This window comes from Myxine glutinosa, chromosome 10, assembly GCF_964187855.1.
Source record: "Myxine glutinosa chromosome 10, kmMyxGlut1.1, whole genome shotgun sequence".
NCBI lineage: Eukaryota > Metazoa > Chordata > Myxini > Myxiniformes > Myxinidae > Myxine > Myxine glutinosa.
This window is the reverse complement of record NC_136270.1, coordinates 84986323-85058411: the sequence shown is the minus strand read 5'-3', so window position 1 is coordinate 85058411 and position 72089 is coordinate 84986323. Positions and strand designations below refer to the sequence as shown.

The window sequence follows — 72089 nt, the reverse complement described above, 5'->3', positions numbered from 1 at the left end:
GCAGTGTTCTTTTGAACCTGCTCCACTAGTTCTTTTTGTCCCTCCGTCAGCTGTTCCACCTCCTCCGTCAGATCTTCTATTCCCCCTTGTAACTTAGCCGTATTATTTCTCACCTCTTTCTCCATACGCTTCTCACCTCGCCTTACCTCCTCGCGTAGCCCCGAGACCTCCTCACTCACACCTCGTCGTATCTCCTCTTTCATCTCCCCCATCTCCTTTGTAGATGCCACCCTCATCTGTCCCAATTCATCCCTCTGAGCATCCAATTTGGTTTCTACCCCGATTTTTACCTCCTCTATCTGCTCTCCCATTTGTTTAATTTCTCGGGCGGATTGCTCCCCTATCTCCCGCAATTTGCCTTCCATCCTATTTTCTAGCCCCATTAACCCATTTTTCATCCCCTCTATCTGATTGTCTAACCCCTCAAATTTCTTGTCTAATCCTTCAAATTTCTTGTCTAATCCCTCACCGGTACCCCTCGCTTCGTCCCTCATTACCCCCAATTTCTCACTCTGAGCCCTCGCTTCGTCCCTCATTGCCCCCATCATTCTGCTTTCCATTTTCTCACTATCAGCCCTCCTTCTGTCTTCCATTTTTTCCATTTCCCTGGCTCTTTTTTCGTTGTCGCCCTTCGACTCTGCCATGTATTCGCTAAACCGTGCCATGAACTGCTGCATGTCAAACGGCTGCATGTTAAAGCCCGCTGATACAGCGGGCTCGGCTACCGCGCGCTCGTGCGAGGCGCCTTTTTGCGCGCCTGAAACCTCGTGCACGAGAGCGCCATTTTGTGCGCCTGATACCCCCTCAACCGCCTCCTCATTGCTCTCCTCCTCCCTTTCTTTCCCTAAGTCCTGGGTTACCCCTAACCCGTCTATCTCCCCCACCGACATCCGATCGCCTTGATTGTCCATGGCGCGATCTCAAAATTCGGGTTTTATAAAACAACACAATTTCGGCAGCTCGTAATTTTGACCAAAAATTTTTTTTCTACACGTTTTAAAAATTTGGTTCGGGCTTCGAATCCCACTCCGACACCAATTGTTACAGATCGTGGTTTAAGATGTTATGATGGGCCGAGCGGATGGTCCAACCGCGACCTAACAGGATCCCCAATTGGCCCGATTCCACCCGACGTTGACCAGATCGCACCGCAGATATTCAATCGGGAAACCTCTAAAGCGACCGAAAGAGAAGGAAAAGAGAAGAAGACAGAGTACGGAGGAAGAACAGATTTATTATACACACACAAGCAAAAAGAAAGAGCGACCAAAATTATTTACAAGCAATGGATGGAAAAAGCAGTCACACAGTGCATCGTTAGCTTATTCTATTCAATTTACTTAACCCCAAGACAACGAGTAGGACAGACGACGTTCACACTTACACGGGGGATATTGCAGGCAGGTAGGGCTTGAGGTGGATTGCTGGAGAGGGAGGCAGGGTCGGAGGCAGCAGCTCTCAATTCCTCGCGTTTTTGGCGGGAAAACCCTCCGTCGCGTATCCGCTGCCGATGCTGTAGACGTCACGCGCTGGCTCGGGCACACCTGCTCCTCTCCTTCTGGTGGAGCCGTCTCCCTCCTTTCAGCGCGTCTCTCCAAAGCTGGTTTCCTTTCCGAGTACCTCTCCTCTTTGGCTTGGAGCGTTTCGCATCTCACCGCTCACAGCTCAGCTCACAGCTCCTCTCGTATGTCGCCTCTTCGCTCATCTGGTGAAGCAGTCCCTTCCAGTCCCCTTTATTACTCCGGGCGGAATCAAGCCGCCGGCTGCGAGGGCACGCCTACCGGGTCGCTAACCGCGGTGCTGGTTGGCCAAGTGGGGTTGGCTCACTCCTCCCCTCTATGACGAGGTGGAGACACGCCTTTCTTCTCCGAGATTAGCACATGGGCAATGGCGGCTTGCGGGATTGAACACCACTCGCACCGCTTTTGAAAGGAACTTTGGAGGGCGGAGATGATTGGGGAAATTGGAAGGGCCTACGCTTATTTCGTTTGATACAATGCAGAGTCAATCTAGTGGGAAACACATATTTAGCCTACATAGAATAAGGAAATACACTATTTAAAAAGATATATCGTGGCCTGTGTGTAAGTTTCATGGAATTAACTAGGAGGACGGCTGCGACCATTATTTACATTGCGAGGGTGTTACATATAACAAAACCATACTTTTTACATTCGTTACACTTCCTCCAAAATTGTTACACTTCTCAAAAACCGTTACACTTCTCAAATTCGTTACACTTCTCAAAACCGTTACAATATATATATATATATATATATATATATATATATATATATATATATATATATTGTTATAGATCGCGGCTAGATGTTATAGACCGAGCGGTTGGTGACCGCGACCTAACAAACTTACCCGATTCCACCCGAACGTTGACTAATCGCGCTACGCTAGATCAATTGAGGAAAAGGACACAACGGCTGGGATTAAAATGACACGACACCAAGGGTTCAGTTCTCAAGACCTCCGGAGGAGGTTATATTAGGGCGGAAGGTCAGATTACAACTACAAGAGGGACAGCATAGAAAGATAGGCACTTAGACACACTTATCTTATTCCCGACAGACCACAGATAAACAGGACAAAAACGGACTCACACGGGGATTGATGGCAAGGAAAGCGGGTATTCGATGGCCAGCACAAGGTGCACCTTGTGCTCAGGGACAGGATAGCGCGGCCCAAAAGATGCAGGAGGTCTCTCAGCGGCCAGCGCTCGGAGGTAGTGACTTCTCTTTCTCCAAGCTGGGGGCGCATGCATCTCTCGTCACGTCCGGTAAGTCGCCGCGTATATCCGGCGGGGAGTGACACGCCCTCGGCTCGTTAGCTCCGCCCCAGATGGAATCGGCCCGTTGCTTCTCATTGGGTGCGTGCGGGGGGGTTACCGGCTCCGCCCCTGACGAGGGGCTGACAGGGAGCCCCTTCGTGGTAACCCCGTCGGAGCGCATGGGTAATGGCGGCTAACCGAGCCGGAGTGAGGACGCACACTCCCCGCGCGCCGTTGTTGTAGTTGTTGTAGTTGTTGTTGTTGTAGTTGTTGTAGTTGTTGTAGTTGTTGTTTGGGGAAGAAGATGGGAGGAGGTATGGGAAGGTCCTAAACTCACTGCTGGTGCCATATAATCACATTCTGGTGCAACGAAGAGTCAGAATTAATGGAAACGAGTCCTTAACTGACATAGACTAAGAATAACTAGCAAGATGTCCGAAAGTTGTCTACGTGAGATGCGGTGGACCTGGGCACGACATTTAATGGGGGAAAAAGGGGAAGGTCGGTTCTACAGAGTGTTATTTACAGGCAATGGGACTAGGGAATGGGGGATTGGGGATAGTTGGGGAGTATTGGGGAAATAGGGGAGTATTTACAAGCGGATATTGAGGCCAAGTCCCATATCCGCAACAATATATATATATATATATATATATATATATATATATATATATATATATATATATATATGTATATATATATATATATATATATGTATATATATATATATATATATATATATGTATATGTATATATATATATATATATATGTATATATATATATATATATTATATATATGTATATATATATATATATATATATATGTATATATATATATATATATATATATATATATATATATATATATATATATATATATATATATATAATATATATATATATATACAGTATATATATATGTATATATATATATATATGTATATATATATATATGTATATATATATATATGTATATATATATATATGTGCAGTGTCTGTGTTGTGTTGTCACTGAACTACTTCCTCAAACTTTTGTGAAATCCTACCAAACTACTGGTATGCACCTACCTCTCCCGTCGGTATGTCCTAAGGGTATTTTTAAAAAAAATTCCAACTGTTTTTTGGGGGAATCTTTTGGGGATTTTTTTTTTTCAACTTAAGTTTTCAACTTCAATTGTTTATAAAATGTAATATCACGTATATTACAAATACATTTGCGCATTATGATTGTTTGAATTATGATTGGTGTAAACCATGACAAAACAGCAACTCAGGTACAGTCATCCATCGAAATACCTACATATCTGGGCAGTGTCTGTTGTCACTGAACTACTCCCTGAAACTTTTGTTTCCGTGGTTGTGAAGTGTTTTTAATAACGTGGTGGTGGTTTTGAATCATGTGGTGGTGAGGTATTTTGAATTATGTGGTGGTGAGGTGTTTGTAAATGATGTGGTGGTGAGGTGTTTTTAAATCACGTGGTGGTGAGGTGTTTTGAATTACTTGGTGGTGAGGTGTTTTTAATTATGTGGTGAAGAGGTGTTTTGAATTAGTTGGTGATGAGGTGGTTTGAATTACTTGGTGGTGAGGTGTTTTAAATTTGGTGGGGTGAGGTGTTTTGAATTACATGGTGGTAAGGTGTTTTGAATTACATGGGGGTGAGGTGTTTTGGATTACGTGGTGGTGAGGTGTTTTAAATTTGGTGGGGTGAGGTGTTTTGAATTACATGGTGGTAAGGTGTTTTGAATTACATGGGGGTGAGGTGTTTTGGATTACGTGGTGGTGAGGTGTTTTAAATTTGGTGGGGTGAGGTGTTTTGAATTACATGGTGGTAAGGTGTTTTGAATTACATGGGGGTGAGGTGTTTTGGATTACGTGGTGGTGAGGTGTAATCATCCCAAACCTCCAGTCTGTACCTACCCCTCTCGTATGTATGTGCTGAGGGGTTCTTTTTTGAATTTTATATATTTTTTCAACCTAAATCTTCAACCTAAATTGCTTACAAAAATGTAATATCACAAACACTACAAATAAATTTGTGCAAAATAATTGTTTGTATTATGATTGGTGTAAATCATGACAACACAGCAACTCAGGTACAGTCATTATCCTCAGCTAAAATAAGCCCGTACCTCAGTAACGACGCTTGCTGAGGCGTGCGCAGCGAGCCGAGCCAAGCTAGTATATTATATATATATATATATATATAGACATAACCGAAAAACACAGTGAAGCCGTGTGGCTATATATCTATTAATTATGTACTGGTTGAACGCCGGTTGCATCCTGTCTATTAATTATGTAAAGTTGGAATATACCTTTCGACCCTTTAGACTGCTGACACCCCTTAGACCTTTGAAGACCCTTAAAGTCCACCAAGACTCCTAAGAACATCAAGACCCCTAAACACCACAAAGACACCAAAAACCCCAAATGCCCCTTAAAGAACCAAAAGACCTAAAGGACCCAAAATAACCCAAGTACCCTTAAAGCCCCAAAGACCCCTGAAGATTCAGAATACCCCAAAAACTCACGAGACCCAAAAGACCCTTAAAACCAGAAGACCCAAAATACCCCAAAGTCCGTTAAAGACCCAGAGGACCTAAAATACTCCAAAGACCCAAAATACCCCGAAGACCCAAAACACCCCGACGACCCAAAAGACCCTGAACACCAAAATATCCCAAAGACCCTTAAAGACCCAAGAGACCTAGAGGATCCAAATGCCCCAAACACCCTTAAAGACCCCAAGACCCAGACGACCCTAAAAAGCACAAAGACACTGAAGACCATTAAAGACCACGAAGACTCTTCATACCCCAAAGACCAGTAAGATGGTTTAGACCCATTAGACCAGTTTGGATGGTCCTTTTTAGATTACAAATAAATTACAAATAAATTTATACCAAAAAAAGGTTTGTATTATGATAAGTGCAAACAAGCATTGTGAGTATTGCGCTGCAACACATGTCCCCTACCGGCAGTCTGTCGTCCGGAACACTGTTGGGGAAATTACCAAAGGTTACTCACCCACAGGTTCTAAATCGTTCCCAATCGCTAATTACCTCAGGACGGGCTCACCTGTGATTCGCACTCGGAACTTCGATTTATAAATTATACACCTTGCAGACAGGTCAGCAGAAGCACGACAAAATAAGTTGTTGATAAAGAACCTTTCGAGTCGCTAAATATCAGTAATTTATTTTATTTTCCGGTTCACAATCAATGATCGATGTGTATATATATATATATATATATGTTGCTCGGCTTGGCTCCGCCCCTCCGGAAAGCGCGCGCTGTGTCACGCGTTTGACGTTCGCGAGACGAGGCTGAGGGCGCGCGGTGCGGCTTGAGGAGCACTCGAGAATAAACAAAGTGCCATAACTTTGTCAAAAATGATCGAAACGTCGTGAAGTTCGAACTTGATCTGTAACTTATCATGAGGAAACCATGAACCAAGTTTGAAATCATTAGCATTAAGCGTTTAGAAAAAAAAGTCCGGAAAACTGTTCTTTGCGTGACAGACGGACGGGACGTTTAAGGGTCGTCCATAACTTTTGGAGATATCATGTTATGTAGCGGTGTTGGCCCTATCACTCAATGGTGAAAAATCGCTTTGAAAATTCTCAGATCCGTATCCGGATCTTCACCAAAATCTAATAATTTGATCTTTGTCATATACACAACCTCTCCACCAAATTTTGGCTGAAACCGTCCACAACATTTTGAGATATCCTGTTCACAAACAGACAGGCCTGAAAACCTGCCTTCGGTGGCGGAGGTAACAATAGGTTACTAGCCTCGTACCACAATAATAAAAACAGAAAATAAAATGTTGCTGTCATCATAATTGTGTCCATGACAGTACAGTACACAGTTCCCAACTCCACGCTTTTTGCGGTAGTCTTCATGCGGTGTTGTGAAAAGGCCTCCAGGTGGTTTCCCTCGACGCTACCTTGAAAAATCTAATCCGTGATCTCATTGCATTTGATTGGTGACAGCGACTATTCAAAGTACGTTCCGACATTTACCAGCATCATTGACCCGCAAAACGTCGGATGTTTCTTATTGGTTGACTGACATGATGTAACTCGGAGCAAAACATTGTACCAATGAGAACCCCTCCCCACTTTAACCCCTAATAAGAACCCCTTAACCAATGAGAACCCCTCCCCACTTTAACCCCTAATAAGAACCCCTTTTACAATGAGAACCCCTCCCCACTTTAACCCCTAATAAGAACCCCTTTTACAATGAGAACTCCTCCCCACTTTAACCCCTAATAAGAACCCCTTTTACAATGAGAACTCCTCCCCACTTTAACCCCTAATAAGAACCCCTTTTACAATGAGAACCCCTCCCCACTTTAACCCCTAATAAGAACCCCTCCCCACTTTAACCCCGAATAAGAACCCCTCCCCACTTTAACCCCGAATAAGAACCCCTCCCCACTTTAACCCCGAATAAGAACCCCTCCCCACTTTAACCCCGAATAAGAACCCCTCCCCACTTTAACCCCGAATAAGAACCCCTCCCCACTTTAACCCCGAATAAGAACCCCTCCCCACTTTAACCCCGAATAAGAACCCCTCCCCACTTTAACCCCGAATAAGAACCCCTCCCCACTTTAACCCCGAATAAGAACCCCTCCCCACTTTAACCCCTAATAAGAACCCCTTTTACAATGAGAACTCCTCCCCACTTTAACCCCTAATAAGAACCCCTTTTACAATGAGAACCCTTCCCCACTTTAACCCCGAATAAGAACCCCTCCCCACTTTAACCCCTAATAAGAACCCCTTTTACAATGAGAACCCCTCCCCACTTTAACCCCTAATAAGAACCCCTTTTACAATGAGAACCCCTCCCCACTTTAACCCCTAATAAGAACCCCTTTTACAATGAGAACCCCTCTCCACTTTAACCCCTAATAAGAACCCCTCCCCACTTTAACCCCGAATAAGAACCCCTCCCCACTTTAACCCCGAATAAGAACCCCTCCCCACTTTAACCCCGAATAATAACCCCTCCCCACTTTAACCCCTAATAAGAACCCCTTTTACAATGAGAACCCCTCCCCATTTTAAGCCCTAATAAGAACCCCTCCCCACTTTAACCCCGAATAAGAACCCCTCCCCACTTTAACCCCGAATAAGAACCCCTCCCCACTTTAACCCCGAATAATAACCCCTCCCCACTTTAACCCCGAATAAGAACCCCTCCCCACTTTAACCCCGAATAAGAACCCCTCCCCACTTTAACCCCGAATAAGAACCCCTCCCCACTTTAACCCCGAATAAGAACCCCTCCCCACTTTAACCCCGAATAAGAACCCCTCCCCACTTTAACCCCGAATAAGAACCCCTCCCCACTTTAACCCCGAATAAGAACCCCTTTTACAATGAGAACCCCTCCCCACTTTAACCCCGAATAAGAACCCCTCCCCACTTTAACCCCGAATAAGAACCCCTCCCCACTTTAGCCCCGAATAAGAACCCCTCCCCACTTTAACCCCGAATAAGAACCCCTCCCCACTTTAACCCCGAATAAGAACCCCTCCCCACTTTAACCCCGAATAAGAACCCCTCCCCTCTTTAACCCCGAATAAGAACCTCTCCCCACTTTAACCCCGAATAAGAACCCCTCCCCACTTTAACCCCGAATAAGAACCCCTCCCCACTTTAACCCCGAATAAGAACCCCTTTTACAATGAGAACTCCTCCCCACTTTAACCCCTAATAAGAACCCCTTTTACAATGAGAACCCCTCCCCACTTTAACCCCGAATAAGAACCCCTCCCCACTTTAACCCCTAATAAGAACCCCTTTTACAATGAGAACCCCTCCCCACTTTAACCCCTAATAAGAACCCCTTTTACAATGAGAACCCCTCCCCACTTTAACCCCTAATAAGAACCCCTTTTACAATGAGAACCCCTCCCCACTTTAACCCCTAATAAGAACCCCTTTTACAATGAGAACCCCTCCCCACTTTAACCCCTAATAAGAACCCCTCCCCACTTTAACCCCGAATAAGAACCCCTCCCCACTTTAACCCCGAATAAGAACCCCTCCCCACTTTAACCCCGAATAATAACCCCTCCCCACTTTAACCCCTAATAAGAACCCCTCCCCACTTTAACCCCGAATAAGAACCCCTCCCCACTTTAACCCCGAATAAGAACCCCTCCCCACTTTAACCCCGAATAATAACCCCTCCCCACTTTAACCCCTAATAAGAACCCCTTTTACAATGAGAACCCCTCCCCATTTTAAGCCCTAATAAGAACCCCTCCCCACTTTAACCCCGAATAAGAACCCCTCCCCACTTTAACCCCGAATAATAACCCCTCCCCACTTTAACCCCGAATAAGAACCCCTCCCCACTTTAACCCCGAATAAGAACCCCTCCCCACTTTAACCCCGAATAAGAACCCCTCCCCACTTTAACCCCGAATAAGAACCCCTCCCCACTTTAACCCCGAATAAGAACCCCTCCCCACTTTAACCCCGAATAAGAACCCCTCCCCACTTTAACCCCGAATAAGAACCCCTTTTACAATGAGAACCCCTCCCCACTTTAACCCCGAATAAGAACCCCTCCCCACTTTAACCCCGAATAAGAACCCCTCCCCACTTTAGCCCCGAATAAGAACCCCTCCCCACTTTAACCCCGAATAAGAACCCCTCCCCACTTTAACCCCGAATAAGAACCCCTCCCCACTTTAACCCCGAATAAGAACCCCTCCCCACTTTAACCCCGAATAAGAACCTCTCCCCACTTTAACCCCGAATAAGAACCCCTCCCCACTTTAACCCCGAATAAGAACCCCTCCCCACTTTAACCCCTAATAAGAACCCCTTTTACAATGAGAACTCCTCCCCACTTTAACCCCTAATAAGAACCCCTTTTACAATGAGAACCCCTCCCCACTTTAACCCCGAATAAGAACCCCTCCCCACTTTAACCCCTAATAAGAACCCCTTTTACAATGAGAACCCCTCCCCACTTTAACCCCTAATAAGAACCCCTTTTACAATGAGAACCCCTCCCCACTTTAACCCCTAATAAGAACCCCTTTTACAATGAGAACCCCTCCCCACTTTAACCCCTAATAAGAACCCCTTTTACAATGAGAACCCCTCCCCACTTTAACCCCTAATAAGAACCCCTCCCCACTTTAACCCCGAATAAGAACCCCTCCCCACTTTAACCCCGAATAAGAACCCCTCCCCACTTTAACCCCGAATAATAACCCCTCCCCACTTTAACCCCGAATAAGAACCCCTCCCCACTTTAACCCCGAATAAGAACCCCTCCCCACTTTAACCCCGAATAAGAACCTCTCCCCACTTTAACCCCGAATAAGAACCCCTCCCCACTTTAACCCCGAATAAGAACCCCTCCCCACTTTAACCCCGAATAAGAACCCCTTTTACAATGAGAACCCCTTCGATTCCTCGCACTGCGGATCCATCCTCCCGAGTAGCGCTTTTTCTTCTCTCATTGTTGGTAACTAGTCAGTGCCTTCATAAAGTATTAACACTCCTCGACTTTTTTCACATTTTGTTGTGTTACAGCCTGAATTTAAAATGGATTAAGTTGAGATGTTTTTTTGTCACTGATCTTCACATAATACCCCATAATGTCAAAATGGAATTATTTTTACGGCGTGGCCCATAGGGCAAAGCCGTCTAGAATAGTGTTTGTCTGTCCGTATGTATGTATGTACGAGTATGTATGTATGTATGTATGTAGATATGTCCCCTCAAACATACTCCAATCAGAGCTGAGGATCTGGTCACATGACAGGGGTGATGTGATGTCATTACGTCGGTACGACGGCTGACTCCACGCACGGCCATTTTGATTCCGATGCCGTTCAGGCCGAACATATCGTTGAACCTGTCATGTATCACAATCGTCATGACGCAAAACACCTCGAAGACCCAAAACACCCCAAAGACCCAAAATACCCTTAAAGGCCCAGAGGATCCAAAATACACTGAAGACCCAAATGGCGCCAAAGACCCAAAAGACCCTGGAGACCCAAAAATACCCAAAGACCCTTAAAGACACAGAGGAACCAAAAGACCCTTAAGACCCAAAAACCCCAAAGACCCCGAAGACCCAAAACACCCCGAAGACCCAAAACACCCCGAAGACCCAAAACACCCAGAAGACCCCAAAACACCCCGAAGACACAAAAGACCCCGAAACCCAAAACACCCTGAAGACCCAAAACACCATAAAGACCCAAAACACCCTGAAGACCCAAAAGACCCCGAAGACCCCAAAGAGCCCAAAGACCCAAAACACTCCGAATACCCAAAACACCCTGAAGACCCAAAAAGACCCTGAAGACCCAAAACACCCCGGAGACTCAAAAGACCTCGAAAACACAAAACACCCCGAAGACCCAAAACACTCTGAAGACCCAAAACACCCTGAAGACCCAAAAGACCACGAAGACCCCAAAGAGCCCAAAGACCGAAAACACCCCCAAAGACCCAAAATACCCTTAAAGGCCCAGAGGATCCAAAATACACTGAATACCCAAATGGTGCCGAAGACCCAGAAGGCCCAAAATACCCTTCAGACCCCAAATCCCCTGAAGACACCGAAGACTCAAAAGACTCCGAAGACCCCAAAGACATTGAAGACCGAAAAGACCCGAAGACCCAAAATACCACAAAGACCCAAAACACCCTGAAGACCCAAAAATACCCCAAAGACCCAAAACACCCCGAAGACCCAAAACACCCCGAAGACCCAAAAATACCCCAAAGACCCAAAACACCCGGAAGACCCAAAAAACCTGGAAGACCCAAAAGACCCCAAAGACCCCGAAGACTCTTAAAGACCCAGAGGAAACAAAAGACCCTTAAGACACAAAAGCCCCTGAAGACACCGAATACCCAAAAGACCCCGAAGACCCAAAACACCCCAAAGACCCAAAATACCCTTAAAGGCCCAGAGGATCCAAAAGACCCTGAAGACCCAAAAATACTCTGAAGACCCAAAAATACCCCGAAGACCCAAAACACCCCTAAGACCCAAAAAAACCTGGAAGACCCAAAAGACCTGGAAGACCCTAAAGACCCCAAAGACCCAAAAGACCCCAAAGATCCAAAACATCCCAAAGACCCAAAACACCTTGAATCCACCAAAGACCCTTATAGACCCTTAAATACCCCGAATAACCAAAATACCCTAAAGACTCTTAAAGACCCAGAGGAAACAAAAGACCCTTAAGACACAAAATCTCCTGAAGACACCGAATACCAAAAAGACCCTGAAGACCCAAAACACCCCGAAGACCCAAAATACCCTTAAAGGCCCAGAGGATCCAAAAGACCCTGAAGACCCAAATGGCCCTGAAGACCTAAAACACCATGAAGACACAAAAGACCCACAATACACCGAAATGGTCAAAGATGCCTATCCCTCTGAAACGACGTGTGGTGAGGCGCGCGGAGCGCGCCGAGTCACGCTAGTATATGTAATTTGTATATCCTATATGTAATATGTATATGCTATATGTAAAATGTATATCCTATGTGTAATTTGTATATCCTATGCATAATATGTATATGCTATATGTAATATGTATATGCTATATGTAATATGTATATCCTATATGTAATATGTATATCCTATATGTAATATGTACATGCTATATGTATATGTAAAAATAGAATCTCCACCCAGGTCATACTCAAATCAGCAAATCCTCTTCAACTAAAGTATCAAACAAGCCTGGCTACGCCGCTGTTAGACTTTCGGTCTTGTTCTTAAAGGTGGGCGCGATTCGGAAAATTTTAAGTCCGCTTACCGCTTATCCGCTCCGCCAGCCCGTGTAGTCCAATTCGCTTATCCGCTTCAGCGGCCGAAAATCTTAGTCCGCTTACCGCTTATCCGCTTCGATTCGATTTTTTAAAAGCGCTTCGACGTTTTTAAAGCGATTTTTGACGTTTCTAAAGGGAATTTAATGCTTTTTAAGCCTAAATAGCCATTTCTAACTACTACAAAGACAAACAAAGCTTTTAAGATCAAAAATATACATTTTTATTTAAATAAAATTTATTCAAAATTTATTGAAATAAAGTTTTCCACTCGACTCTACTCTACTCTACAGTTAATTTAAATATAATTTTAATATATTTAAAATATATTTTTTTAAATTCTAATTCACCCCAGATCCACCTTGGTGAAACTAATTCACCCCAGATCCACCTTGTTTGAAATTCCAACTTATTTCCTGGAAATCCTGGCAGTGTCCATATGTTTATACCTCTCCCACCCCCCCCCCCCTTCACATGCCTCCCCCCCTTCACATGCCTCCCCCCTTCACATGCCTCCCCCCCAAAGCCCTCTCCCTCCCACAGATCTCTCGATGTCTCCATGTCTCTCGGTCCCTGCTCTCAAATGTTGTGTTTGTGTCCTTCCCCCTCTCTCCCCGTCTTGTCTGCCGCTCCCGATGTTATTTGTTTTATGTGTCTGTTTGTCTTTCTGTGTGATTAATTTTCGCTCTTTCACGAGCCTCGATCTTGTATACAAAACAAAACAAAAAAAAAAAAAATATATATATATATGCAAGTTACATTAAAGAAAAATCAATTTGCCCGTCCTTTCTTTGACAAGAGAGTCTACTACTACTAGTCAACAGACTAGCAGTCTGTTGACTAGTCCTCGTCTTCCTCCTCCACCTCGTGGGCCTTCTTGAGGATTTGGAGGTTGCCCTTCATGAAGACGAGGGCCTCGAAGTTCGGTGCAGCCAGGGCCGACCTCTTAGGCCTGAGGATGTCCGACCCGTAGCTGAACACGCGCTCGACCGAGGCAGAGCTCGGGAGCGGCGTGTTATGCCTGAGAAACAGAGTTACCCAAGCATCACGGAACTCGAGCGGGAAGAGATTGGGCGAGAGCCGAGTTGTTAGGGTTTCACTTATTATTCACTTAAATAAATATTCACAATTCTAGAGTAACGGCTCAGGCTAACAGCTGATTTGGCGAATCGCGATGCGCTTTAATTTTTCGGTAGTCCGCTTACGCTTATCCGCTTCGGTTTCCGGGGGTTGTTCCGATTCGCTTATCCGCTTCGAAAACGTTAGTCCGCTGCAGCGGATAAGCGGATAAGCGGACTTTCAAAGCGGACCGCCCACCTTTGCGAGTGAGTTGTTCTTTAGCATTTGTTTACAAAATATAAAAAAATGAAAAGCTTAAATGTCTAAAGACAATAAGTACTCAACCCCTTTGCTATGACACTTCAAAATGAGCTCAGGTGCATCTAATTCGAGATAGAACTCTGAGATAGAATTGTGAGGAGGTATCGATCTGAGGAAGGGTATAAAACAATTTATCGAGTGTTGAAAGTTCCCATGAGCACAGTGAGCTCCATCATTAGGAAATGGGAAAAATATGGAACTACCCAGGCTCTTTCTAGAGCTGGCCGTCCGACCAAACTGAACAACCCGGCAAGAAGGACCTTGGTCAGGGAGGTGACCAAAATCTCATTGACCACTCTGAGAGAACTACAGAGTTTCTTGGCTGAGATGGGAGAAACTGGTAGAAGGACAACAATCTCTGAAGCACTTCAAATCTAGTCTTTATGTGAGAGTGGCCAGATAAGACGGAAGCCACTCCTGAGAAAAAGGCACATGACAGCACAGTTGGAGTTTGAAAAATGGCACGAGAAGGACTGAGAGCATCAGACAAAACATTCTGTGGTCTGATGAGATGAAAATTTTACTCTTTGGGCTGAATGTGCAAAGCGCTACGTCTGGTGGAAACCGAGCACAGCTCATCACCCCTCTAACAATATCTCTGCCGTGAAGCAGGGTGGTGGCAGCATCATGCTATGGGGATGCTTTCCAGCGGCAGTGACTGGGAGACTTGTAAGGATAGAGGGAACAATGAATGGAGCCAAATACAGGCAAATCCTTGAGGAGAAGCTGCCTCAGAGTGCAAAAGACGTTAGATTGTGGTGAAGATTTACATTCCACCAGGACTATGACCTCAAGCATTCAGCCAAATCAACAATGGAATAGCTTCAGGACAATAAGGTGAAAGTCATTGAGTGGCCCAGCCAAATCCCAGACTTGAATCCCATTGAGAATCTGTGGAAAGACTTGATGATTGCTGTTCACCGACACTCCCCATCAAACTTGACAGAGCTTGAGGAAATCTGCAAGGAAGAATGGGAGAAACTCCCCAAATCTCGATGTGCAAAGATTATACAGACAGATCCAAGAAGACTCGAAGCTGTAATCACTGCCAAAGGTGCTTCTACAAAGTATTATCTTAGAGGATTGAATACTTATGTAAATTAGATCTTTTTGTTTTCATTTTTAATTATTTTGTAAAAATGCATTTTATTTTATTTTATTTTTTTAATGTAAAAAAAAAAAAAAAATTCTGCCACTTTTACATTATGGGGTATTATGTGTAGATCGGTGACAAAAAATCTCAATTTTAATCAATTTTAAATTGAGGCTGTAACACAACAAAATGTGAAAAAAGTCAAGGGAAGTGAATACTTTCGGAAGGTACCGTAAGTAAATATGTCGTTGCTCTGATCATCCCATGATGACAATAACATTGAATAATGATCTCGACCATCACTACAAAGCAGCTTCCATGTTGGCTCGTAAAGTCTCATCAATTGACGGTCACGGCGAAGCCAGATGCCAATGAGAGCGTTCCCTATTAGATGGAGTCGGCACCGCGGTCACCTCCCCTGAAGGTGTACGAAGAGGTTAATGAGACGAACTAATGACGCTCATGTGCCCGAAACACTTCTCGCGAACTACCCAAGGAGAATCTGCATTTTAGGTCGATTAAAGATTCCCCACAAGTTCCCTTCGCAACCCGGGGGTCAGCAGATGGACATTTATAATTTTTGGGATATAATATTTAGGATTTTGGGATTTGTGCAGAGTGCCGGTGATAGCTCGCCTACTGTTTGCGCAGGACACGGTGGGATCTTCATTCCGAGTTATGTTATTTAATTCAATGCGAGTTACGGTGCATTTTATCATTAAACGTGTGAATTTAATTAAACTGGTCCGCTATTGGCTATCTGTAACAAGTACCAACTGATGCTGGAGACGGGATTCCTAGTTTAACGTCCATCCGAGGAATTGCGCGTGCGGCGATGTCTCGCCCTGTCCGCGAAACCCTCGGACAACAGTTCATACCTGGGTCAAGATTCGAACCCAGGCTGGATAGGTCAGAGGTGAGTTTCTATTATATGCTGATTTTATTTTGACTCAGTGAGATGAAATGACGTCATAATCAGTGCCATTATAATACCTTACACGATGTCGCTTCTTGCTCTGCTAAAACTGCAGCGAAACAGTTAAAACCCCTCTTTATTAAGTACTGAACTGTAGTATTATTGGGCGTGGACTTTCCGTCGCACCAGCCAATGTGTGCCTCGCGCGCACGTCTTGCCCCGCCCCTGGGCGTTTCCAGATCGACCGAGCCAATGGCGATTAGGCTCGAGGTTCCACCGAGTACCGAGAGCGCCTGAGCGCGGGATTCCAGTCCTGACCTGGAGCCGAGCACGTGCCGAGCACGGATGGATCGGGAGGGCTTAGGGTGGTAGAACGAAAGAGTGAGTGCAGAAGCATTTGTAAGGCCACCATGAGCAGAATGGAGTCGCGACTGGACAGGCGCACTTCTCAATCACCGTGCACCGTAGCTCTCTGTTTTGTGTCCCCAGTAGCTGGGTGGTGTTGCAGGTGCAAGTGACGTTCGTGGTGGTTCCAGTAGTAGTAGTAGTAGTAGTAGTGGTGGTGGTGGACGTCGGTGAGCTCGTGCACGACGATGCGTGGTCCGGGCGCAAGATCTCGGCGGGGACTTTAAGGCAACCAAAGCAGTCGCCGGTCTTCTTAATGCCGAAGCGTCCGCTCTTGGCTATGTTTTCCGCCGTCTTCGTCTCCACTTACTTTTTCCTCTACTCACTGTCTGGTTGCTGCGAGAAAGCGGACCGAATTCAGCAAGACCCCTCGCCATCCATACGCGGGAACGGACAAGTGCACCTGGAGCTCCACCTGGAAGCGCGGAGCGGCTCCGCAGCGGGAGAGAAGGGGCGAGTTGAGAGAACCTCGGATGTTGAGGATGAAGGTGAATTATACAGAGACGGTCCGCTTCTTCATGAGGACGAGGCGGCTGAGAACGGAAGCCAGAACCTGCCCCAGGCGATCATCATCGGGGTGAAAAAGGCGGGAACCCGCGCTTTGCTGGAGGCTTTGAGGCAGCACCCGCAGGTGCGTGCCCTCGGGGCTGAGGCTCATTTTTTCGATCGGCACTACGGGCGTGGCTTGCACTGGTACAGGTAAGTATCGTGTGCACCATTCATATGCCTCTCCCAATCGATCCCCTCGGTGAGTACCACACTGTCCTCTACATGTGTCCCACTATCCATGTCCACCATTAGAAGTTAGAAGCACACTTCCCTTGTCCCAATATCAAAATGCGTATCAATATCTATCCTCGGTTGGGACACAAGTGCCTACAAAACTACCTTCCATTGGTACCACCATAGTCAATACCTGTGTCTCCAAACCTACCTTCCATTGGTATCAGCCTCTACACATCTCCAAAACTATCCTCCATTGGTACCACCATAGTCAGTACCTGTGTCTCCAAACCTACCTTCCATTGGTATCAACCTCGACACATCTCCAAAACTATCCTCCATTGGTACCACCATAGTCAGTACCTGTGTCTCCAAACCTACCTTCCATTGGTATCGGCCTCTACACATCTCCAAAACTATCCTCCATTGGTACCACGTCCACACCAGTCATTACGCCTGTCTCCAAAACTACCCTCCTTAAGTATCACAGCCTCCACACTGTCTCCAAAACTTTCCTCCATTGTTACCACACTGTAGCCACTGTGTCTCCAAAACTACCTTCCATTGGTACCACACTAGCCACTACACATGTCTCCAAAACTACCCTCCATTGGTACCACACTAGCCCCTACATGTCTCCAAAACTACCCTCCATTGTCACCACACTAGCCCCTACATGTCTCCAAAACTACCTAACATTGTCACCACACTAGCCACTACACATGTCTCCAAAACTACCCTCCATTGTCACCACACTAGCCCCTACATGTCTCCAAAACTACCCTCCATTGGTACCACACTAGCCCCTACATGTCTCCAAAACTACCATCCATTGGTACCACACTAGCCCCTACATGTCTCCAAAACTACCTTCCATTAATACCACACTAGCCCCTACATGTCTCCAAAACTACCTTCCATTGGTACCACACTAGCCGCTACATGTCTCCAAAACTACCCAACATTGTCGCCACACTAGCCCCTACATGTCTCCAAAACTACCCTCCATTGGTACCACACTAGCCCCTACATGTCTCCAAAACTACCCTCCATTGTCACCACACTAGCCCCTACATGTCTCCAAAACTACCCTCCATTGGTACCACACTAGCCCCTACATGTCTCCAAAACAACCTAACATTGTCACCACACTAGCCACTACACATGTCTCCAAAACTACCCTCCATTGTCACCACACTAGCCAATACACGTCTCCAAAACTACCCTCCATTGGTACCACACCAGACTGTACATGTCTCCAAAACTACCCTCCATTGGTACCACACCAGACTGTACGTGTCTCCAAAACTACCCTCCATTGGTACCACACTAGCCCCTACATGTCTCAAAAACTACCCTCCATTGGTACCACACCAAACCGTACATGTCTCCAAAACTACCCTCCATTGGTACCACACTAGCCCCTACATGTCTCCAAAACTACCCTCCATTGGTACCACACTAGCCACTACACATGTCTCCAAAACTACCCTCCATTGGTACCACACTAGCCACTACACATGTCTGCAAAACTACCTAACATTGGTACCACACTAGCCCCTACATTTCTCCAAAACTACCTTCCATTGGTACCACACTAGCCACTACACATGTCTCCAAAACTACCCTCCATTGGTACCACACTAGCCCCTACATGTCTCCAAAACTACCCTCCATTGTCACCACACGAGCCACTACACATGCCTCCAAAACTACCTAACATTGTCACCACACCAGCCTGTACATGTCTCCAAAACTACCCTCCATTGGTACCACACTAGCCCCTACATGTCTCCAAAACTACCCTCCATTGTCACCACACTAGCCACTACACATGTCTCCAAAACTACCCTCCATTGTCACCACACTAGCCACTATTCGTGTCTCCAAAACTACCCTCCATTGTCACCACACTAGCCACTACACATGTCTCCAAAACTACCCAACATTGTCACCACACTAGCCACTATTCGTGTCTCCAAAACTCCCCTCCATTGTCACCACACGAGCCACTACACGTCTCCAAAACTACCCAACATTGTCACCACACTAGCCACTACACATGTCTCCAAAACTACCCTCCAGTGTCACCACACTAGCCACTATTCGTGTCTCCAAAACTCCCCTCCATTGTCACCACACTAGCCACTACACGTCTCCAAAACTACCCAACATTGTCACCACACTAGCCACTACACATGTCTCCAAAACTACCCAACATTGTCACCACACTAGCCACTACACATGTCTCCAAAACTACCCTCCATTGTCACCACACTAGCCACTATTCGTGTCTCCAAAACTACCCTCCATTGTCACCACACTAGCCACGACACATGTCTCCAAAACTACCCTCCATTGTCACCGCACTAGCCACTATTCGTGTCTCTAAAACTACCTAACATTGTCACCACACTAGCCACGACACATGTCTCCAAAACTACCATCCATTGTCACCACACTAGCCACTACACATGTCTCCAAAACTACCCAACATTGTCACTGCGCTAGCCACTATTCGTGTCTCCAAAACTACCCTCCATTGTCACCACACTAGCCACGACACATGTCTCCAAAACTACCATCCATTGTCACCACAGTAGCCACTATTCGTGTCTCCAAAACTACCTAACATTGTCACCACACTAGCCATTACACATGTCTCCAAAACTACACAACATTGTCACCGGACTAGCCACTATTCGTGTCTCCAAAACTACCCTCCATTGTCACCACACTAGCCACGACACATATCTCCAAAACTACCATCCATTGTCACCACACTAGCCACTATTCATGTCTCCAAAACTACCTAACATTGTCACCACACTAGCCACTATTCGTGTCTCCAAAACTACCCTCCATTGTCACCACACTAGCCACAACACGTCTCCAAAACTACCCTCCATTGTCACCGCTCTAGCCACTATTCGTGTCTCCAAAACTGCCCAACATTGTCACCGCTGTAGCCACTATTCGTGTCTCCAAAACTACCCAACATTGTCACCGCTCTAGCCACTATTCGTGTCTCCAAAACTACCCAACATTGTCACCGCTCTAGCCACTATTCGTGTCTCCAAAACTACCCAACATTGTCACCGCTCTAGCCACTATTCGTGTCCCCAAAACTACCCAATATTGTCACCGCACTAGCCACAACACAAGTCTCCAAAACTACCCAACATTGTCAACACACTAGCCACTATTCGTGTCTCCAAAACTACCCAACATTGTCACCGCACTAGCCACTATTCGTGTCTCCAAAACTACCCTCCATTGTCACCGCACTAGCCACTACACATATCTCCAAAACTACCCAACATTGTCAACGCACTCGCCACTATTCGTGTCTCCAAAACTACCCAACATTGTCAACGCACTAGCCACTATTCGTGTCTCCAAAACTACCCAACATTGTCACCGCACTAGCCACTATTCGTGTCTCCAAAACTACCCAACATTGTCACCGCACTAGCCACAACACGTCGCCAAAACTACCCTCCATTGTCACCACACTAGCCACTACACATGTCTCCAAAACTACCCAACATTGTCACCGCACTAGCCACAACACATGTCTCCAAAACTACCCAACATTGTCACCACACTAGCCACTACACATGTCTCCAAAACTACCCAACATTGTCACTGCACTAGCCACCATTCGTGTCTCCAAAACTACCCAACATTGTCACCGCACGAGCCACTACGCATGTCTCCAAAACTACCCTCCATTGTCACCACACTAGCCACTACACATGTCTCCAAAACTACCCAACATTGTCACCGCACTAGCCACAACACATGTCTCCAAAACTACCCTCCATTGTCACCACACCAGCCACTACACATGTCTCCAAAACTACCCAACATTGTCACCGCACTAGCCACAACCCATGTCTCCAAAACTACACTCCATTGTCACCACACTAGCCACTACACATGTCTCCAAAACTACCCTCCATTGTCACCACACTAGCCACTATTCGTGTCTCCAAAACTACCTAACATTGTCACCACACTAGCCACTACACATGTCTCCAAAACTACCCAACATTGTCACCACACTAGCCACTATTCGTGTCTCCAAAACTACCCAACATTGTCACCGCACTAGCCACCATTCGTGTCTCCAAAACTACCCAACATTGTCACCACACTAGCCACTACACATGTCTCCAAAACTACCCTCCATTGTCACCACACTAGCCACTACACATGTCTCCAAAACTACCCAACATTGTCACCGCACTAGCCACAACACATGTCTCCAAAACTACCCTCCATTGTCACCACACTAGCCACTAAACATGTCTCCAAAACTACCCAACATTGTCACCACACTATCCACAACACATGTCTCCAAAACTACCCTCCATTGTCACCACACTAGCCACTACACATGTCTCCAAAACTACCTAACATTGTCACCACACTAGCCACTACACATGTCTCCAAAACTACCCTACATTGTCACCGCACTAGCCACTATTCGTGTCTCCAAAACTACCTAACATTGTCACTGCACTAGCCACTATTCGTGTCTCCAAAACTACCTAACATTGTCACCACACTAGCCACTACACATGTCTCCAAAACTACCCAACATTGTCACTGCACTAGCCACTACACATGTCTCCAAAACTACCCAACATTGTCACTGCACTAGCCACTATTCGTGTCTCCAAAACTACCTAACATTGTCACCGCACTAGCCACTACACATGTCTCCAAAACTACCCAACATTGTCACCGCACTAGCCACTATTCGTGTCTCCAAAACTACCTAACATTGTCACCGCACTAGCCACTACACATGTATCCAAAACTACCCAACATTGTCACTGCACTAGCCACTATTCGTGTCTCCAAAACTACCTAACATTGTCACCGCACTAGCCACGACACATGTCTCCAAAACTACCCAACATTGTCACCGCACTAGCCACTATTCGTGTCTCCAAAACTACCCAACATTGTCACTGCACTAGCCACTATTCGTGTCTCCAAAACTAGCCAACATTGTCACTGCACGAGCCACTACACATGTCTCCAAAACTAGCCAACATTGTCACTGTACTAGCCACTACACATGTCTCCAAAACTACCCAACATTGTCACTGCGCTAGCCACTATTCGTGTCTCCAAAACTACCTAACATTGTCACTGCACTAGCCACTATTCGTGTCTCTAAAACTAGCCAACATTGTCACTGCACTAGCCACTACACATGTCTCCAAAACTACCCAACATTGTCACTGCACTAGCCACTATTCGTGTCTCCAAAACTACCTAACATTGTCACCGCTCTAGCCACTGTTCGTGTCTCCAAAACTAGCCAACATTGTCACTGCACTAGCCACTACACATGTCTCCAAAACTACCCAACATTGTCACCACACTAGCCACGATTCGTGTCTCCAAAACTACCTAACATTGTCACCACACTAGCCACTACACATGTCTCCAAAACTACCCAACATTGTCACCGCACTAGCCACTATTCGTGTCTCCAAAACTACCTAACATTGTCACCGCACTAGCCACTACACATGTCTCCAAAACTACCCAACATTGTCACTGCACTAGCCACTATTCGTGTCTCCAAAACTACCTAACATTGTCACCGCTCTAGCCACTATTCGTGTCTCCAAAACTAGCCAACATTGTCACTGCACTAGCCACTACACATGTCTCCAAAACTACCCAACATTGTCACCGCACTAGCCACTATTCGTGTCTCCAAAACTACCTAACATTGTCACTGCACTAGCCACTACACATGTCTCCAAAACTACCCAACATTGTCACCGCTCTAGCCACTATTCGTGTCTCCAAAACTACCTAACATTGTCACCGCACTAGCCACTACACATGTCTCCAAAACTACCCAACATTGTCACTGCACTAGCCACTATTCGTGTCTCCAAAACTACCTAACATTGTCACCGCTCTTGCCACTATTCGTGTTTCCAAAACTAGCCAACATTGTCACTGCACTAGCCACTACACATGTCTCCAAAACTACCCAACATTGTCACCGCACTAGCCACTATTCGTGTCTCCAAAACTACCTAACATTGTCACCGCACGAGCCACTACACATGTCTCCAAAACTACCCAACATTGTCACTGCACTAGCCACTATTCGTGTCTCCAAAACTACCTAACATTGTCACTGCTCTAGCCACTATTCGTGTCTCCAAAACTAGCCAACATTGTCACTGCACTAGCCACTACACATGTCTCCAAAACTACCCAACATTGTCACCGCACTAGCCACTATTCGTGTCTCCAAAACTACCTAACATTGTCACCGCACTAGCCACAACACATGTCTCCAAAACTACCTAACATTGTCACCGCACTAGCCACTACACATGTCTCCAAAACTACCCAACATTGTCACCGCACTAGCCACTATTCATGTCTCCAAAACTACCTAACATTGTCACCGCTCTAGCCACTACACATGTCTCCAAAACTACCCAACATTGTCACTGCACTAGCCACAACACATGTCTCCAAAACTACCCTCCATTGTCACCACACCAGCCACTACACATGTCTCCAAAACTACCCAACATTGTCACTGCACTAGCCACTATTCGTGTCTCCAAAACTACCCTCCATTGTCACTGCACTAGCCACTATTCGTGTCTCCAAAACTACCTAACATTGTCACCGCACTAGCCACTACACATGTCTCCAAAACTACCCTCCATTGTCACTGCACTAGCCACTATTCGTGTCTCCAAAACTACCTAACATTGTCACTGCACTGGCCACTACACATGTCTCCAAAACTACCCTCCATTGTCACTGCACTAGCCACTATTCGTGTCTCCAAAACTACCCAACATTGTCACCGCTCTAGCCACTATTCGTGTCTCCAAAACTACCCTTGCGCTTTGTTCCATTTTATGATTAAATGGCTTTTAATATTTATATATACCTAAGACATATCCAGGTACACAATATGAAAGTCGTTCGTTCAATCCACCTCCAACGGTATTCATAAAGGACATCCTTTTACATACCGACCGTATATATACAGTATTGTACATCAGTACTTATTAAGGCACAGGTAAAGGCTTTGTGCCCGTCATGCCTTTGCTGAGCAGGGAATTTGGTCAGGGCACCGACACACGATGGTCTACTCTTTTCAAACCATAACATGGGATATTTTTCCCCATCCACTAACCTGATTGCTAATGGGACGGTCTTGGCTTTACGTCCGTACCTGGTGGAGTGTGTACTTCAGGATGCAACGCTTCCTGCTGGTCGACAAGAACCAGGTAGAGATTGCAGTCTGGCTGAAGATATAACGGACAATTTCATATATATATATATATATATAATTTCAAAACACACCTGGTCACAAGTGTGCGTCACTGACCAGGTCCTCAGTCGAGGTTCTCTGCATCATCCCGTTTCGGCCCTTCAACTTCGATACGGTCAGTCAAGTTGGGCCAGCAGGCGTATTAGTCCATGGGCTGAGTAGGGTTTACATGCACCCCCCCCGCCCCCCCCCCCCCCCCACAACTTAACTTCCCGGGTATGTCCATGTACCCCCCACCCTAGGGGTTAGGAAAAACCATGTTAACAGAAAAAAACTCATTCCCTCATAGTTTGACCTCTGGTGACCTCATTAGTGACCTCATTTGCATATAACACATATCATTGTAAAGAGTGTCCCAGGACAAACATTTTGAGGGGTCATATGCAACCATAGGATGACTAGGTAAAAAGTTATGGCCATTTGAATTTCGCCTCCCCCTAATTTTCGGAAATCACTGACACAGGGGGGGTAACATCAAAATATGCGTGGGAGGTACCTTGGGAATGAGTTTTTTTTCTGTTAACATGGTTTTTCCTAACCCCTAGGGTGGGGGGTACATGGACATACCCGGGAAGTTAAGTTGTGGGGGGGGGGGGGGGGGGGGGTGCATGTAAACCCTACTCAGCCCACGGACTATATATATATATATAAGGTGGGCCAGGTGCTGTGTATATATATATATATACACACACACACAGTATACCAGGTGAGGAGCAGAGGAAAGGATGTTGCCCCATCTTACTATTCCACATTAGTATGCAATCCTGCCTTTACTATCCTACCCTATCGATGTGTCCATGACACACTATCGTGTTCTTAATTAATTAAAACAACTGCTGGAAGAAATACTCATATGCAGTCAACACCAATTTATACCCATAAAGCCTCCTGTGAGTGAGCACACCATTAGACCACCTTCTTACCAATGGGTCTCATTTTGTTTTGAAAATGAATATAGTTTTTGATTATATTAAAGCGTGTCTTTCACAATCAATTGTTCATCAAACAATTGGCAGAAGGAAGTCACGTTTTTGAGATGTCGATTTGAGGATCGTGCCAAGGTACGAGTTGCAAATGCCAGTGCTGTAACATCCCACCAGTCAGGACACTGTGATGAGGGTGGGGGTGTGGACCAGTCGCTATTTCATATCGCAGCTCACATAAAAATCAAGACGCTTTGAAGATGTGCTGAATGAATTAATAATGTTTAAATGTAATAATGTGCAATTTCATATTGAATCTCCAGATTCCTGGCTCATCAAACGGTCTCACTGCAGACGATCTTGACCTAATGAAGTACAACGGTACAACCAACCAGCTCAAGCTTTCGATTCCAGCTCATGTTGCATATTCATTAAAGTCATTATCCAATATTGGGGTTCATGTATTCGTCGTAAAACATTGGTCCGCGTGTATTATATACATTTGTCGAACCGCTTTCATTCTCCAGATTCTGGTTCAGTGATGTAAATGCTTTACCCAGTAAGCACAAGTAAGCTTCCTTATTGGCTACTGCCAATATAGATCATGTACATTTCCTGGTCAATAAAGTTATTTGATTTTTTTGCGTAAAAATCATTTTGGATTTGTCGAACCTGGAGATGAAATGTTTATTGTTATTATTTTTTGTATACGAAGTCGAGGCTCGTGTAAGAGCTAACGCACAAAACACATAAACATAAACAGAGACACATAAAACATAAACTAAAGGGAGTGGGCGGCAAGAGAGATAAGAGAGATAAGAGAGAGAGAGAGGGAAGCACAACAACAATAGTAAATACATCTGGAGATCTGTGTAAGGGATAGGGCTAGGGGAGGGAGGAGGTTTAAGTATACGGTATAAAACAAATGGACACGAGAAGGACTTTCAGAAAAGAAGTTGGAATTTGAAAAAGGTGGAAGGTTTTGGATAGGGGAAGATAAGAGATGGTGGTGAACACCTGTTTTAAAGACCTGGAGGGAGGAGTGGGATTGAAGAGAGTGTGGGAGTTTGTTCCAGAGGCGGGAAAAAAGGGGAATGAAAGAGTGTGGGTGAGCAGAGAAACTTTATTTTGGCAGTTTCACCAGAAGAGGGTTGCTGGCAGATCTTGTGCGTCCTGAGGGAATATTTGGGGGACATAGCACAGACAAAGCAGGGGGAGCTAGGCCGGAGAGGGGTCGGTAGAAGACAGAAAGACCACCAACCTGCCTGTGGTGAGAGAGTGAACGGCCCTTAGAATCAGCTTTATCACGGAAGATTCCAATGAATCTAAAAGCTTTGGTTTCTACAGCGTGAAGCCGAGCTAAGTATGAGGCAGGAGCACCAGCCTAGAGGGGAGAGCAGTGCTCCATCAAGCTGCGGATGAAAGCTTTGTATGTGGTGAGGAGCTCAAGTGTGCCAAGAAAGGACTTTGCACGACAGCAGATGCCCAATCAGTGACTGGCTTTGGAGGCCAGCTTGGAAATGTGGTTTTCCCAGGAAAGGTCATGGCAGATGGAGAGGATTGTTGAGAAAGTAGATGGGAGGGTTGTCCAGTCAGTCATTTAGGAGAGACATAGTAAGAGTGTGAGATTTGTCAGGATTGAAAGACATGTTCCACTTGTTTGACCAGTCTGTAATTTTGTCCAGGTCTGCAGAGAGTGAGGAGGGTGCAGACTGCCGATCTGAAAGATGAGGTATGGAGCGGCAGAGAGTGGAGTCATCAGCAAAGAGATAGAGAGGATTTTCCAGAGTTGGAGAGATCATTGATGAAGACTAGAAAAAGCACGGGGCCCAGAACACTGCCTTGGGGAACTCCAGCCTGAACAGATTGGGGAGATGAGAGAAATCCATTTTGAGCCACACGTTGACTACGACCAGAGAGGAAGTCCGCAAGCCATGCGTGTAGATTTCCATGGATACCATAGGAGGAGAGTTTGGAGAGCAGAGCGGGGTGCCAGACTGTATCGAAGGCACGTGATATGTCAAGGGAGACAGCGTGATTTCCTGTTGGGCATTGAGGACCTCCATCCATTGTTGAGACAGCAGAAGCAGCATGTCCAGAGTCGAGTGACCAGGTCTGAAACCAAATTGATGATCAGAGATCAAGCCATTGGAGAAGAGGAAGGACTTGATATCCGAAGCATTCATGGATTCCATGACTTTGCTGATAATTGGGAGCAGGCTGATTGGTCTGTAGTTCTAAGGATCTGTTTTTGCACCTTTTTTGTGTAAAGCGATCATGTTGGCTGATTTCCAAGCTGATCGCAGATGCCCATGAGCAAAAGAGAGAATGAAGAAAACAGAGAGAGGGTGTGAAAGAGCGGCAGAGCAGGATTTTCCAACTCGTAGGCTGATGCCGTCTGGTCCAGTTGCAGAATCAGAGTCGGGAATTGACAGAAACTTCTCCACCTTGTCAGGAGAGAAGGACAGAGTCCAGGAGCAGCTGGGTACGATTGGGTATGGTGGATACAGAGAGAGACGGGTTTGGGACACAAGATTTTGAGGCAAGCACAGAGTTGAGGCATTCAACTTTTTCATGTGCGGAGTCAGCTGTGTAGCCATTTGAGGCAAGGGAGGGGATGGAGGGGGAACAAACACTAGAAACAGATTTGACCAGATGCCACCAGGATTTGGAAGAGGGAGACAGGTTTGAGAGTTCAGTCAAGTTATTTGACAGGATTGTTGAGAAAGTAGAGGGGAGGGTTTTCCAGACGGTCTTTTCGGAAAGATATAGTAAGGGTGTGAGATTTGTCAGAATTGAAAGACATGTTCCACGTGTTTGACCAGTTTGTGATTTTATCCAGGTCTGCAGAGAGTGAAGAGGCTGCTGCCTGCCAATCAGAGGGTTGAGATATGGAGCGGCAGAGGGTGGAGTCAGAAGGAAAAACATAGAGAGGATTTTCCAGAGAGTCGAAGAGATCATCAATAAAGACCAGAAAAAGCACAGGGCCCAGAACTCTGCCTTGAGGAACTGCAGCCTGGACAGGAAGGGGAGATGAGAGAATTCCATTCAGGGCCACACGTTGACTATGACCGGAGAGGAAGTCTGCAAACCATGCATGGAGATTTCCATGGATACCATGAGAGGAGAGTTTGGTGAGCAGAGCAGGGTGCCAGACCATATCGAAGGCATGAGATATGTCAAGGGAGAAGGCTCTGATTTCCTGTTTAGCATTGAGGGCCTCCATCCATTGTTAAGACAGCAGAAGCAGCATGGCCTGGTCTGGATCCAAATTTATGTTCAGAGATCAAGCCATTGGAGAAGAGGAAGGATTTAATATCAGAAGCAATAATGCAATCCATGACCTTGCTGATGATTGGGAGCAGGCTGATTGGTCATTAGTTGCAAGGATCTGTTTTTGCACCTTTTTGTGTAAAGCGGTCATGTTGGCTGTTTTACAAGCACATGGCAGGTGACCTTGAGCAAAAGGGAGGGTGAAGAGAACAGAGAGACGGTGAGATAGAGCAGCAGAGCAGGCTTTTAGGACTCGTGGGCCGATGCTGTCTGGTCTAGTTGCAGAATCAGAGTCGAGGTTTGACAGAGACTTTTCCGCCTTGTCGGGAGAGAAGGACACAGAGTCTAGGAGTAACTGGGTATGACTGGGTACGCTGGGTACAGAGAGAGATGGGTTTGGGATACAAGATTTTGAGGCAAACACAGAGTTGAGGCATTCAGCTTTTTCATGGGCAGTGCCAGGTGTGTAGCTGTTTGGGATAAGGGAGGGTATGGAGGGGGAACAAACACCAGAAACAGATTTGACCAGACGCCACCAGGATTTGGAAGAGGGAGACAGGTATGAGAGTTTAGTCTTGAGATTGGAAAGATATAGTTTCCTGGCTATCCTGAGGTTCGACACACACTTGTTCTGAGATTTGTGAAAGGAACTGAGATTCCCTTAGGAAAAGGCAAGTTGTTTCAGGGCAACTGCTTCACCACAAGATTCAGTGTACCATGGACAGGAGAAAGGGTACAAAACGGAAGATGAGATGGGACAAATCTGTGTATGAGAGAGAGCAATTTACTTTGGAAGAATTCCCAGGATGAGTTGATGTCAGAAACAGTAGAGATGGGAGACCAGTCCAGATGTTTGATGAGCTGCTTAAAGACCGTGCCAGTCGGCTTGAGTGAAATGCCAGACACGTCGACGCTGAGGAGGCTCTTTGAGAATGGCCAGAGAGATGTCCACTTTAACAAGCAAATGACCAGATGGACCGATTGGAGCAGATGAAGAACGGCAGACATTTGCAGGGAAGTTTGTCATAACAAGTCTAGAAGAGCAGATGCTCCGTTGACTGAGATCCGGGTTGGGAAAGTGACAGATTGTCAGTCCCAATGAGTCGCAGAAGTCCTTTGCTGAGGTGTCATGGCTGATGCGAGAGGTGCCCACACACAGTCAGCTGGCATGATGGCAGTTGAAGTCGACCTCCGCTTCCGGTTCCTCGGGCGAGGTTGTGTCATCTGTGCCTCTCTCGATCATCAAAGATAAGTTTTCTACCGATCGTTTGCTGAAAATGATCTCAATCTCCACCTCGGGCGGAGCATTAAAAATAGGATAGGGCATCTTTTTTTTCCTATGATGACTCCCGGCCCATTGAAGTCCCAACGTGGCAGGTCAGTCTTGCACATAAGTTAGCTATTTGGTATGCTGAAAAAGTTATTGCTATGATATGCGAAAGGATGGATGAAGTTAGATTACATTCTACATTTAATGCTGTCTCTTTCCTGTCACACTTGCTATCATAAGGGAATGCTCATAACAGAAGGCTGTTAAAATGTCTGGTGTTTTAACTTTTTATCGATCCATTTTCACAGTTGTTCCTTTTCAAGAAATTTGACCAAATGAAACTAGCCAAAAAAGATGTGGTGGGTAGTAGGGTTCATCAAATGCCCCGTTTTTGAAAAATATTCTCATATTGATCTGGTCATACTTTGTTTTTGTTACACTAGCCCTATATAGCATTTCTGTAAAATATTTCGGATTTTCGATTTTGTTTGGACCCCCCACCAGGATCAGGTAAAAATTGGGTACACCCTCTAATGGGCACCATCTACCATACACCATCTGCTACACCTCAGCTGACATCTGCTCGTATGCCAGACAGTCCGGACTCTCTCAAGGCCAGAACGCCAATGGCAATGTGGCAGGTCAGTGTTGTGTTGAGTCTGGGCACCGCCATCAATACGGAGGATGCACAGATTTTTTTTATTTTGTATACAAGATGGAGGCTCGTGTAAGAGCTAACATTAATGACAAAATGATAAATAAATAGCACCGCAAAGCGGGCGTAACCCCTCAGCCCATGCATGGTGGAAACCAATTTCAAGATGGCTGCCGTGTCGGCCATATTGAAAATCGCAGCACGCCCATTTTCGAAAGAAACCTTCCTCTACTCAACCCCAACACACACTGCAAAAATGGATTTAATCGGACAAGCCGTTCTGCTTGAAATTGATGGAAACCAATTTCAAGGTGGCTGCCGTGGCGGCCATATTGAAAATTGCAGCGCACCCATGAACCTTCCTCTACTCAACCCCAACACACACTGCAAAAATGGATTTAATCGGACAAGCCATTCTGCTGGAAATTGACGGAAACCAATTTCAAGGTGGCTGCCGTGGCGGATATATTGAAAATCGCAGCGCGCCCAATAACCTTCCTCTACTCAACCCCAACACACACTGCAAAAATGGATTTAATCGGACAAGCCCGAAATTGACGGAAGCCAATTTCAAGATGGTTGCCGTGGCGGCCATATTGAAAATCGCAGCGTGCCCATTTTCGAAAGGCACCTTCCTATACTCAACCCCAACACACACTGCAAACATGGATTTAATCGGACAAGCCATTCTGCTGGAAATTGACGGAAACCAATTTCAAGATTGCTGCCGTGGCGGCCATATTGAAAATCGCAGCACGCCCATTTTCGAAAGGAACCTTCCTCTACTCAACCCCAACACACACTGCAAAAATGGATTTAATCGGACAAGCCGTTCTGCTCGAAATTGACGGAAACCAAAAGTTGACGGACACCCGGATGGCTGCCGTGGCGGCCATATTGAAAATCGCCGCGCACCAATTTTCGAAAGGACCCTTCCTCTACTCAACCCCAACACACTCTGCAAAAATGGATTTAATCGGACAAGCCGTTCTCCTTGAAATTGACAGAAACCAAAAGTTGACAGACGCCCGGACGACAATACCCCTTCGCCAAATTTGGGCTGAGGGGTGAAAACGGACACATAAGACGAAATAAAGGGAGCGAGAGACAAGATGGGGAGAGAGGGGGAAGTATACAAGTCCAACATTTGAGAACAGGGACATCGGGAGATCTGTGGGCAGTAGGGGGCTTGGTTTCCCTGGCCACTTGACTCAAGCTGACAACGACACAACAGGCCAGCTTCAAGAAGGCCATAAATGATGAAGCCGGGGAGAATCCCGCCAATGTATCAACTTGTCATGTTTCGAAGAGAGAATTCTAAAAATTTTGAAAAATGATTCTTTTTTGGTTCGTTGGTTACCAGATTACCCAATTTTCAAAAGAAAATCCTATTTTTTTTCCAAGTTTGATCCCACCAACATTTATAGGCCATTTTTGGAATCAGTGACCCCCAAATTACTATAAGAAAGTATTTTTACTTTTATAAAATTCAAGAAATCTCACATTTGGCCAATGCAACCGTATTAGCGTTGTTACCCGATTTTTATCCGATCCTGGTAGTCTAAACAAAATCAAAAATTAGAAATATTTTACAGAAATGCTAAATATGGCTAGTGTAACAAAAACAAAGTATGTCTATATCAATATGAGAATATTTTTCCAAGACGGGGCAGTTTATGCACCTTAGTGGGTCGGTTGCCGTGTTTCTGTTCTTCAAGCCAAAGAAAACTGCACAAAGCAACTAAGAAAAGCTGCACAAGGTAAGAAGGCCTTTGCTGTTTAAAACTCTACCCAAGTTCCTCTACAGCTGCAGGCAATCACAAGTAGTACATACATGAGAATCCCAATGCCACATGCCCCTCTCAGCCTCCAGACCGGTTTCATCACTTAGTGAATCATCAGCGTCCTGGTCATACTTTTATGTATGACGAGGAACGCTGACACTTTCTGACGCTTTCTATGACGAGGAACGCTGATGTATGACGAGGAACGCTGACCCTGACACTTTCTGTCATAGACAGAAAATGCGCACCACTGAGGCTCCCAAGCATGTACGTACCAGTCGTACCATGTGCAATGCCAATAGCAGTCACCATATAAATGACAAGACCCAATCACATCTCTCACCCTTAAGAGTTTGAAATAGCTAAGGGCTTACCTTTTGTAGCTTTTCTTGATTGCCTTATGTAGCTTTCTTTGGCTGGAAGAGCATTGGGTTAAATTCATAGAAATCCTAGCCACCTGGGGTAATTGATTAGGTGAGAGGTGATTGGTTATTCCTTCCAATTATGAGTAAGAGATGTGATTGGGTCTTGTTATTTGTACATTTCCTTCAGAAAGTATTCACACCCATTGACTTTTTTCACATTTTTCTGAGTTACAGACTGAAATTAAAATGGATTAAATTGAGATGGTTTGTCACTGATCTACACATAATACCCCATAATGTCAAAGTGGAATTTTTGTTTGAGAATGTTTTGCAAAATAATAAAAAATGAAATACAGAAATATCTAATTTACATAATATTCAACCCCTGAGTCAATACTTCATAGAGCCTTTTGCTTTGGCAACGATTACAGCTTCGAGTCTTCATGCGTATGTGTGTATCAGTTTTGCACATCTTGATTTGGGGAGTTTATCCCATTCTACCTTGCAGATTTGCTCAAGTTCTGTCAAGTTGGATGGGGAGTGTCGGTAAACAGCAATCTTCAAGTCTTTCCGCAGATTCTCGATGGGATTCATGTCTGGGCTTTGGCTGGGACAATCACATTCCTGTAATGAAACCATTCCCATGTTGCTTTGGCTGTACACTTGGGATCATTGTCCTGTTGGAACGTAAATCTTCACCACAGTCTAAAGTATTTTGCACTCTGAAGCAGTTTCTCCTCATGGATTTGCCAGTATTTGGCTCCATTCAATGTTCTCTCTATCCTTACGAGTCCAACAGTCCCTGCAACTGGAAAGCCTCCCCACAGCAGGATACTGCCACCACCATGCTTCACGGTCGGGATTGTGTTAGATGGGTGATGAGCTGTGCTTGCTTTCCGCCAGATGTAGCGCTTTGCATTAAGGCCAAAGAGGTCAATTTTTGTCTCATCGGATCACATAATCTTTTGCCTCATGCTAACTCAAGGCGTGCTGTCATCTGCCTTTTTCTCAGGAGTGGTTTCCATCTGGACACTCTCCGATAAGGCCTTGATTTTTGCAGTGCCGCAGAGACTGTTGTCCTTCAGGCAGGTTCTTCCATCTCTAGTTCTGTCAGAATGCTCATTGGATTCCTGGTCACCTCCCTGACCAAGGTCCTTCTTGCCTGGTTGCTCAGTTTGGTCAGGCGGCCAGATCGAGGAAGAGTCTGGGTTTTGCAGTGCCGCAGAGACTGTTGTCCTTCAGGCAGGTTCTTCCATCTCTAGTTCTGTCAGAATGCTCATTGGATTCCTGGTCACCTCCCTGACCAAGGTCCTTCTTGCCTGGTTGCTCAGTTTGGTCAGGCGGCCAGATCGAGGAAGAGTCTGGGTTTTGCAGTGCCGCAGAGACTGTTGTCCTTCAGGCAGGTTCTTCCATCTCTAGTTCTGTCAGAATGCTCATTGGATTCCTGGTCACCTCCCTGACCAAGGTCCTTCTTGCCTGGTTGCTCAGTTTGGTCAGGCGGCCAGATCGAGGAAGAGTCTGGGTAATTTCCATATTCTTTCCATTTCCTAATGATGGAGCTCACTTTGCTTTTGGGACCTTTCAACACTCTAGAAATTGTTTTCTACCCTTCCCCAGATATATGCCTCCTCACAATTACATCTGATTCTTGGACTTCATGGCAGAGTTTCTGCTCTAACATGCATTGCCAACTGTGGGACCTTATATAGAAAGGTGTGTTTCTTCATAAATCATGTGCAATCAATTGAATTGGCTACAGCTGGACTCCAATCAAGTTGTAGAGACATCTCGAGGATGATGAAAGGAAATTGGATGCCGCTGAGCTCAATTTGGAGTGTCATAGCAAATGGGTTGAATACTTATTGACACAAGACATTTCAACTTTTCATTTTTAATTATTTTGTAAATATTTCTAAAAAAAGATTCCACCTTGACATTATGAGGTATTATGTGTTGATCATTAAAAAAAAAATCTCAATTTAATCTATTTGAAATTCACGCTGTAACAATACAATGTGAAAAGGTCAAGGGGTGTGAATACTTTCTGAAGGCACTGCATGTTAACTGCTATTGGCATTGCACGTGGTACATGCTTGGGAGCCTCTGTGGTGCACAATTCAGTCCACGCTGTCGCTGATGACTCACCAACAAGTGATGAAACCAGTCCGGCGACTGATGAGCATGTGTAACATTGAGATTCTCATGTATATGCTACTTGTAAATGTTTGCAGCTGTAAAGGGACCTGGGTAGGATTTGAAACACCAAAGGGATTGACTTGGGTAGTTTTTCTTGGTTGCTGTATACAGCCTTCTTTGGCTCGATGTGCACAGGGGTATACATTTATATATATGTTGAGGATAGGGATATATATATATATATATATATATATATATCACAAGCTTCCCACACACTTGTGACTGTAAAACTTTCGGTTATATACCAGTACTTATGCAACTCCATACCACAGGCGGAGAACCACCAGTAAGGTGTCCTACACAGCCCTTGCTTCACCTTACCGGGAGCGATAAGCACCGCCTGCCACACGGTACATTACCTCTTGTTTTCACCCACTAAATGGAGTCGACCTGGATGCGGTTGGTATATAACGGAAAGGTTTTCAGTCACAAGTGTGTGGAAAGCTCGCCGCGTTGCCCTGATGATGCCCCAATAAGGGCGAAACCAGGTCGGCAACAGTGAATTTTTCATGCACTTGTGAAAGTATCTGAATTAACACATTTATGATGTAATGCTGCGGGATGGCTCTTCCGGAGCTTCGCAGACAGGGCGGACGTACGTAGCGGTGACGTCATGGCATTTGCTCATTAGGTTGGAGCAGTAAATTATATATATATATATATATATATATATATTTCATTACTCCCAACTGCATCCAGGTCAACTCTATGTTGGGGATGGAGATGGGAGGCCATTTGTTTGTTGTAATTATTTATGTACTAGGGCATGCCCGTACTATATATAAGCTAGGACGTGCCCGTACGTGGGTGCCCGTTCCTTGCCAAAAAAAAAAAAAAAAAAAAATTTGTGTAGGGGTGTGTGTGTGTAAACATCCTAGGGCGTGCCCGTACGTGGGTGCAAAAAAACATGCGTGCAAACAACAACAACAAAAAAAAACTTTGAAACCACGTGGCAGTAACGACCACAGAACCCCCCCCCCCCCCCCTCTATTTACATGAATGGTTTGGTCCATTCGCAACGACCACAGAACCCCCCCCCCTCTATTTACATGCAATGGTTTGGTCCAAAGCGAACGGTTTGGTCCATTCGATGTGATTCGATGATTCGATGTGAATGGTTTGGTCCATTCGCAACGACCACAGAACCCCCCCCCCCCCCCCCTCTATTTACATGAATGGTTTGGTCCATTCGCAAAGCCAAAGCGAACGACCACAGAACCCCCCCCCTCTATTTACATGAATGGTTTGGTCCATTCGCAAAGCCAAAGCGAACGACCACAGAACCCCCCCCCCCCCCCCCTCTATTTACATGAATGGTTTGGTCCATTCGCAACGCCAAAGTGAACGGCGAACGGCTAAATCGCCATAGCTCGGTAAGTACTTGTCCGATTAATTACAAACCTTGAAAAGGCACATCCTCGGGTCCCCAGCAATATACCTGGCAAGTTTAAAGTATATCGGACCCGTGGTTGTCGAGAAACAGCGGTCACAGACACACAGACACACAGACACACAGAGATTGCTGGAATTATAGAAGATAGATACAAGGGGGGAGGGTTGCATCACACGCCGTTGCCTATCCTCAAAACATTAAAATATCCCATTTCAAACGAAATATTTTAACCATTTCCAGTACTAGTCATGAAACAGGAGTGAGTGGACTAAACCTAGAACTTCTTCCTCATCCATTGCATTTCAATAATGTCCGTTTCAAATGCAATGGCTTTCTCTATCTGTAAATAGAAAAAGATAGAATCAGTGTATTTTGGTTCGATAAAAAAATAATAATAATAATAAAACAGGAAAAAAAAGTTGGTTCCATAAAAGGGGTGGCGTTGTGGGGGGGGGGGGGTGCGCTTTCAACCTCCCTGGATTTCCCTCTATATAAATCATTCTTTCTACTATAAGTAGAGAGAAACGTGACATTTTAAACAATACTGGCCTATTTGATTGTCCTATTATTGCATTTACCACCCTGCATCCACTATTCTGAGCACGCTCTGATAATGTCCACATTTTGGGAACTGTGTGTACCGACCGTAGCAATCATGTCATGAGTGATAATCCCACTATATTTGTCAAAAGGAAATATTTCCTATTGTCAATGTGGAGACAAAGTGTGCATTGGTAAAACCCGAAGTATTTCAGGGGAAAAACAGGTCACATGCTTGCAGCCAAAAAATTCCCCAATTGTTATCCAAAACAGGATGCTTATGACCAAACAATAGTCCGCCTCGATCAAAAGGAAAATCCTACCCATTTGTGACCAAATATTGGCTCTGCTTTTTGTTCGTGTTTTACTTTGTCATTCTAACAATGGTCATATCCAAGTGGTGCAACCACTGTCTTGAGGAACAGGTTACATTGGCACCTTGTATCACGTCTCTTCTAAAACCAATGGATTGCTTTCATTTTACTCCGAAACTAATCAGCAAACGAGTCATGCACGTTTATTATATGATGTCACATGTCTGATGGGATGGTGCACAGGTAGTGTCCGATGGATTATAGCAGGCAGCGCGTCGCATCACGAAGCTGCGTCTTCCATCTACCGGCATTAGATGAAAGATGTTAAAAATCCCAGAATGTCTTTCGCAAAGAGTACGTGCGTTATTGCCAGTACTCCTTCCAAATTATAAATTCCTGGCACCTGCATTTGAATGTCAGGTCTGTCCAACCCATTCGTGAAAGACTGGCAAAAAAAAAAACATTCCCCACCCGACCCCACAATGATGTGGGATTAAAGAAGTATTTGATTCTGTTTGATCCCATCACATGATCAAACATGGAGGAATCGTTTGCAGTATTATTTAACATTTTGGGCAGACAAGCATTTTATGAATAGGAACGAATCTGTACAATGCATGAAACTTAGAATACTCCATTGGCAATTCCAGTTCACAATCCATAAGATTCCCAGACACTATCCAGACAATTCCCAGCCACTATCCAGACAATTCCAAGACACTATCCAGACAATTCCCAGACATTATCCAGACAATTCCCAGACACTATCCAGACAATTCCCAGACACTATAAAGCCAATTCCTAGCCAGACACTATCAAGACAATTCCCAGACACTATCAAGACAATTCCCAGACACTATCCAGACACTATCCAGACAATTCCCAGACACTATCCAGACAATTCCCAGCCACTATCCAGACAATTCCAAGACACTATCCAGACAATTCCCAGACATTATCCAGACAATTCCCAGACACTATCCAGACAATTCCCAGACACTATAAAGCCAATTCCTAGCCAGACACTATCAAGACAATTCCCAGACACTATCAAGACAATTCCCAGACACTATCCAGACACTATCCAGACAATTCCCAGCCACTATCCAGACAATTCCCAGACACTATCCAGACAATTCCCAGACAATTCCCAGACAATTCCCAGACACTATCCAGACAATTCCCAGACACTATCCAGACAAATTCCCAGACACTATTCAGACAATTCCCAGACACTGTCCAGACAATTCACTGACACTATCCAGACAATTCCCAGACAATTCCCAGCCACTATCCAGACAATTCCAAGACACTATCCAGACAATTCCCAGACACTATACAGCCAATTCCTAGCCAGTCACTATCAAGACAATTCCCAGACACTATCAAGACAATGCCCAATCAATATCAAGACAATTCCCAGACACTAGCCAGACAATTCCCAGTTACTATCCAGACAATTCCCAGTCACTATCCAGACAATTCCCAGACACTATGCAGCCAATTCCTAGCCAGACACCAGCCACACAATTCCCAGTCACTATCCAGACAATTCCCAGTCACTATCCAGACAATTCCCAGTCACTATCCAGACAATTCCCAGACACTATGCAGCCAATTCCTAGCCAGACACCAGCCACACAATTCCCAGTCACTATCCAGACAATTCCCAGACACTATACAGCCAATTCCTAGCCAGTCACTATCAAGACAATTCCCAGACACTATCAAGACAATGCCCAATCAATATCAAGACAATTCCCAGACACTAGCCAGACAATTCCCAGACACTATCATGACAATTCCCAATCAATATCAAGACAATTCCCAGACACTAGCCATACAATTCCCAGACACTATCCAGACAATTCCCAGTCACTATACACAGACAATTCCCAGACACTATACAGACAATTCCCAGTCACTATAAACAGACAATTCCCATTCACTATACAGCCAATTCCTAGCCAGACACTATCAAGACAATTCCCAGACACTATCAAGACAATGCCCAATCAATATCAAGACAATTCCCAGACACTAGCCAGACAATTCCCAGTTACTATACACAGACAATTCCCAGACACTATTCAGACACTCATTATCCAGACTATATAGGATCTGTTTCTAAAATAGTTTCAGTTTATGACCTATTGTTCTGATATTATGCCATTTTCGTTGCTGTTGGTCCGATAATTGACTCTCTGGAGTCCAAGCGATTATCCTCGTCGTTTTTAAGCTGTGCTCGCGAGCGTCCGTCCGCATCATGGTGGGTTTGTCGTGAGCAATTTGAGGAGCGAAGGAGCATTGCACGCACACACAAGGTTTCACATGCGTCACGGCCATGGACGCCATTCGCTTCGGAAATCCATTGTCAGTGCTTTGACAATGCTTGGATTCTCGAGAGACTCCGTAATGTTTCCTGGCTCTGCGGGTTAATCCTGCCCGTAGCCCTCATGCCAGGCGTGCTTCATTCGCCATCAATAGTGCGCCCCTTGTGCCTCTCCCTCCTAAAGCCTACTCAGGACACTTACCCCTCATTCTCACTGAGGCAGATGCACCCGCACTGGAAAGCTATGAGAGTGTGAAATTGAGGCACGTATTGATCTGTCGAGTGAAGTAAATGACTTGCAATTGATTGGTTCGCTCTAAAGTACGAACCATGTAATACCGTAGATCCCGTGCACCTGTGCAAGCCTCTGTCTCAGCACATCACTTTTTCATCTATCTCTGCCCCAACCCCACCAATCCCTAACCCTCGTCTCTCTCTCTACCTAATTGGATGCAAAAGTTGCAGTCCTGCTGTTCGGAGAGATCCTCGGATTTAAGGGTGGAAACCTCGATGGCTGGTGGTGGCCATCTGATGATCCGGATGGTCATTGGATCAGGCATGCTGATGGAATTATGTATTCTCTTTCCACTCTCTCACTCTCTGCCTCTTTACGCTCTGCTTTTCTCTCACTCTCACTTTCTCACCTCCTAATCCTTCTCTCACTCTATCCCCCTCTCACTCTATCCCCCTCACACTCTATCCCTCTCTCACTCTATCCCCCTATCACTCTATCCCTCTCTCACTCTATCCCCTCTCACTCTATCCCCCTCACTCTATCCCTCTCTCACTCTATCCCCCTCTCACTCTATCCCCCTCACACTCTATCCCTCTCTCACTCTATCCCCCTATCACTCTATCCCTCTCTCACTCTATCCCCCTCACACTCTATCCCTCTCTCACTCTATCCCTCTCTCACTCTATCCCTCTCTCACTCTATCCCCCTCTCACTCTATCCCTCTCTCACTCTATCCCTCTTTCACTCTATCCCTCTCTCACTCTATCCCTCTCTCACTCTATCCCCCTGTCACTCTATCCACCTCTCTCACTCTATCCCCCTCACACTCTATCCCTCTCTCACTCTATCCCCCTGTCACTCTATCCGCCTCTCTCACTCTATCCCCCTCACACTCTATCCCCCTCACACTCTATCCCCCTCACACTCTATCCCCCTCTCACTCTATCCCCCTCTCACTCTATCCCCCTGTCACTCTATCCGCCTCTCTCACTCTATCCCCCTCACACTCTACCCTCTCTCACTCTATCCCCCTCTCACTCTATCCCCCTGTCACTCTATCTGCCTCTCTCTCCTCTCCCATCTCTCCCTCTCTCACTCTCTGCTTTTCTCCCCTCTCATTTTCTCCCTCTCTCACTCTTTCCCCCTAATCCCTCTCTCTTTTTCTCCTCCTCTCTTTCTCTCCTCCTCTCTTTCTCTCTTTCTCTCCCCCTCTCTTTCTCTCTTTCTCTCCCCCTCTCTTTCTCTCTTTCTCTCCTCCTCTCTTTTTCTCTTTCTCTCCCCCTCTCTTTCTCTCTTCCTCTCTTTCTCTCCCCCTCTCCCCCTTATTTATGTAACCTTTTCTACTTCATATTTTTCACGATTATCTTTCATTTCCATTTCTATCTTTCTCTCATTTACAAATGCCTGATCTCACATGTTCCTACTCACCCTCTTTCTGGAAAAACTCTACGCCTCATATGAAAAACTCTATGCCAAGTATCCAATTAAGCGATTTATTTTGCTGATTTGACAACTGTCCATCATAGGAAGCTCACTTAAGTGCATTATCTGAGATCACATGACATGACCATTTCATGCTAATCTCTTCGGCAGGGGGTTTTGGACGCCATTTTGATTCATTTAGCTCAATCATTAGCCTCAAAACACATTTAAACTAGAAGGGCACTCGGTAGAGCGCATACCTCCGCCAGGATGAACAGTTTATCGTTTCTATCCCACTGATAGGCCGGATTTGGATTTTGACCTGAAGCAAAATCTGTATAATCAGCTTGTTCTTGTCACCTAACCAGCTCGTCCACCAAGTTTAGTCATAACTCGTCCGCAACTTTTTTAAATATCATGTTATGTATCGCTTTTCACCCTATCTATCAATGGTGAAGAATCGCTTAGAAATTAAATAATTATCACATCCGAATCCATATTCAGATCTTCACTAAAATCGAATCGATTCGGTCTTGTCACGCACCCAACCGGTCCACCAAGTTTGGTCCAAATCCATCCATAACATTTTAGAATATCCTGCTATATATAATTTTTGGCCCTATCTCCAAATGTTGAAGAATCACTTTTAAAATTCTAGTAGCCAGATTCGGATCCGGATCTTCACCAAAATCTAATCATTTCGTCCTTGTCACATACGCTACCTCTCTGCCAAATGTCGTCCGAATCCGTCCACAACTTTTTGAGATATCCTGTTCACAAGCAAGCAGACAAACAGCCAGGGGTGAAAACATAACCTCCATCCACCTTCGGTGGCGGAAGTAATGACAAACCGGTAAATACCTTATCATTTCATGAGACTTAAAAACTACCACATTGGGTATGTCATCCATATATGTCCCCTGCTTTTAATGTGCACTTTCAAGAAGCAGATACCAGAGATACCTTTAAGTCACCTACCATTTCTTTTTTTGTCCTTTCATTCCGCACTTCAGACAATGTCTCAAAAGTAACTTTTCTCAAATTAAGTTTTTTTCTGCAGTGGTTTTGAGAACATATTTCTCAGAACAATGATTACATTCACATTTGCTCAGCTCAAGGGCACAATTATTCCTGGGCCTGGGTTTTAATTCAAGTCCCATGTCCCCCACCGCATGCCCTCTTCCCTTCAGCCAACTCATTCCTACTTTGTGTGTGAACTTTATCATTTTCTATTCAACATCCCTGTCATTGCTTTCCTTGCGTTTGTCATTCTTTCTGAAATGTCTTCTCTTCTGAAATGTCTTCTGAAATGTCTCCCTCTACCCCTCTCGCTCTCTCTCTCTCTCTCTCTCTCTCTCGCTCTCTCTCTCTCTCTAACAGTGCAATCCATCATGACTTTAGTCCTGCTTACCATTGAGAGGAGATGTCAGTGTGCTCCATGTGGGAAAAAAATATTGATGGTTCCATAAACAACCACAGATGCAATATGCCAGGACAACCACAGAAAAAGCTGGAGGAGCTTGGTTCCATAAACTGCACCAATAGCAGTGAAAATCTCACCACATAAAAAGATGTTTGGCTTTTGTGATGCTAATCATCACATTGATGACTATATAGACATTAAAATGGACTTTATGATTAAGGTACCATTGCTCTCTGCACAAAATTGTTAAAAGTAGCCACGCAGACGCACATGGTCAAATCCAACATACTCACGGATATTTTCAGAATTCAAATAACTCGCTACATTTTCTCTTTCAAGAGAGATTGGTGTTGACTACCTGGCCCACAGCCTGGCAAGCCCTATAACGTTCATGTATTTATATTTAATGGTGCTGCATCTTTATTTTTCATCGCGCAGGTTTTGGGCTTATGAATGATTGAACATTCCATGGCCCGGAGTGTGATTCTGATGGAAAGACATCGTCATATCACACCGCATGTCCCTTCAACAGTCTCCTCTTAAAAATTCCCAAGGGTGGTTGCACTAGGAGGGCAGGCAAACTGGAAACTGAAATGTGAGACACCGCCTTGTGTGCCCCCCCCCCCCCACCCCCCAGAGGAGCCATCTCTCTTTATTAACCTTGCTCCGACTGGATACTTGCAGGTCACGCAAGTCAGTTGTCTTTCATAAGAATCCTCACATTTCAATAAAGCACAAGTGCCCTTGTGCCAATGGTCACTAAACAAACTTAATCCATTACCTCTAGTTTTTCATTTCTTCCAGGAAATCACCACATTTTAGGAAATTTATCATGCGTCGACATATTGCGTTGTTCCAAAGAATAAATCGCTGTCTCGACGTAATACATTAACTCCGATGATAATGCGCTGACACAAAGATTGACACATAAAGGAATTGCAATTAAGAGGCACTTTAAGTGATGATACTCCCAAAACCGAAGCAATAACTCAAGAGACAAATTATGTCTCTGTAATGTCGGTTTCTCGAAATGTCAACTTTGAACCGAATTGCACGCAGTTTGGCATCCGCACATGAGAGAGCAGTACAGCTTGCCCCATCACTCTGACCTTCACAGGCCCAACGACCTCCATGCTTCAGTGCCCGAAACATCCGTGTACCTCATTTCGAGGAGGAGAGAAGGACTACTTGGACATCCTCAGCAATCAGAATTCCTGTAGGAGCGCCTTTTCAAAGTGTGGTTTGTCTCTTGCCTCTGGCACGCCTCCCGTTTTCCAAGCTGCTCGGTCGCACCGCACACAAAGTGAGGGCAGTGGCAGACTTTCTCCCAAAGAGCAATAATGATTGATTCATCCTGGGAGTGGGGTGAACGGGGTACAATTAAATTGATACAAAGATGTAAACGTAATTACATTTTGCATTGGATAGTTAAAATGCGTTTTATATCAAATGTAGATCTCAATAAATCTCGGATAAACCAATTGCCTAATTCAGCAAAAGCACTCTAATCATTGATTATTGCACAAAGATTAGATGATTTTTGCTACTGGACTATGAAGAACTTATCCCTCTTCCATCTTTATCGCCCACCCCTACTTCTCTTCGATTTGCTTGGGGTTTGGTTGGGTCTGTAGGTTAGAGAAGGAATTTGTAATTTGGTCAGGGTGCCAACGATAGTTCACCTGGCCTTCACAAAATACACCGTGGCATCTTTAACGTCTACCTACTAATACCAGCAGATGGCGCACCCATTTTGGCTTCCATCCGAGAGGACGGCACACACATTGATGCCTTCCCCTGCATTTGAAACACCAGGTAGACAGCTTATAGTTGGGCCAAGTTCCGAACCCAGGATAGACAACTGATAGGCAACTACGCTAGTCTGTTAGCCACTACTCCCACCTACATTTGTCTATTAATATTGTATTTTGCCCCTGGCAAGAGACAATAGGAGTCCTCCCTTGGACATTTCTTAAGTGAACATGTACCAGCCCATATCTCCCTGGAATTTGTCATGAACTTTTACCACGGTCACCGACCCAATCGAACCTGGCACCATCCTCAAGGACGCCCAAGACTCTCTTAGCTACGCCAGTGCGCAATCGGGGCCTTAGCCCACCTGGGTGTTGGCAGAAGGTGGAGGACTGACCATTGTGGGGGCACTATGCCCCTTGAGTTGGACGTGCGGATTAGTAGTAGCAGCAGTAGTCCTATCTCTACTTGGTAATAGAAGAAATTTTGTTTCATTGCTGTTCCACGAATGATGTTTTACTATAAAATAGTTAATTTTTAAAACACTTTGTTTTTGGCAATTTTATATTGACCAGTTGGTCTTGCTGAAGAGGATATTAAGTCTGAAATGACTTTCCACAACCATTGATAATTATTTAAACCTGTACAGTTCGTGTTACTGTCATATAATGTGCTTTTGAAAGATGGTCCTGGGACTGGCTTATTTATAGCTCCTCATTACACATCTGTTTCTCTTATTTTTATCCTCATCATTGATATGCTTTATATCCTTACAAAAGTTGTGATAACTATATACAGTGATAACTATATGTAGTGATAACGATATAACTTTTCCATCTGTTTCTCCCACCACTAAGAATTAAAATCTATCTTATGGGTAATATCAGTCGATCGATATGTTTAGAATCTAATGTTTATCTCCTCGCTCCCAAATCCCCATCCTTAAAACTCTCCTCCTCACACCTCGTTTTCTATTTCATACCCTTACCCCACACATCTGCACCCAGGAGTCTCATGCCAAAGTCTCTACCGGGGCAACTCACCATGGAGAAGACTCCAAGCTACTTTGTGACACGCGAAGCTCCAGGTCGCATCTGGGCAATGGCCGGGACACAAACTAAACTACTTGTGGTCGTTCGTGATCCCGTCACACGAGCGGTGTCTGATTACGCACAAACTCTGGCCAAGCGCCCACATGGAACACTGCCATTTGAAGCGCTCGCCTTTCGGAATGGTAGCGGCGCCGTGCAGGTAGGCTGGAGTGCCGTACGCATTGGCTTGTATGCACGGCACCTGGAGCGCTGGCTGCGACTCTTTCCACGTCATCGTCTTCTTTTTGTGAGCGGTGAGCGCCTCATTGCTGATCCCGCTGCCGAGCTAGCCCGAGCGCAAACCTTTCTGGGCATACCACAGCTCGTTACCACCCAACACTTCTATTTTGATTCAGCAAAGGGTTTTCCATGCCTGCGCCGTGGTGCTGGAGGGAAACCTCACTGCCTGGGTAAGAGCAAAGGACGGCCTCACCCCCGTGTTCCACCCGAAGCATTACAGCGCCTGCGGGAGTTTTATAGGCCATTCAACCTGAAGTTTTACCAAATGGCCGGGCATGACTTTGGCTGGGACTAGTAACTTGTTCTTCTCTTTGTCCTTTCCTCGTTCCAAGCTACATGCCTCCGTGCCTTTCTGATGATGGATTAACTGGATTATGCTGAAAAAGAAAACAAATTGGAAGTGGAAACGCATATTCCATTGTCTGCACAAAAATTATAATTCCGAGCTCATCACTCCTGTTATTTTCCTTCTCATATAGTAACGCAGGAAAACAAAACATAATTTTTCGAACAGATGGCGTTGGGATTCAACCTGCCTGTTTGTGGTCCTAACGGCCTACGATCACACACGAGACTACATATTGTAGTCAGGCCAGCCTTTACATGGCCTGACCAAACCCCAGGACAAAAGACGAGCCAGATGTCTGCTGAATTTTCTTCACCTGAGAATCCACGCACATTATGCCAATGGTCTCATCGCACCTTGTCGGTCAATTACGGTCACAGAACTCTTTGTTCCAAAGTACTTCAACAAAGCCTCTTTCTGCTTCTTTCTGCAAAACCCATTGTGTGAATCGGAGCCTTTCAATGCGGAAAATCTCCGCAGTGTCATCGCTGCAATTATGCTGAGGTCCCTTTGCAGTATTGCCTCTTACACACGGATCGGCGCAGTGCTTTGGATTAGCATCCGTAGGGTACTTTTCATGTCAGGCTTGATGTACACAGGCCTTTCCTTGGTCTTGAGCCCTCTGAGGGTTCAAACCCTATTGAAATTTAGTGAGCATCGTTGAATATATATGTACAAAATGGTGTGCTGTGATCAAGGAAGTGATGACTAGTCTTTGAGGAGTACAGCGATAGAAACTGACGAAAGAGCCAAAGTTGATTTTGAGTAGATGTGAATTTCTTGAGTAAGTGGCAAAAGCCATCCACCAGACCTTCGGGTCAAGTATTTTAAGTATCGTAGTCACTGCTTCCCAAGCACTCCTTGCTAATCCGTTGAGACTACGCATTGAAGTCGGTATTGCATGTCGGTTCCACATCCTGATCGGAGAAATCAGTAAATGCCAAATTACCGAAGATTCCAAGCGTGAACTGTTCTCACTCAAGATGTTTTCCTCGTCAGCGGCGACAACATTGCTCGGGTTGGCAAGACATTTCTCAATGCGGCTTGGCGTGCATCAGGTGTTAGGATGTTACAAAGGAATTGACTTGTTATTGAATATACTGTTATTGTTATTGCGGAGATACACTTCGATTGATATTTTACCTTTGTAAAGAGTTGAGCAAATTATTTTTTATTGTTTCTGATTGATTTCCTCATGGCGAAGACAGTAACGTCATATCTGTGAATGTTCCACACAATGACCACAACCATCTACTCTTTGCACCACCCCGTTTAGGTGAATGGTTCACATTGCCCGATCTGGAGTTCTGCTAATGTATTGATGTCATTAACTGCGGTAGATTTTATGCTGAGGTCCCTTTGAATCATTCTTTGAATCCTCAATCACAGCCAAAACTGCGGTAGATTTTATACATGGTATCCATTTCACAATTTATTCGCACTGTTTAGACATAGCTTGCACCAAGATTGGTATTTAATGCCAGCTTCAGAGCCATGCATGGTCAGAGTCGAGGCCACAGCTTTCGAGGAAGGCACCAGTGTTGGGAAATCCATTCAATATTTGCTACTTATATGTTGAGTCATCGTTTTAGGAGGTGAATCATTTATGAAAACAAAGTGGTGGACATACAAACCAGGAAGATATATTTTAACGTTTTCAAAAGGCCAAAACATTGTCTCTAAGTTATAATTGTCCCATTGCAGGTTTCTTTCGGTGCTTATTGCTTCCTCCGCTTTCATCGAACGCGTCCGTCATGTACAAAGCCATGTTCAATGAACTACCGAGTGGCTAAATGTACAGTTTGTGAAGTATATTTTCAATAAAGTTATGCATTTTTAATTAACCTTCACAAGCGTTGTGGATAAAGAGAGCACTCTGTTCAAAGCAGACACCCCATTTCCAAGGAGTATGTTTTCATTACACCACAACTTGACATCAGCGCATTGGCACAGCATGGTATGACACTGAGAAGTGAAATCCACAACTCTTATTATTTTCCCCCATGCCTTTATCATTCAATTTTACTCCCAATATCAACTGCATAACATCCCAACTTCATATTGCATTGTGTAGTCAAGGACCATCATCTGTAAGCTTTAATACGACATTATTACATCGAGTGTTCTGCCGGCTTCATAACATGGTAACGATTTACTTTAAGTTAAAACTGGTGTGTGTGTGTGTATGTATGTGTATGTGTGTATGTATGTATGTGTGTGTGCGTGTGTATACCTGTGAGTGTGTATATATATATATACATGAGTGTGTGTGTGTGTGTGTGTATTAGGGTGGTCCACAGATATATGTAATATTTAATACTATTAAAAATCCATGCTCTACAAGGCTGCCCTTGTTCCTATGTTTATAAAGATCATATGAACCAAATATGAGGTCAATGGGAACTTATTTCGAGGTTGCTCAAAAAATAGCATTTTAAATTTATCCTGTTTTTTTCAGATGGCAGAAACTCGCAGCTCTTCCACAGTTTGGTTGCTGGGCAAGTCTGAAAAGGAAATAATATGTGGGGGACTACCAACCAAAGGACACACATTGCAGAAAATGGTGTACCATCACATGCAAGAACACCATACAGTTTGTGAAAGTGCCAAACTTAGTGTACAAGCTGTGTGTGCATACTGGGAGAAAGCACGAATTCCAGTGCAGAGAGTAGATTCCTGTGAGCGCCAACTTTTGAAGTTGTAAGATGCCTACAAACTGGTAAAGAAAAATAGAACCAAGACATTCGAAAACTATAGAGTGAAGGAGCAGATGTTCAAAGAAGATCTTCAATCCCTCTTCGATATCTCACCAAATGATGCGCTTGAGAAAATGACGAATGAAGAAGACAACGCATTCCTTATCATGCAGCGTGAGGATCCCTCAAGTTCACGTATGGGATCTGTGGACAACACTCTGGCAGTGAAGGAGAACAGAAAGCGTATCAGGCTTGAGAATGAAGATAAAAGAAAGAAGAAACATGCTGCTGAGACTCTAACAGCAATGCAATTTGTTCCATCAACATCGGCTGTGGTTGATGATGATGATGCGTCTGAGATTGAAAGCTCCGATTCAGGGGACAATGACTTCAAACTCCAAAGTCCATCTTCCGCCAAACAGGCGAAAAAGGCTCCCATCAAGGTGATCACTCCAGCAATAGTGGCAACTCTGGACAGAGTAAATCTCTCAGATCGGCGTGCTATGTTTGTGGCCAGTGCTTTTGCACAATCTCTTGGTCATACCAGTGAAGACAAGTGCAAGCCAACAATAATAAATAATTTGAGTAATTGAAAATAAATAATTATCGATGAATTGATGTATGATGCTAAAAATTCTGTATCTTATTGGCGCTGAGGAAGCGCCTTTAGCGATTGACTTCCAGCCAGTGTAACGCTAATTCCTGTCACAGGAATTCTGAGATCATATAAGTGGGCGTGGCAGTTCCTGATTGGTTCGTGTTGGGGAACGCCTTCTCGCTACCGACGTGACGTAAATTCGCGCACGCGCACTGGTGATTGGCGCTGAGGAAGCGCCTCTAGCGAATGACTTCCAGCCAGTGTAACCCTAATTCCTGTCACAGGAATTCTGAGATCATATAAGTGGGCGTGGCAGTTCCTGATTGGTTCGTGTTGGGGAACGCCTTCTCGCTGCCGACGTGACGTAAATTCGCGCACGCGCACTGGTGAAGCTTACTCGATCGTACTCGATCCCATATTACATGTACTTTCATTGCATACAAATTATACTTCCTCCTAGAAATTCCATGCCCGAACCTCAGCGCAATCCAAGAGGATTCACTTGTTAGTCATTAAAATTTGTCAACATTTTGAGCCACCTCTAAATATTGTCCAATCAAGCTCATTGGACAATCAATCAAGAAAAATGGCCTTAAAACGATCATTCATTCATTCATTCAAGCTCAAATTTTCACCACAAAGTTGTTTCTTCAATAGGAATAGGGGCAGGCTTGTGGAGAAATGAAAATCCAATCTTCAAATTTTTGGACCACCCTAATGTATATGTATGTGTATATGTGATGTGTATATGAAACAGAAAGCCCGCTTGGAGTTTGCAAAAAAGCACCTAAAGGACTCTCAGACAGTAAGAAACAAGATTCTGTGGGCTTTCATGTGTCTTTCATTGAGGAGAGGCTTCCGTCTGGCCACTCTGCCATAAAGCCCAGATCGGTGGAGTGTTGCAGTGATGGTTGTCCTTCTGGAAGTTTCTCCCATCTCCACACAGGATCTCTGGAGCTCAGCCAGAGTGACCATCGGGGTCTTGGTCACCTCTCTTACCAAGGCCCTTCTCCCCCGATTGCTCAGTTTGGCCAGGTGGCCTCGAGTCCTGGTTGTTCCTCAAGTTGTTTGGTTGTTCCAAACTTTTTCCATTTAAGAATTATGGAGGCCACTGTGCTCTTCGGAACCTTCAATGCAGCAGAAAAAATTTTTTAGGCTTCGCCAGATCTGTTCCCCGACACAATCCTCTCTCTGAGCTCTGCAGGCAGTTCCTTCAACCTCATGGCTTGGTTTTTGCTCTGATATGCATTGTCAGCTGAGAGACCTTATATAGACAGGTGTGTGCCTTTCCAAATCATGTCCAATCAATTGAATTTACCACAGGTGGACTCCAATTAAGGTGTAGAAACATCTCAAAGATGATCAAGAGAAATGGGAGGCACCTGAGCTAAATTTCAAGTGTCATAGCAAAGGGTATGAATACTTATGTTAATGTGATATTTCAGTTTTTTCTTTTTAATAAATTTGCAAAACTTTCTAAAATCCTGTTTTCTCTTTGTCGTTATGGGGTATTGAGTGTAGATTGATGAGGGAAAAAATAAATTTAAACGATTTCAGCGTAAGGCCGCAACATAACAAAATGTGAAAAAGGTGAAGGGGTCCGAATACTTTCTGAATGCACTGTATATATATATATATATATATATATATATATATATGAGTGTGTGTGTATTGTGCATGTGTGTATGTGTGTGTATGTATGTATGTGTATGTATGTATGTGTATGTGTGTGTGTATGTATATGTATGTGTGTGTATGTATGTGTATGTGTATGTGTATGTGTATGTGTGTGTGTGTGTGTGTGTGTGTGTGTGTGTGTGTGTGTGTGTGTGTGTGTGTGTGTGTGTATATATGTGTGTAATTCTGTTTACAAAATGCATCTGTAATGCAGTAAGGGGCTGGCAGGATGGCCTTGAAGTATGCAAACTCGCCTCTGAGCTGTCCACACTGGGTTCGAATCCCAACCCAGCCATAAACTGTCATCCCGGGTGTTTCACAGGCAGGGTGATTCATCAATGTGTGTTTCGTCCCTCGGATGGACATTAAAATGAGTGAACCATCTGCTGGAATTAGGTGGTTGGAGTTAAAAATTTCACGGTGCCCTTCGCCAAGTGGAGGGGAGCTATCACCAGCACCATGGGCAACTTCCAACTTCCTGCCTTGCCTCTGGCAATTTGTGCTATCCTGCAATCTACGTGTTATAACTTCAAGAAGAATGTCAATTCCTACTTCCTACATATTTGAGGCTTAATCACATTTTACCTGATTTCTGCTACTTCCTGTGTCTTGGATGTTTTCTTGTCATTATTTATTTATTTTGCTTTAACCTTACCTTTTTCCAACCCTCATTTTGCCCCTTACCTAGAGTGGCTTTTTGCCTTGTTTAGGGCGATTTCCATTTTTTTTTAAATCACACCTTGAAAGGTTGCGGTCCTCATTTCAATGGTTTTCTAAAAGCCCCTTCCTAAGCTGTAACTGGATTGAAAAGCGTAAATGAAGAGTAAAGTTCCAAAGAGCTCGAGTTTTTTTTTACAGAAATTGAACACAGATACATGTTTGATACGCAGGATATGAACGTGGAGGTCGAGCGTCGCATGCCGTCTAGACATGTGCAGGTGTGAAAAAGAATGTTCAAATTGGCATTTTCAAAATTTATCGCTCGAACTCGAAAAGAACGCTCAAAGGAAAATCTTCTTTTTTTAAATCGACTTGAGCGCACAATGACATGTTTGTGGATGGGACATGTGGGTGGACACAGGATGTTTAAAGTGAAGATAACAAAATTTAAACCAGAGGGAAATTGTTCAATGACCCACCAAACGATCTCCTCCTGCTCTGCTGAGCTGCCAGCAGGAGGGATGGGGAATCATGGCGGACGTTGTTAATAGGGACGCTTGGCGGCGTTGGCATGATCTGTGTCTTCTGTCTCTCCGTGGAGCGCCTCTGCTCTCTCCGTGAAAGCAAATCCAAGGTTTTGCTCCATTTTGCCATCAATGAGTTTCCACGCACTCGCAAGCTGTCTCCATTCAACTTGCTCTTCCTGTTTTTCCTTTCTTCCTCCTGTCATCCTATTGTTGAGTATTCTGGAAACCACGCAGAGGACCAGCACGAGTGATAATGAAAAGGATGGGATTTATTCTCCAACAAACCTTCCAACGTCGCAGTTCATATAGTTAGCACACCAGGTACATTTACAGGTCTAACTACAGTACAGAATCTTTCCAAGCTTTCCAAAAGCTCACTATACATTCCAGCTTTTTAACTCTGTGGAGAGGCATTTGGAATGCTAAAAGGAAGGCCTCACCCAGGAAGCCTCACCAATTGGGTAACCCTGTAAAGCAATTATCCTGTTGCTACAAGCTCAAATAATTGCATTGAGTAAAAACACTGAGCATTTAACATTGCAGAGCCTCACTGTGTATGCTCAGTTACGGATTTGCCTTCTCTGCCGCATTAGGCCAATTTTCAAAACTGTCCTACCCTTACCCACACTCTACCTTTTTTTTTTTTTTTTTTTTTTTTGTATACAACATCGAGGCTCGTGAAAGAGCTAACATTAATCACACAAAAAGACAAACCGACACACAAAACACAAAAAACAAGGGGAGCGGCAGACAAGATGGGGAGAGAGGGGGAAGGACACAAACACAACATTTGAGAGCAGGGACATCGGGAGGACTTGGGGGGAGGTGGGAGAGGAATAAAACATATGAACACTGCAAGGACTCTGGGGTGAATTACCGGGGGTAGAAAAGATCAAGGTTTTGGATGGGGGAAAATAAGAGATGGTGGTGAACAACTGTTTTAAAGACCTGGAGGGAGGAGTGGGATTGAAGGGAGTGGGGGAGTTTGTTCCAGAGGCGGGAGAAAAGGGGAATGAAAGAGTGAAGGTGAGCAGAGAGCCTAGACTTTGGCAGTTTAACCATAAGAGGGTTGCAGGCAGATCTTGTGCAACCTGAAGGAATATTGGGGGGACAGAGCACAGAGAGAGCTGGGGGAGCAAGGCCGGACAGGAGTCGGTAGAAGACAGAAAGACCACCAACCTGCCTGCGGTGAGTGAGTGAAAGGCCCTCGGAGTTGACTACATCGCAGGAGATTCCAATGATTCTGAAAGCTTTGGCCTCAACAGCGTGAAGCCGAGCAAGGTGTGAGGCAGGAGCACCAGCCCAGAGGGGGGAACAGTATTCCATTGAGCTGCGGATGAAAGCCTTGTATGTGGTGAGGAGCTCAGGTGTGCCAAGGAAGGACTTCGCACGACGGAGGATGCCCAGTCGGCGACTGGCTTTGGAGGCCAGCTTGGAAATGTGGTTTTCCCAAGAAAGATCATGGCAGATAGTGAGACCCAAAAGCTTGAGCGACAGAACTTCTTGGAGAGGATTGTTGAGAAAGTAGATGGGAGGGTTGTCCAGTCGGTCCTTTCGGAGAGACATTGTAAGAGTGTGAGATTTGTCAGGATTGAAAGACATGTTCCACTTGTTTGACCAGTCTGTGATTTTGTCCAGGTCTGCAGAGAGTGAGGAGGCTGCAGACTGCCGATCTGAGGGATGAGGAATGGAGCGGCAGATAGTGGAGTCATCAGCAAAGAGATAGAGATGATTTTCCAGAGAGTCGGAGAGGTCATTGATGAAGACCAGAAATAGCACAGGGCCCAGAACACTACCTTGGGGAACTCCAGCCAGCACAGGAAGGGAAGATGAGAGAAATCCATTCAGGGCCACACGTTGCCTATGACCAGAGAGGAAATCCGCAAGCCATGAGTGGAGATTTCCCTGAATACCATAGGAGGTGAGTTTGGTGAGCAGAGCTGGGTGCCAGACCGTATCGAAGGCATGTGATATGTCAAGTGAGACAGCTCTGATTTCCTATTTGGCATTGAGGACCTCCATCCATTGTTGAGACAGCAGAAGCAACATGTCCAGAGTAGAATGACCTGGTCTGAATCCAAATTGATGATCAGAGATCAAGCCATTGGAGAAGAGGAAGGATTTGATGTCTGAAGCAATGATGGATTCCATGACTTTGCTGATAATTGGGAGCAGGCTGATTGGTCTCTAGTTGCAAAGATCTGTTTTTGCACCTTTTTGTGTAAAGCGGTAATGTTTGCTGATTTCCAGGATGCTGGCAGATGACCTTGAGCAAAAGAGAGGGTGAAAAGAACAGAGAGGGTGAGATAGAGCGGCAGAGCAGGATTTTAGGACCCGAGGGCTGATGCCATCTGGTCCAGTTGCAGAATCAGAGTCGAGGTTTGATAAAAACTTCTCCACCTTGTCAGGAGAGAAGGACACAGAGTCAAGGAGCAGTTGGGTTCGACTGGGAAAGGTGGGAACAGAGAGAGATGGGTTTTGGACACAAGATTTTGTAGCAAACACAGAGTTGAGGCATTTGGCTTTGTCACGTGCGGTGTCAACTGTGTAGCCATTTGAGGTAAGGGAGGGGATGGAGGGGGAACAAACACCAGAAACGGATTTGACCAGACGCCACCAGGATTTGGAGGAAGGAGACAGGTTTGAGAGTTCAATCTTGAGTGTGGAGAGATAGTGCTTCCTGGCACTCCTGAGGGTAGAAACACACTTGTTTCGAGCTTGGTGGAAGGAACTGAGATTGCCTTCAGTTGGATTTGCCTTCCAAGACGCAAAGGCAAGTTGTTTCAGAGCAACTGCCTCACCACAAGATTCAGTGTACCATGGACGGGAGGAAGGGTAAGACAACTGAAGACGAGATGGGATAAATCTGTGCATGAGAGAGAGCAGTTTGCTTTGGAAGAATTCCCAGGAAGAATTGATGTCAGAGGCATTAGAGATGGGAGACCAGTCCAGTTGATTGATGGATGCTTGCAGACCGTGCCAGTCGGCCTGAGTGAAATGCCAGACTCGTCGGCGCTGAGGAGGCTCTCTGAGAATGGCCAGTGAGATGTCCACTTTAACAAGCACATGATCAGAAGAACCGATTGGAGCAGAAGAAGAGCAGCAGACATTTGCAGGGAAGTTAGTCATAACCAAGTCCAGAAGAGAAGATACTCCATTGACTGAGATCCGGGTCGGGAAATTGACAGATTGTGTCAGTCCCAATGAGTCGCAGAAGTCCTTTGCTGAGGTGCCATGGCTGGTGAGAGATGAACCCACACCCAGCCAGCTGGCATGATGACAGTTGAAGTCGCCACATATGAGGAAGAGAGAGTTTGGATGAGTTGATAGAAGTTGGTCCATGTTGTCCGACAGAGAAATGTAAATGGAGTCATCACTGTTTGGAGGACGGTACAGAACACATATGAACAAAAGGTGGGAGCGGAGAGGAAGCCGTAGCCAGAGGTACTCCTGTGGGTGGGGTGGAGAGAGGGCAGTGCAGGGAGAGTGAGGAAGAGAGTTTTTGATAAAGATAGCCACCCCACCACCAGGACGAGGATCAGGTCTATCGTACCGGAGGAGGGAGTAACCAGGAAGATATATTAAGGAATCAGAGACATCTTGAAGGAGGAAAGTTTCTGTTAAGCAGATCAAGTCTGGATTTTCAGAAGCAACCTGAATGGAGAGATCAATCAGGTTTGAGCGAAGGCCCCAGATGTTTGAGGTCCATACCGTTAGTGAGGAGAGAGGGGGAGCAGGGGAGTGAGGAGAGAGAGGTGAGGAGAGAGGGGAGAGAGACAACAACAGAGGCGGCAGGGTTGCGAGAACAACTGGGTCAGGAGGATTGCGGGAGTGAAGAGGGTGGATAGAAGGAGAATGAATGAACGGAGGGGAGGAAATTGGTGTGCGGATGAGCTTGATTGGGAGATTAGTTAAACGCCAGGTGAGATGGGCTGGACATTTGGTGCGGATGGGAGAAGAGAGAATGGCAAAGGGAGCGGATAGGTTGAGAGAACAAGGTAGGAGGAAAAGAGGACCGTGGTTGAGATGGGAGGATTGTGTGAGGAGGGATATCAGTAAGGTGGAGGTGGTTGGAGAGATTTGGTTGAGGATAGAGAGGAGTGGAGGAGTATCAAGGTCAAGGTAGGGCATGACCTTGGTGCCATTGGACCTCACCCCTTATAAAGGGAACAGGAGGAGAACAACAAACAATTCGTTTTTACACTGATGTTGGGTATGTGACACGGACAATAATGAGGGCTTTATCCATCATGCCTTGGAAATGCTTTTCTAAGAAGTAAAATTTTGTGTGAACACAGGTAATTTTCACAAGTTATCAAATCACAGCTTCGGCAGATTCACCGTCTTTGACCCCTTTACTTCAGCTGCCGCCCTTTGCCGAGGCCTGGTTGGCCCATGCGGAAAGCCTGCCCAAGATATACTGATCACAATAGATGAGAGAGCGAATGATCATTGTTAAATTAGATCTCCGTGTGGACTCACACACTCACTGACATACGGACCGATTACAATATAGCCTCTCCCTTCGGGAACCGACGAGGCTGAAAAGCTATCTTTCCCAACTTTGTGATGCGAAAAGCGGGGTTAAGCAATCGGCTTACTTATGTTTGTCTGTCTGTATACACGAATTATATTTTGTTATATTTTGAGCACAAATCGGAAAACGAACCTGCAGTTTAGCAGTACTTTGGCTCGGAATTTGGCCTGATCGTACATGCACAGAGGCGTGACATAATACTTTTTACTCGGTCTACTTGTTTGGCAGTCAAACAAAATTGAAAATCATTCCAAACCGGAAGCTTACTGTTTTTAAGGATGTCATAAATGACACAAACAACAGGCAAAAGAACTAATGGAACATGTCAAACAAGGTGGTGTAAATGAAGCTGCATCAATGGTGGTAAACTTCTGCAAAAAAATTATATCACCTTTAAAATCTTTATTTTATTTAAAGTGAATTATATACTTGAACACCGAAGAACAGAAATCGCCTTTTTGGAATTTTCAAAACCCTTCCGTTTAGCAGTACTTGGACAAAATATTATGGCATTTAACATAATCTCGACCAATCAAATGTGGCACTTATACACCCCACCCATGTCCTTGTTTCTCAAGACGTGGGGGAAGGTGTTCTTTGAACTCCAGTTACATCTATTTGCACTTTGATTGATTTTATGATTAATGCGTGAACAAAATTCTATTTTTTATTGAGACATGGCTCATTGTAAAGAACTCTCCATGGGGAATAACAGATGTTAATGATGATGTCATAGGTGCCTCCATTATGACGTCATAATTTGACAAGTACAAAACTTCATCAGATCAGGATGAAATTTCTTGAGCGTCATTTAGGGATAAATTGGTGAAGAAAAAGAATATTGATGACGTCAACGGTCACGTGGTTCGGCCGCCATATTTGTTTTAACGCAAAAGCCTTAAAAACCACTAAAACACGTCCTGGCGAGGGTTTGCAATCTCCGATTGCTCTTTTACTTGTTTGTTTTGTTTTAGCTATATTCTATGCATGTTGTCTTATTTTTTATATGTATATACATAGGATAGGAAGAAGGGAGTAAAGTGTTTGAGAAATATATTTAATGAAAGGAAGAGATGAGGTATAAAATAGGGGAGACGGTGTGGGAATTTGGAAGAAAGGGGAGTAAAAGGGAAGGAGATTGGGAGTAATTGTGCGGAGGGAGGGTGGGGAGAGAGACATGCATGGAGCACATGGAGGAGGAGAGATAAAAATACTGCCAACTCACATGTCATGTAAAATTTAAATGGCTGCCAAACAACAGATGGGAGCTCAATCACAAGTTAATCTCAGGCTTAATCTATTCCCATCATACTCATTATGTGTCCGACAGATGTAGCGTACTTGCCTTTGAGCTGTCTATATTCTGGGTTTGATTCCGAAATCTGTCTACAACTGTTCAATTGGCGCATCGCAGACAGGGAATTGTATCACAAAATGGGATGGACATTGTAAGCAGAGTGTCCCATCTGTAAACATTCTAGTCGGTGGATGTTCAAGATATGACAGCGTCTCTTGTGAGAACAGTAGGTGGGTTATTGTCACATCTAGAACAAATTACAAACTCACAGCCAAATCGCCTTCAGTCGAACGTCACGTACAGGGTGTTTCAAAAAGATTGATACAACTTTGACTTCCTGCCATTTCTTTGTTCTTTGACCTATACAGTTTTCTTTTTCAGGGTTTGGTGGTGTTATCGTGGTATTTGTTCCCTGGGACTTGTAGCTCCGTAGCTCAACTATGCCATTGACAGTGGAGCAGAAGACAAAAGTGGTGGCTCTGTGGTATGAGACTAAATCAACAACCACATCAACATTTTCTGGGGAGCAGAACCATCTGAGGAGATCACTGAGAGGTACCTGAAAGGGCCTAAGGTCACATGCTTCTGCGCCGGCACACATCGAGAACGTCAATTACAAGGATTTTGCATAAATGCCAATTTCAGACCTTGGACTCTCACTAACTCCAGCAGTGACTTCCTGCAATAGCAATCAGTGATAGAAAATACCATGTCATAAGCTTTCAAGAAATGTTTGGTTCACGTCCGGAGGTTTATTTTTCTTTTTAAATAAACGTTTAAAGTTGTATCACTCTTTTTAAAACACCCTGTATGGTTCACCTGCTCACGGGAACCAAAAACTTTATCCAGCTGATCCCACAGAAAGGTGGGCATAATTGTGGTGGTTAAAGTACGAGTAGTAATAGTTGTGGTAGTAGTAGTAGTATAGTGGTAATAGTTCCTTTGAATATAGGGTATTGATTGTTACCTCCACCACCAAAGGTGGACGGAAGTTATGTTTTCACACCTGTCTGTCACCTGCAGGTGACAATTTAAAACCGATCTTCACGAAACTTCACCAAATGGTAGAGTTGGTCATAAGGAAGAAGCCTATTGCTTTTGAGGTCAAAAGCTCAAAATGGCAACATAGGCCAAAGGTCAACAATTTAGGTCAAATTTCTAAAATCCTAAATTTTCATTCCATTGACTTGAAATTTGAAGAGGTTTGCAGATCGGGTCACTGAATTGAACCACCAATTATCTTTGAGGTCAACATAGGCCAAAAGGTCAACAATGGCCAAAAGTCAATATAACTTGGGTGCAATTTCTAAAATCATCAATTTTCATGCGATTGACTTGAAATTTGAACAGGATTTGCATATTTGGTCATTTAATTCTACCACCAATTATTTTTAAGATCAAATTTGTTTTCGGGATTTTGCAAGTATCGTGCTCTGCACATCTTTCTTGCTTATTTGCCTGTGAGTAGGATATCTCAATACATTGTGGGCGGATTCAGCCGAAACTTACTGGACAGGTTAGGTGTGTGACAAGGAAGATTGGATTCGATTTTGGTGAAGATCCGAATTTAGACAGGATAAGATTTTTAAAATTCTTTTAAAGTGCTTCACCATTGAGAGATCAGGCCAAAAACGATACATAAAATATTTTTTTAAAGTTGTGGACGAGTTATGCCAAAACTTGGGGGATGAGTTGGTTAGGTGACAAGAACATGCTGATTCGATTTTGGTTCAGATTCGAATTCAGATCAGACCTATCAGTGGGGTACGAAACGTTAAATGTTCAGCCTGGCGGAGGTATGCTCTCTGCCAAGTGCCCTTTCTTGTTGGTCATTATATCACAGTTGCCCTTCATAACTGAAGACTGCTGTTCACATGTGACATGCGAACATTAGAACATGGCTTTTTTTTATCGAAAGAAGCTGTTTATTGATTAGGAGCTGCTATAGAATAGGAATAACCACGCTCTGAGATAGCAAGTAGTGTAACCTGGTGTCAAGGAGTGTCCAAGAAGCTCAGACCACTTTAACTCTTCGGAAAAGTCCCACAGAGGACCCCCTGATTGGGCAGGCAGCCACCTAAATACTACATAATGACGTCATTGTAACTGGAGTTTTATCATGTGACTGCATCCTATTGGGGAAATAAAAGGTCAGTCATACATTCATACAGGTGACATTCTAGAGGGTATTATCCCCCCAAGTAGGATTCGGCATCGTTCACTTGGATTTTTCCAAGTTCACATCACCAAGATTCCAGTTTCTTCCTTAATAACCCCATCAGCAGAACGCATCTGAATAATCTGAGCAATTCCATTAACACAAAATACATTTAAACACAAGTAATTTTAACTTCTTACGATTCCCACAGCATATTGAATTTCATTTCATTCCTCATAAATGAGGTTATTAAAATGACCACTGGCCTAATTTTTCAACCATTTCATCCACATCATGGAATAGTGCTGAAGCTCTCTGTAATGCATCCAAAGGACTGCTAACGGGAATGCTCCCCCAAAGATTTGTAAACCCAGGGAAGATTTGAAGACAACGGGTAGAAGATTGACAGAAGATATCGAGGAAACCTGCACATCTCTTTTTATGGAGGAGGGAGAATCTCCTGAAATCTTCACTGGTTTTAAATCCAATGCCCTTCCTGCACTTCACCAGACTGGCAGTTGATACAAAGTGAGCTACTGATAAACCAGAATTGACACAACTAAACAATGAACTTGTTGTTGATGTAGAGTTATACTGCCTCACACAGGAAGAAGATTATTGAGGAAGAACAAACAAACACGAAAGGAACAAGGAGTCATCTATCATATCACTCATGGGTCCTATTTCTGCAGACTCAGATATTCCACAAATTCCCTCGTTGCCATTGTGGATTGACTCCATGCCATTCATTCATTCATTCCATTGTGGATGCTCAGAACTCCGGAAAACTGAAAACTGCAGATTGTGGTGTCAGAGATCTCATGTTTCGGTTCGAGTTTAGGAAGAGTGATCTGATTAACAAAAGTGAACTCTTTTTAACATTGATCTAAGTCTCATGGAGGAATTTAAACAGGTTATCTCACCCAGGATAAAGGCATTGGGAGACATCAGTGAACTTTTACATGATTACAAGGATATTCATAGATAATGGGCAAACGCGTGGCATACAGGATTTTAACCTTTTTCGCTACATCCATGCGACAAACACAACAATACATGTAATTATTTATTAGCCCGTCCCCCACGCAGCAAGAGATGGGGTTTTGCAATTATGGAGAAGACAAAAATGAATAATTTGGTCAAAAGGTCAAAACGTCAAAGGTCGGCGACACCGGAAATCATAAATTTTCATCCAATTGACCTGAAATTTCAATTTACCATTTGAGCTTTGTCATCAAATTTTCAATAAATCTTTCTTATAAGAATATGAAGAAGATGAATTAATAATTTGATCAGAAGGTCAAAGGTCAGCGACACCTAAAATCATAAATTTTCATCCAATTGACCTGAAATTTAAATTTACCATTTGAGCTTTGTCATCAAATTTTCAATAAAGCTTTATTATAAGAATATGAAGAAGATGAATTAATAATTTGGTCAAAAGGTCAAAGATCATCGACACCTAAAACCATAAATTTTCATCCAATTGACCTGAAATTTAAATTTACCATTTGAGCTTTGTCATCAAATTTTCAATAAAGCTTTCTTATAAGAATATGATGAAGATGAATTAATAATTTGATCAGAAGGTCAAAGGTCAGCGACACCTGAAATCATAAATTTTCATCCAATTGACCTGAAATTTAAATTTACCATTTGAGCTTTGTCATCAAATTTTCAATAAAGCGTTATTATAAGAATATGAAGAAGATGAATTAATAATTTGGTCAAAAGGTCAAAGATCATCGACACCTAAAACCATAAATTTTCATCCAATTGACCTGAAATTTAAATTTACCATTTGAGCTTTGTCATCAAATTTTCAATAAAGCTTTCTTATAAGAATATGATGAAGATGAATTAATAATTTGATCAGAAGGTCAAAGGTCAGCGACACCTAAAATCATAAATTTTCATCCAATTGACCTGAAATTTCAATTTACCATTTGAGCTTTGTCATCAAATTTTCAATTAAGCTTTATTATAAGAATATGGAGAAGACAAATTAATAATTTTGTCAAAAGGTCAAAAGGTCAAAGGTCAGCGACACCTGAAATCATAAATTTTCATCCAAATGACCTGAAATTGAAATTTACCATTTGTGCTTTGTCATCAAATTTTCAATAAATCTTTCTTATAAGAATATGAAGAAGATGAATTAATCATTTGATCAGAAGGTCAAAGGTCAGCGACACCTAAAATCATAAATTTTCATCCAATTGACCTGAAATTTAAATTTACCATTTGAGCTCTGTCATCAAATTTTCAATAAAGCTTTATTATAACAATATGAAGAAGATGAATTAATAATTTGGTCAAAAGGTCAAAGGTCATCGACACCTAAAATCATAAATTTTCATCCAATTGACCTGAAATTTAAATTTACCATTTGAGCGTTGTCATCAAATTTTCAATAAAGCTCTATTATAAGAATATGAAGAAGATGAATCAATAATTTGATCAGAAGGTCATAGGTCAGCAACACCTGAAATCATAAATTTTCATGTGATTGACCTGAACTTTTAAGAATTTGCATATTGGGTCACTGAATTGGTTCACCAATCAGAAGCTAGAAGCCGATTTTTTTAGATCAAAAGGTCAAAGGTCAAGGTTGCATAAGATCATCAATTTTCATTTTGTTTTAGCTGTTTTCGTCATGTTTAGCATACGGCAGAAGAAGACGACGTCTGAATACAAAGCGGATGCGGACGGGCTTTGCATTTTAAGATACTTTCTAATTGCACTAATTGCTTTCTAATTGCAATTAATATTTCATTACTGTTATGTGGAAGTGAGGGAGGAGTCAATAGCTACATTGTGGTAGGAATAACATTCACCGTGTGACTGCGTAGGCTAGATTCCTCTTGTAACAGGTATTCATCTAGAGGTAAGTCGTTTTAATCACCTGCTCCACTTTCTGAGCTGTTAGGAGAGTGGCTTGCAAAGTGGTTGATATGGGACAACTAGCTTGGAAAGCAATAGCAAGTCACTTGCTAATGTGACACATCCCAGTCCTTCATCCCTCAATCCTTTGCTCCGCTTGCCAAGCAGCTTGTCAAGCGGCTTGCAAAGCGGTTGATACAGAATGGCTGGCTTGGCAAAGGATAGCAAGTTGGTTGCTAACGGAACACACCCCAGGGACACTGAAGATAAAGGGACATTTAAAAGCAATAATGGCCAAGAAGGGCATCATGTCAGTGTGGATGTCGCTCTGCTCTGGTGGAAAGAGACTGTCCACGTGACAGGCCAGTTAGAGGGTCCAGAGGGGTAGAAATTAGAAGGCCCCGCGTGTGGTAAGCAACCTCAATTGTGTGCGGTGTGGTGCTTGTGGGCACATGGTTGGACCCTCTGGGGGTCAAGTCGGTGGAGTCTTCGATCTGCCATGCACGGGGTGTGTGCTAGCATTCTTGGGGCTGTTTAGTGGTAGAGGGCTGAGAAATAAATGGGTCATTGTCGGAGAATGTCAGTTGAAGCCCCAATTGCCATTTAAATGTGTTTGCATTAAAAGAAGTATCGTGACTCACAAGCAGCTGGCCAATTGTGACAATAGAGAAAGGTTGGAGGAGGCGGAGACTCAAGGCCAACAGCGGCTGCAGGAGGGGGGTAGCAGGACTTGGCAAGACCTGGTTCCTGGGCTGCAGGAATCAGACATGGGGGGTTAGGTGCAAGATTGCAAGATTGCCTCTTGGGAAGTTGGGAAGTGCCAGGCAGCTGGGGAGCCGGTCAGGTAAGATTTTGGATGTGACCACGTGTGTGGTATGACCCAGGCCACATGGGGGTCTGGTGGTGGACGGCATCCCCAATCCATATGGTGCCATCTTGGCGAGTGAATGTGGTCTGACCCAGGCCGCGCGGGGGTCTGGTGGTGGACGGCATCCCAATCCATATGGTGCAATCTGGGCGAGTTAGTCTAGTAGGAAGACTAGGTCCCCCTGCACCCCCCGGAGATATACTTCTAATCAGTGTTTCTAGATTGGAAAAAATGTGTAGAAAATGACTAGCTATGGCCCCAAGCTGAAAAAATGTCCCACATACCATTTTTATGCAAATTACTGCTGCCATTATCAAAAAAACGATTTTTGACATATCTCAGCCAATATTGCAGATAATTGAAAAATGAAGGTGTCTAGACCCATGTTTTGAAGGGCATAGATCATGATAGAACTATTCATAACATGATTACATGTGTCTATGGTATACTAGTATGCTAATTAGTGCTTTATTTACAAAATAATCACAGTTTTACGAAATAATAGACTCATATTAAGGTCCGTCTACACAGACGTTAACACAAAGTTTTATTTTTCTAAATATTACAACTGTCAAAATAGTCCTAGCACTCAATGTGACCACTCTTCTCTTGCTTGTTTTAGATAAACATCATTAGCATTAGTGATTCTACACTGAGTCAGTCATCATCATTTTCATCGAAATCGTCAGAGTCAAACTCTTCTTCTCCTTCCTCTTCCTCCTCCTCTTCGTGCTCTCCTGTGTTCAGAAGATCCACCAGTGAGGTTGGTAGGATGGGACCACTGGACCACATTGGTTTCAACAGTCCTTCATCAGTCCTTATCCATCCTTGCTCCTCATAAGGTTTTGGCTTTTCGATGATAGGTTGATCGGCTCTTTTGTACAATGCTACGCGGTGGTTCACACGCTGGATGTGCGGCTTCAGGGCAGACTGGCATGGAGGAAGGCGAGCCAGATCAACCTTGGACTTGGATGTGAGGGTCTTGTCCTCTCCCACCATTTTTCGTAGCAGCTTGGCACGGACAATGTCCACTGATGACTCGCGACTCTGGCCGTACATCACACAGGTGAATTTTTCTAACTGCCTCTCCACCTCAGGGTTGGCATCCCAGTTGTCACCCAGTTCACCGAATGCCCTGTGAAACCTGGGATTCTTCTCCAGCTTTTTCAAGGGCCCGACTTTTCCCTTCCCTTTGAAGGCACTGGTGCAGTCTTCTCCGCTGAACACATAGTACCCCAGGAGAGTGGCACAGTAGTCCTCTCCCAGGGATTCTGCCAGCTCAGAGACGTTGACAAGTTGGCGATGCTTCCCTGACCCTGTATCCAGGTACACCGTCAGCTTGATGTTGTGGGCATGGTGGAGCAGGATCAGGAGGATGTCTGTGTCCGGTGTTCTGACTACAGCGTTCTTGTATCCGATGGTAGCAGCATGATGGAGGTACAGAACCACCCTGGTATCAGTCTCTTCCTGGTTGCTGTAGATCAAATGTATTCAGGACCCATCTCTGACCCACCTCAGCAGTTGCTGCCTCGGAACGCTTCAGTAGCTCACGAACAACTGCGTTGTCTGTGATCGGTTGGTGGATAGGCGTGCAGTAGTCGACTGTTGATTTGCTGGGTGGGGGAGAACCAGTTGCAGAGGTGAAACCCCCTAGCCCAGGCACAGGCTGCAGGCCACAGCTTCCGATGTATCTGATGAAGAGCCAGATGTAGTACTCTTGCATCGTAGTGGCATAGACTGTGTCATTCTCTGCTGGCGGTGTGAATGATGAGCCTTCAGGGAACTTCGGGCCAACGCGAGTAAAGTGCAAGGGTGGGAGAGTTTTTGGTGTGTCGACCTTCAGGCTACGCTGTTGTGACCTATTGATGGTAGGTAGCATTCGGTCCTTGCTGCTCTTGAACCCGGGCTTGACCTCCTGCACCATGATTCCTCCAGCACTGTTTACAATGTTGCTGCCGTGCACACTGGTAGTGGTTTTATTCAAGTTGTCCCACTCACAGTGGAATACAAGGTTGCCCTCTCCTGTCACAATTTGTGGTGTACGATAAGTTGAGACTTCATCCAGGACCTTGGCGAGAGCAGTTTCCAACTCCAAGGCGAAATCGTAGCTCTCAGAGTGTCCAAGCCTGTGTAGTATTGTGGTGAGCTGTTTGCTTCGGAACAGGTGCCTTACAGTCACACAGAGGAGAATGTGCTTTGGTAACTTCCATTTTCCATCTGACACTGCACGGCACAGATCTTGTCCAATGGAGAAGACCAGACGCTTCACCTTTTCTGTCTCGATGCCCTCCTTGCCAGTCATTAGCACGCTGAGAAAGCGGACAAGGTCTGGAGGTAGGATGTCTTCAGGATTGAGCTCCATGTCTTCAGCTGTTGGTGGCCATGGTTGGTCTTTACACTCTCTGAAAGCCTGTAGAATACCCTGGCGAAGTTGGAGGGCAACATTTTGGTTCTTGTTTGTGCTTCCGAGTGTGAATGCTCGTGCGAGAGCATTGGAAACTGTTATGTTTGAGCTGTGCACAAGCCAGAAAGAAATGACATCACATTTGTCATGATCAACCTTCGTGAAGTGGATATGCTCCTTGATTGGGTCATTCTGTAGGCGTTTCAGTAGTTTCTCTGACCGATAATTTGAGTTCTCATATCCATTCAGTTTCAGTTCCTCGACATAGAGCAAGCGCAAGGAAGAAAGCTGTAGAACTTTATTCTGCTGGATGACCTGGGTTTGAATGTGTTCCAGTACTGAGTTGAATGCCTTTTCATGGGCGGCTGACATGCAAGCCTGCTCCTTTGGTGCTTCGGCTCTGTGAATCGCACGCTCATAGTTGTAGAATGCTGTGCGGAAAGCTTTAAAACATGACGGATGGTGTTTGGCCTCACATGCAAAGAGGTCTTTGTTTTTCACCTTTCGATGGAGTCGATAGAGACCCATTTTCTCAGCCCGTGTTTCGATTTGCTCCCATGCATTTTCTTTGTTTTTAAAGGATGGGAAGGTTGTAGGCCTCTCAGTATTGCGATGAGCATCTTTGGTCTCAACTTTCTCACAAAATATACACTCTGGCGGGAAGATGGGTTCAGCAGAACCTCCTGGTTTACGAGGAGAGTGATGCCATGATGAGGTTGATGGCCCTGGTTCTGTATCATCTCCCAGACGATGAAAGTGGCGGACAAAGTGCTTATAACACTTGCTGTGATATCCTACTCTTTCTAGGTCATCAGGAAGAGTTGCCGGGATCTGATCACATACTGATTGCATACGACATGGGGAGTCATGCGGTTGGTTGAGACGTCTATCCCGGATCTTTTGAAGCAGTTGCAGTTTTTCTGAAGCAGATCCTTTAATTTTACGGAGGGGCGTGAAATCCCCATGATCAGACATGGATGGTACATGAAGGATGCATGTAGGAGGAGAGCTTTGGGCTGCAGGTTCTACACTCCGTTTTCTTTTGGGCATGCTTGCTGTCGATGTCTACCATCACTGTTAAATGACAAATAAGAAATCACGAATGATGTTAAAAGTGCCTGTGAAAGGAGGCTCTGAGTTTTCAGTGAGGTAACAGAGGTTCTGAGTCATGTTCTACACTAGGGTACTTTTTAGCTGACTAAACCATGTTTAGTGGCATCAAAAGTGCTAATAGCTAAAACATCTAAATTCTTCCACACTAACGTTAGCTATCTAGGCCAATGAAACATTGTGCTAAGTTACTGTAGCTAGCTCAGCTGTCGTGCCTCTTTCTGGTTCAATTCATATACAGAAGTCAACAGATATGTCTCATGTTTGGCATTAACAAAAGTTTAAGTTACACCGACATTAGGAACATACTGTACATAGATGAGGCTAGCTTTAACGTTAGCTAACATGGTGCTAGCTGGCTCAGCTGTTATTCTGCCTGTTTATGATTTCATGCAGAAACTGAAGTCAAGAGTGTGAGTAACATTATAGTTAGCATCTTACCTGGCTAGATTGGAGGATGAATACCAAGAACAACACACAGATGGAATGGAAGACTGAACTTTCAACTGAGGTATTCAATAACATCAACGTTACCAATTGATACGAGCGCGCGACATTACCAATTGATACGAGCGCGCGAGCGCGCATGTTACATGGATGGAAATGTAAAATGGCAGCTATAGCAGCACTAATTTGGATCTCTAGTCTGTCATTTCTGCACTGTGATTGGATAACATAAAAAAATATGTTTGGGAGTTAACAGCAGGAGTTGGTAGATTTTACGTGGGCTGGGTGAGAAACCTTTAAATAAGCAAGTGAAAATCTCTCGCAATACAAAGTCAATGGTGGGAAGAAAAGTTGAGTGGTACCAATGTTACTGCCAATGTCCCGCCCCTATGCAAGACTCAGGAGCATCTTGTTGACATTTAACCTTGAAAATACCTGGGTTTAGACCCCTTATGTACCATGTTAAGTTATCTGCAGTATTAACGTATCCTTATCATTTGTAAAACTGATTATTTTGTAATTACAGCATTAATATGCATACTAGTATACCATAGACACATGTAATCATGTTATGAATAGTTCTATCATGATCTATGCCCTTCAAAACATGGGTCTAGACACCTTCATTTTTCAATTATCTGCAATATTGGCTGAGATATGTCAAAAATCGTTTTTTTGATAATGGCAGCAGTAATTTGCATAAAAATGGTATGTGGGACATTTTTTCAGCTTGGGGCCATAGCTAGTCATTTTCTACACATTTTTTCCAATCTAGAAACACTGATTAGAAGTATATCTCCGGGGGGTGCAGGGGGACCTAGTCTTCCTACTAGACTAAGTGTTTTGGACTAGTTGGGTTGCTGGACACTGGGGAGTTGAGACCTCCGGGGGACCGAGGTGGTTCCTCTTGGGCCCCTGTGGTGGTGTGCTAAGAGGACCACTAGAGGGAGGTGTTGTGGGATACGCCTTGCAGGCGGGACCATCGAGCGTCATTAAGGAGGAGACCGCCTGGCCATGCAGCCTAGCAGACTCTCCGCTGAAGCTCCGGAACAGCCAGCATGTGGAGACCTGCCATGCTGGACTGGTCTGTGGGTGCAAGTCTCAAATCGCATGGAACTGACTGTGGTTTGAAATATATTGAAATGATGCAGATGATTGAGAAAGGTCCAGAGAAGCACGCATAACCTTCCACAGATAGTCCGCTGTGATTAATGGGCTTTCAGTTTGGTAAAAGAGCCCTGGGTTTAAATTGACAGTTTTAATGAGATGATTGGCTGCAGCAGGCACTGTTAGACTTGAACAACCTCCCCAGCGGTAATTAGATTGTGCTAAGTTTACCTTTCCCCATTGTTCTGACTCACCATACTTTGCTTTGTTGGTATGCTTATGAGTTTGGGAATTATTGGTGTGGGTGATGGGCAAGAGTGGCCATGAGAGCCAAGCACGTGGATTGGGTGTAAAGGGTTAAAATGTGATGTGTTGTGATTGTGAAATAAAGAGTTTTCACTTGTGATGACTGTGTTTCTTTTTAATTGGTGATTTAATGAGTATGCCTGCAATAGCATGTACTGCAGGTGTTGGTAAAGATGAATGGCAGCTGGGAAGGGAACATTGTGGGTGGGATAGTGGTGCATGTCCGCAGGTGATGACACTCTTGGAGAGAGCGAGGACTGCTATGCCTCACCCTCGGTAGACCATTGCGTGAATAGGAGTGGAGAACATCCCGGGAGGAGGATGGCATCAATCGGCGATATGTAGGCCAAGGAGTGCCATATGGGTGACCCCCCCTGGCAGGGTGATGGAAGCTGCTGTGGTGCTATGCTGGTGGTTGGGAAGTCAAGGGAGGGGCCCGAGGAAATCATTCATTTTGGGACTTTCTTTTACTGTGGGCACTCACACACTGCTACACCCACACCATCACATTATATGATCTCTCTGCTGCCAAGTTGAGCCACACCTGCAGGTAATTGTAATGTCAAGCCCTTGCAAGGATGTTTGATGAATAGTGATTATGGAAATAGTTATTGCTCTTGTATATAAGGGAATGTTCCACTCAATCCCGTGCGACTTGATACACTACATTACCAAAAGTATGTGGACACCAGTATATCAAACATCTCATTGCAAAATCATGGGCTTTAATATGGAGTTGGTCCAACCCTCCCCCCCCCCCCCCCCCCCTTTGCTGCGATAACAGCCTCCACTCTTCCGGGAAGGCTTTCCACTAGATGTCGGAACATTGCTGCCGGGATTTGCTTCCATTCAGCCACAAGAGCATTAGTGGGGTCGGGCACTGATGTTGGGTGATTAGGCCTGGCTCGCAGTCGGTGTTCCAATTCATCCCAAAGGTGTTGATTGGGTTGAGGTCAGGGCTCTGTTCAGGCCTGTCAAGTTCTTGCACACCGATCTCAACAAACCATTTATGTATGGGCCTCGCTTTGTGCATGGGGGCATTGTCATGCTGAAACAGGAAAGGGCCTTCCCCAAACTGTTGCCACAAAGTTGGAAGCACATAATCGTCTAGAATGTCATTGTATGCTGTAGCGTTAAGATTTCCCTTCACTGGAACTAAGGGGCCTAGCCGAACCATGAAAAACAGCCCCAGACCATTATTCCTCCTCCACGAAACTGTGCAGTTGGCACTATGCATTCGGGCAGGTAGTGTTCTCCTTGAATCCACCAAATCCAGATTCGTCCGTCGGACTGCCAGATGGCGAAGTGCGATTCATCACTCAAGAGAACGCATATCCACTGTTCCACAGTCCAATGGCGGAGCCGTATAGCACTTACAGTTGACCGGGGTAGCTCTAGCAGGGCAGAAGTTTGACGATCTGACTTGTTGGTAAGGTGGCATCCTATGACGTGCCACGTTGAAAGTCACTGAGCTCTTCAGTATGGCCCATTCTACCGCCAATGTTTGTTTATGGAGATTGCATGGCTGTGTGCTTGATTATATATCGCTGTCAGTAACGGGTGTGGCTGAAACGGCTGAATCCACTAATTACAAGGTGTGTCTGTATACTTTTGGTCATGCAGTGTATGTGCTATGGGGGGCAGGTAGCCCGTGAAATTGACTAGGTCGCTTTGAAATGGGGTACTTGGACAGCAGGTGATAATTGTGACATACACTGGGTGACATGGGCCAGCTGCATAAAGTATTGTCGTGCGATTGCCCCTCTGTTAAGACCAGGGAATCGCGGATAGAAACGAGCTTTAACTCCGAGGCGATGATCAATGGCGGATTTGCTATACACGCACGGGAGGAAGAAGGAAAGAGGAAGAAACGGCGAGATTTACCTGACGGTCCGTGCGCGTCTTCAACCTGAGGGAAATAATTCAAACCGAACACGGATTTCGAATAGAAAGGGAAAATAATAAAAAGGTTTATTTACAAGAACTATTCGGACAAGGAACGTGACGGTAAAAATGAAATCCTAAATTGGGACGTCCCCACACACAGACTTCATATACAAAACAATGGAGGAATGAATAAAAATAAATCGTTGTTTTCGCGTCTGTGCTTATCTGTCTGGCAGTGAGGTCTGTTCAGGCTCGTCGTTCAGGCCCCGAGCGTGCAGTCCGGGCATGGCTCTGATCCTCGGGAATTGCTCGGCTTTCGGTGCGACCAGGCCTTGATGACACCTCTCGCTCGCGCGCTGCCCGGCCAACGTCCACCGGTGCGCGGCAAGCCTCGCATCCACACGTGATGAATAACCAGGGCGGACGATCGTCGGCACTCAACAGGCAAAGGTCCACACGGGAACGAGAAGGCAAGAAGGGAAGAGAAAGGTGGAGGTGAATACAGGCAGAGGCGAAGGGGCGAAGAGAGACGAAGGAAGAGAGGGTCGAAGAATGAAGAGATAAAATGTCGATCTTCTCTCACTTTTGTCAGACGTCCTCTGACATCAGCTCTCTATCTCCCCCATTCAGTGCGTCGTTTCTTGGTGGTCTTTCGCACTTTCTCACTTCACAGGCGATTCTCCTTCAATCAGCGCGTCGCTTGTTGTGGCTCTTTTGCGCCTCCCTCACTGATTGGCCGATGTGTCATCGGTCGGTGGCCCATCAGTATGTGGCTCCTTCACCTTCCTTACCCCCAATCACGGGGAAGCTTTTTGTCCCTTCCCCGACTAATCACACGAACTTCCCTGCTCTGCCAATCGGTGGCCTGCTCTTTGCTTGCCCCTCCCC

At 44.7% G+C, this 72089-nt stretch overlaps 1 protein-coding gene across 1 annotated transcript; it reads left to right on the top strand.

Annotated features, from left to right (window-relative positions):
• The first annotated feature begins 16293 nt into the window (after positions 1-16293).
• LOC137434023 (heparan sulfate glucosamine 3-O-sulfotransferase 3B1) lies at positions 16294-47882 on the top strand. Its single transcript, XM_068126624.2, has 2 exons — positions 16294-17119; positions 45370-47882. The coding sequence occupies exons 1-2, from the start codon at positions 16677-16679 to the stop codon at positions 45986-45988; spliced, it is 1062 nt and encodes a 353-aa protein (XP_067982725.2). The 5' UTR covers positions 16294-16676; the 3' UTR covers positions 45989-47882.
• Positions 47883-72089: the final 24207 nt, after the last annotated feature.

Bases quoted from the DNA above. Each gene is read 5' to 3' on its own strand.
- LOC137434023 (XM_068126624.2), top strand. From the start codon at position 16,677: ATGCCGAAGCGTCCGCTCTTGGCTATGTTTTCCGCCGTCTTCGTCTCC. The intron at 17,120-45,369 runs GTAAGTATCGTG...ATCTGCACCCAG, and splicing joins CGTGGCTTGCACTGGTACAG to GAGTCTCATGCCAAAGTCTC.